This window comes from Aotus nancymaae, unplaced genomic scaffold, assembly GCF_030222135.1.
Source record: "Aotus nancymaae isolate 86718 unplaced genomic scaffold, 86718_ANA_hifiasm-v0.15.2.pri h1tg000011l, whole genome shotgun sequence".
Classification (NCBI taxonomy): Eukaryota; Metazoa; Chordata; class Mammalia; order Primates; family Aotidae; genus Aotus; species Aotus nancymaae.
This window is the reverse complement of record NW_026988422.1, coordinates 40,974,042-41,033,996: the sequence shown is the minus strand read 5'-3', so window position 1 is coordinate 41,033,996 and position 59,955 is coordinate 40,974,042. Positions and strand designations below refer to the sequence as shown.

At 48.9% G+C, this 59,955-nt stretch overlaps 1 protein-coding gene across 2 annotated transcripts; it reads left to right on the top strand.

The window, feature by feature from the left end:
• The first annotated feature begins 20,058 nt into the window (after positions 1–20,058).
• BMF (Bcl2 modifying factor) lies at positions 20,059–40,472 on the top strand. 2 transcript variants are annotated; one of them, XM_012462518.2, is made up of 4 exons: positions 20,059–20,221; positions 22,349–22,645; positions 24,132–24,292; positions 36,433–40,472. In XM_012462518.2, exons 2-4 carry the CDS (start codon positions 22,354–22,356, stop codon positions 36,532–36,534), a joined length of 555 nt encoding a protein of 184 aa, XP_012317941.2. In that variant the 5' UTR covers positions 20,059–20,221; positions 22,349–22,353; the 3' UTR covers positions 36,535–40,472. The 2 variants fall into 2 exon arrangements, with proteins under 2 accessions (XP_012317941.2, XP_064230912.1); XM_064374842.1 differs by lacking the exons at positions 20,059–20,221; positions 24,132–24,292 and having other exon boundaries at positions 21,877–22,645.
• The last annotated feature ends 19,483 nt before the right edge of the window (positions 40,473–59,955 follow it).

Below are 59,955 nucleotides of genomic sequence, written 5' to 3'. Positions count from 1 at the left end.
ATATGGTTATTGTATTTTTAAAAGCCAATTGTCATTCAAAATAAATTAAAATAGCCTTTTATATTTACTCACATACTTAATATTCCCAGTGCTCTCCATTCCTTCTGGTAGATCTGAGCTTCCAACTGCTATCATTTCTCACTAGCCTGAAGAACTCCCTTTAGTATTTCTTTTTCATTTTATCTTTGGTTCAACAACTTGACTATGATACGTCTAGACGTGTATTTAACCCACTTGAAGTTTGATGACCTTTTAAATTCTGTAGGTTGGCCGGGTGTGGTGGCTCATGCCTGTAATCCCAGCACTTCAGGAGGCCAAAGTGGACAGATCACTTGAGGTCAGGAGTTCGAGACCAGCCTGGCCATAGTGAAACCCTGTCTCTACTAAAGATACAAAAATTAGCTGGGCGTGGCGGTGCACACTTGTAGTCCCAGATACTTGGGAGGCTGACACAGGAGAATTGCTTGAACCCAGGAGGTGGAGGTTGCAGCGAACTGAGATTGCTCCATTGCACACCAGTCTGGGTGACAGAGTGAGACTCCATCTGAAAAAAAAAATTAATTTAAATCTGTAGGTTGATCCTCTTCATTACATTTTAAATTTTTCCTTCCTATAGAAAAACAACTGGTGCTATTTGTTCTCTTTCTGAGACAGCAATTACGCAAACATTAGGACACCTGGTATTATCCAACAGGTCACTGTACTCTTAATTTTTTTCTCTCTTTGTATCAGTTTGGACACTTTTGATTAACTTGTCTTTAAGTTCATTGATCATTTTTCTGTGGTGTTCATTTGCTATTAAGCTAATCCAATGAATTTATATATATATATTTAGTTAGTTAGTTCTAGAATTTCCATTTGGTTTTTTTTAGAGTTTCTGTTTCTCTACTAAAATAACCTTCTCTTCAACATCATAGCTATCTTTTCCTGTGAACTTTAACGTGCTTACGTTAATAATTGTTTTAAAGCTTTTGTCTGCTAACTCTAATAATTGGATCATGCATGGATCTGCTTCTCTATTTTCTCTTTATTATGGATCAAATGTTTCTTTTTCTTCAATCTCCTGCTTTTAAAAATTGCATTCCAGAAATTTTGTATAAGAGAACAGTAGAGGCCAGGCTCGGTGGTTCATGTCTGTAATCCCAGCACTTTGGGAGGCCAAGGCGGGAGGATCACCTGAGGTCAGGAGTTCAAGACCAGCCTGGCCAACATTGTGAAACCCCGTCTCCACTAAAAATACAAAAAATTAGCTGGACGTGGTGCCAGCCTGGGCAGCAAGAGAGAAACTCCATCTCAAAAAAAAAAAAAAAGAGAACAGTAGAAACGAAAATATATACTTTTGTTTACTTCCCAGAAATTGCAATTCCATTTTCCTGTCTGGTGGTTAAGTTGAAGCTGATCAGTGGGAGTCTTCTGACAGAGGAATTGAGTTAGGGCTCGACTGCAGCTTTAATTAGATTATGTTCACCTGTAAGTAGCCCAATCCCAAGCTTCTGCCTCTTTTACATGTTGTCAGTAATTGAGCTGGGTGGGGGTAGCTTACAGATTCAGATCATTTTGATTCATCTTTGGACTCGACTCTAGCAGGGCCCCAGAATCTGAGCAGGACTGTGTCATTACTTTCTGCTTTCCAGCCCCTTCTCCAGTGCCACTTTTGTGGCAAAGTTTTGTGGGTGGAGAACAGAGAATTATCGGCTCAAATGACCAGCTCTCAAATTGGGCCTCTTTCAGATCGTAATCTGTCTTGCCAGCCCATACCGTGGCTCAGCTGATTTCGTCTTATGCTTACAAAGCCCTGTAGTCTAGTCTAGACAGGACACGGCATGTTCCTTCATCACCTGTAGCCAGACCAGGCACATCCTCAGGTATGGAAGTTGTGGTGGCCTTCTGCTCATCTATAAAAGGTTTGTTTCTTCCTGGAATTCAGCTCATCAAGGCCCTGCATGCACTGCTCAGTAGAAAAGTATGGTTTTTATTTTTGTCTGGGTTTTTCTTGTTGATACCATTGTAGCAAAGGCTTTTCATATCTTTCTACATCCTAACCAGAAGCGGAACTCTCCCAGATGTTAGAGGAAAAGTAAAGAGGTCAACGTGGCTGGAGCAGAATGAGTGAAAAGAGGAAGAAGAGATGAAGTCGGAGAGGTAACCAGGAGTCAGTTCATGCTCAATCGTACAGGCCACTGGAAAGATTGGCTTTTACTTTGAGTGAGATGGGGAATGATATTTTTTGAGCAGAAGAATGACAGGGTCTCATAGAGGTTTTAACAGGGTCACTGTGGGTGCTGGGATGAAAATAGCCTGGACAGGGCAAAGAAAGCAATTGAGATGTTATTGCAATAATACAGGGAAGGGATGATAGTGGCTTAGACTAGTGTGGCCATTGTGGGGTGGTGAGTCTGAAAACATTTTGAAACCAGAGACAGCAGCATTTACAGACAGATTGTATGTGAAGCGTAGGAAAAGAAGAGGATGACTCTTGGGGTTTGATGACCTTTTAAATTCTGTAGGTTGGCCGGGTGCGGTGGTTCATGCCTGTTTGGGAGGCCAAGGTGGGGTGGATCACTTAAGGTCAGGAGCTCGAGACCAGCCTGGCCAACATGGTGAAACCCCATCTCTACTAAAAATGTAAAAAAATTAGCTGGATGTGGTGGTGGGCACCTGTAGTCCTAGCTATTCAGGAGGCTTAGGGAGGAGAATCTCTTGGACCCAGGAGGTGGAGGATGCAGTGAGCTGAGGTTGTGCCACTGCACTCCAGCCTGGGCAACAGAATGAGACTGCATCTTAAAAAAAAAGTTTTGGTCTGAACAAGCAGAAAGATGGCATTTTCTCACTGAGATGGGAAGACTGAGGAGAATCAATGTCTTACTCCATTTGTGCTGCTGTAATAAAATACCACAGATTGGGTAATTTATGAAGAACAAAAATTAACTTTCTCACAGTTCTGGAGGCTGGGAAGTCTTAGATCAAGGTGTTGGCACTTGGCAAGAGCCTTCTTGCTGCATCATTATATGAAGGAAGGCGGAGGGGCAAGAGAAAGCAAGAGTGGGTCAAACTTGCCCTTTTATAATGGCAGCAATTCTACCCATGAGGTTGGAACCCCTATGGCCTAATCACCTCTTAAATGTCCCACCTCTTAAGACTGTTACAATGGCAATTCAATTTCATGAGCTTTGGAGCAGACAAACATCCAAACCATAGCAAGTAGGTTTATGGGAAGAACTCTGTATTCATCCAAGCAGAGATGTTGAGTAAGTTGTACATATGAGTCTGCAGTTCAGGGGAGAAAACTCAGCTAGGCTTATTCATTACTTTTTCATGTATGAGAAAGTTAAGGATGTGATAAATCCCATTGGTATGGTTTTGCATAATAATAGCTAACTTTCACTGAGTGCTTACTCTGTCCTAGGAACTGCACTATGTTCCTACATCGCTTAACCCATTCAAACCTCACAACAAATCCAAGAGTTAAATTCTATTACTATCATCCACAAAACAAAGGTGTATTAGTTTGCTAGGGCTGCCATTACAAAATAGCACAGACTAGGTGGCTTAAAGAACAGAAATTAATTTTTTCCCATTCTGGAGCCTGAAACAAGGTCAGGGGATCAGCAGGTTTGGTTTCTCCTGAGGCCTTGCTCCGTGGCTTGCAGAAGGCGGCCTTCTCACTGTATCCTCACGTGGCCTTTCACCTGTGCATGCCCCATGAATGATTTTACTTAATCACTGATGAGATACCCTGCAGTTTGTCCCATGACGGTCACCAAACATGTACTGTGTGAAGTCCCTCTCCTGAGAGAAGGGAATGGAGGAAAGTAACAGGGGCAGGTTTTGGTCCATGGCTTTGGTCACAGGAAGAAACTCCTTGTGGTTACACATTACCCCAGAGAAGCTGGAGCTCCTCCTAGGGGAGGCCACAGCCTCTTTCTCTAAAGCTGTTTCCTAGCAACAGCTTCATCTTTTTTTTTAACTTTTTTTTTGATGGAGACGGGTCTCACTGTGTTGCCCAGGTTGGTCTCAAACTCCTGGGTTCAAGTGATCCTCCTACCTCAGTCTCTCCAAGTGCTAGAATTACAGGCATGTCTCATCATGCCCAGCCTACAGCTGCATCTTAAGAAGGCCTTCTGGATACTTCAAACAAAGGATTCCAGTTGTGAGATCTGCAGGACCCAGCACAGGCTGTGGGAGCCCAGGGGTTTGGGACTCCATATTAAGCCATTCCAGTGGACAGTCCTGTGAAGAGAGAAGGTGAGCAATGCCAAGTGGTGGCTCTGGCCTGAGGGGCATGCAGGATCCAGAGACTTTGCCCACAGTTGGGCTCTGCCCTCGGGAGACCAGGTGACTCAAAGGCTAAGTTGGTCCTTCAGAGAGGAATTTGGGGCTGGAGTGTAGGGCACTCCAGACTTTCTGCTAGCCCAGTGAGGCTCAGGCCCAGCTGTGGGTCCTGTCACACCTACCATCCCCTCCAACTTCTTTCAGGCACTGCCTGGCTTCTGAGGCAGAGTTCTGAGTGACAGCTTATTAGATGCAGAGAGCCAGTGGAAATCCAAACTTTACAACAATCTGTCTGGCTTTGTCTGGGAGCCAGGCTGGTCAGCAATGGCCAGAGAACAAAAGGCTCTGCAGACATGGGAAGAAAACAGCATGCAACTTTGATGGTGCACTTTAAAGGCAGGTGTAATGAATCGGGGCCAAGTTTCCTCGCACTCCCAAATCTGTCCCTCTTCCTGTCCTCTTGGAGATTGCCTTACAAGGCTCCATGCTGTTGGCATGTTCCTGCTGTGGGGATTCTCTTGGTGTGTGTGTGTTTGCGGGGGGTTGGGTATTGCTGAAGATGTATGTGTCCAGCCTCTTTTTCCCAGTCTGGGCAGCTCTCTGAAGATCCTCTGGGGCTCAGGCAGGGAGTCAATGAGCCATGACCTCCCCTGGTTAGAGGAAGGAGCAGGAATTGAGAGGGGAAAGAGTTCAGAGGCATTAGGTCTCTGAGGCACTGGGCCTCTGCGCCTTACTTCAGAAAGGTCCCAGAACAGTAACTGCATCTGGGCTACAACTACTGTCCTGTCCTGGGGCCCTGCCCTGCCCCGTGGTCTGCAGTGCTGTCCTGTGCTGGGACCCTGCCCTGCCCTGCCCCATGGTTTGCAGTGCTGTCCTGTCCTGGGGCCCTGCCCTGCCCCATGGTCTGCAGTGCTGTCCTGTCCTGGGGCCCTGCCCTGCCCCATGGTCTGCAGTGCTGTCCTGTGCTGGGACCCTGCCCTGCCCTGCCCCATGGTCTGCAGTGCTGTTCTGTGCTGGGACCCTGCCCTGCCCTGCCCTGTGGTCTGCAGTGCTGTCCTGTGCTGGGACCCTGCCCTGCCCTGCCCCATGGTCTGCAGTGCTGTCCTGTGCTGGGACCCTGCCCTGCCCTGCCCCGTGGTCTGCAGTGCTGTCCTGTGCTGGGACCCTGCCCTGCCCCATGGTCTGCAGTGCTGTCCTGTCCTGGGACCCTGCCCTGCCCCATGGTCTGCAGTGCTGTCCTGTCCTGGGATCTTGCCCTGCCCTGTGGTCTGCAGTGCTATCCTGTCCTGGGTCCTGCTCTGCCCTGCCCTGCAGTCTGTAACTACTGTCCTGTCCTGGGGCCCTGTCCCTATGCTACATTCTTGCCATCTGCTTCCCACAGGCCAGACTGTAACATTGGGGTTGACTGCAGTCACTAGTGGGTGCCAGAATTAATTCAATGTTTATGTTTGCTTCTAAAATGTATGAAAATGAGCACAACATCTGTGGCTATTCCAAGAGGCCTAATATTATTTTTATTCAGATTCCCAGGCTGGGAATGTGGGGTCTCTGTGGGCATTGCAGAGGGCCTGGAGCATTGAAAAGATGAGACCATTTCCTTTGTAAGGACAACAGCCCATTTCCCCTCTACTTCCCCTTCTTTAGAAATTCAGCCCTCGATCCTGTGAGGAAATGGAGAAATGTGAACCCAAACCCACAAAGGAAGCCTAGAAGAAAGCCCCAGGCCTTCACAGGCACGGGTATAGCCCGTGAGATGCTGTCTTCCCTGTGAAGAAACAGAGGTCACAGGATTGCCAGATTTATTTTACAATAATAATTTAAAAATGAAAATAAATTTAATTTTCTGCTATTTGAGTTTCTAAGTTATGCACTGGAAAAGTAGGTAGTAACTAAAAGTGGATTCAACCACAAATTTGCTGTAGCCCTGGTGGGGGAATTATCAGAGAAGTATTTGACATGTAAATCTTATCCTGTTTTTAACTAGCAGTAGCTCTGAAAGACGTAACACTGAGTGGCAGGTTCACTAGAGGTTCTGGGGGGTCACTGAGGAGGCTCAGGCAGCTGACCGATCACACTCCTGCCACTCCTTCCCTTTTCTGGGAAAGGGAAGCGGAACTAACATTTCCTAAGCAGCTATGTAGTTGGCGCCATACTTAGGACTTAAACATTTGTCATCTCGTTGAAGCTCCAATTTTTATAAATAGATGAAGAAACTGGGACTTATAAGTTTAAGTAACTTATAAGGTACACACAGTAGGATTTCTATCTGCCTGAGGATTCCAAATCTCACCTTTCTCTCACTCCTAGCTACTTTTCTAAAACAGCCTGTAGCAAAGGAACTTTACTAGCAAGCACAATTGAGGGTCCGGTGACTATTCCCTCTCATCACAGGCAAGGCTGGGGGTAAACACCCACTGCTTCGACACCTCATCTTGTACAATCACTTTCACGGGTTGGCACATGAGCTCTGGGTTATCCTGGCTTCCGTATCGTTCCATATTCTGCTAAACTCCACACCAAGTTCTCTTTCTGAAATATCATCCTGGACTTCGGAGGCACCAAAGATAAGCCAGTTTGGACAGGGTGTGGCCAGGTAGACAGGCGGCATCTAGGGACAACTGGATCTGCCTCTCGGGGTGCATGGTTGGGGCTGATAAAGGATCTTCCTTGTTCTATGAATAATTAAAGGATTTGGGTGACACAAGAGCCCCTTACCGTCAAGGCGGATGCCTCTTTGTCTTCCAGAGGGAATTATAGCACTGAGTGATTAAAAATTAGTATTGGGCTCAAGCTTTCCATGTCTTTTCCCTGGGATGGCAGTCCTTGTAAGGGAAGGAAGCAGGATGAATCGTTCCATGACCCTCTGCTCAACCTCAGGTTACAGAAGGGGCTCTGTCTTTTCCCTGTCTTTTTTATAGGGCAGATTTGGGAGGAAGGGTGAAATGATGGAAAGGGGTATTTTAGGGTCCTTTCCATAATTTACATTAGAAAACTTATTCACTGTCAAGATTCAATTGTCTTCTCTTCTTCTTGTAAACTCAAAGCTCTATGTACAGATATATTCCAAAAATCCCAGATGTACATTTGAATAACATGGGGGAGCTTTAACAAATCCTAACACCTGGATCTCATCCCTAGAAATTCTGGTTGGTCTAGGTGAAGGATGGGCATCAGGATTTTTTTTTTTTTTGAAACCTAGTCTTGCTCTATTGCCCAGGCTGGAGTACAGTGGTGTGATTTAAGCTGACTGCAACTTTTGCCTCCCAGATTCAAGTGATTCTTGTGCCTCAGCCTCCCTAGTAGCTGGGATTACAGGCAGGCACCACCACACTGGCTAATTTTTGTATTTTTAGTAGAGATGGTGTTTCACCATGTTGGCCAGGCTGGTCTCAAACTCCTGGCCTCAAGTGATCTGCCCACCTCAGCCTTCCAAAGTTCTGGGATTATAGGCATGTGCCACCAAGTCTGGCCGGCATCAGGATTTAAAGAAACTCACCAGTAATTCTAATGTGCAGTCAATATTGAGAACTAATGCCCCTGAATCACTCAGAGAGCTTATTAAAAAACAGATTGGGCTGGGCATGCTGCCTCATGCTTGTAATCCCAGTACTCTGGGAGGCCACGGCAGGAGGAACGCTTGAGGCCAGGAGTTTGAGACCAGCCTGAGCAACGTGGCCAGACTCTGTCTCTAAAAAAAATTGAAAAATTAGCTGGGTGTGGCAGTGTGCACCTGTGGTCCCAGTTACTAGAGAGGCTGAGGCAGAATGATCATTTCAGCCCAAGAGGTTGAGGCTGCAGTGAGCTGTGATGGTACCACTGCACTGCAGCCTGAGCAACAGAGCAAGACCTTGTCTCTCGATAGATAGATAGATAGATAGATAGATAGATAGATAGATAGATAGACAGATAACACAGATTGTTGGGTTCCACTCTCAGAGCTTCTGAGTCAGTAGGTTTGGGAGGGAGATCAATAGTATACATTTCTAACAAGTTCCAGGTGATGCTGATACTGCTGAACCAGGGATCACATTTTGAAAACTACTGTTCTAGAAAGAATCTATGAATCTTATTGTTTATAATAATAACTATGTACTACCATTTATTGAGTACTTACTATATGTAAGAAGGCACTTTAGTGTCAAGCATTTTACATGTATGGTCTCATTTTATTTCTATGGTCATTATATTCTGTTAGAGTCACCTCTCAATATCTGTGTAGAATTGGTTCCAGGGCCTCCTGTGGATACCTATATCCACAGATACCCAAGTCCCTTATATAAAATGAGGTCATGTTTGCATTTAACTTACGCACATCCTCCCATGTACTTTAAGTCATCTCTAGATTACTCATACCTAATACAATGTAAATGCTATGTAAGTAGTTGTTATATTGCATTGTTTAGAAAATAATGACAAGAAAACCCGTCTATTCATCTTCAGTACAGATGCAATTGTTTTGTTTCTGAATATTTTTGAACTGCGGTTGGTTGAATCCACAGATGCAGAACCTATGGATACAGAGGGCTGACTGGAATATGATTTTTAAGTTAACTTATATGCTATTTTTAACATGCTACAGTTATTTTATATGTGCTAGGTTTGAGTCCTCAACTAGAACACACAGCTTCTGTAAACAGGACCAATGGTTTTTTCATTTTTCTTCCAACTTTACATTTTATTTTGTTTTTTGAGACAGGGTCTCACTCTGATACCCAGGCTGGAGTGCAGTGGGAAAATCTTGGCTCATTGCAGCCTCGACCTCCTGGACTCAGGTGATCCTCCTGTCTTAGGCTCTGGAGTAGCTTGGGCTATAGGAACACCCCTCCACGCTTGGCTCAACTTTTTCTCTATCTCACAGTTGTCACACAGTGCTGAACACATGGTAGTATCTGGCATTTATTGAGCATCTATTCTGTACTAAAGCACTCTAATAGGTGCTTTGTATAGTTTATTAAAATTTCTACTCGCCAACAAACACATGAGGATGCTATAATTATCTCCATCTGACAGGTGATGTAACTAAATTCAGAGAGGTTAATTTACTACTCCCAAATCACCAGCAGGTGCCAAGGCTGAGATTTGAAACCCCATTTGTTTGACTCCGAACTCCAAAGTCTTGTTCTTACTCTGTTACACTGGCTGCTTCTTCTTCTTCTTCTTCTTTTTTTTTGAGATTAAGCCTGGCTCTGTTACCCAGGCTGGAATGTAGTGGCATGATCTCGGCTCACTGCAACCTCCACATCCCAGGTTTTAGTGATTCTCCTGCCTCAGCCTCCCGAGTAGCTGGGATTATAGGTGCGCACCACCATACATGGATAATTTTTGTATTTTCAGTAGAGACGGGGTTTCACCATGTTGGCCAGGCTGGTCTCGAACTAACTCCTGACCTCAAGTGATCTGCCTGCCTTAGCCTCTCAAAGTGTTGGGGTTACTGGCATGAGCCACTGAGCCCTGCCAACACTGGCTTCTTAACTGAGTCACAGCATTATCTCACTGTAGTCTAGTGTTATTTCACTGTGTTATCTGTAGCCACCTAATTAAATCTCCAAGGAATCTTGGCTCCTTCTTCAGTGGCCCCTGGGCATGATGGAAGTGGAGGAGGGGTGGGGCAGGCCAGTGGAAAGGCAAGCAGGAGATCTGTCTTATACCTTGTGGCCTTCCTAAAATTCCTAATGTGGTTTGATGAGAATAGCACATAGTATGTGCTCTATAAATATTTAATGTAAAGGAAATAGCTTTTCTTCAGAGAGGAAGTAATAATTATTTCAGTTAAACCTATGGGGAATATGTAGAAAGAGGAAGGGACCCCTTTGCCAAGGGAAAAATGTGATCAAATGAAACCCCAAAATATAAGACTAAATTATTTTTTAAAAATCACATTTCAAAGAAAATGACACAAACTTTGTTGTAAGAACTAAAGAAATGGAATACAGAAGCTCTCTACCAACAGGGAATAGTTGAGCAATAAATATTTAATTAAAAACTTCCTGCAGACAAGGAAACTAGTAAACTCCAAAAATGCTTTGTTGAGGAACTACATACCATGTCTACTCACCAGGAGGTGCCAAGGCTGAGATTTGAAAACCCCATTTGTCTAACTCCAAAGCTTTGTTCTTACCCTGTTACACTGGCTGCTGCTGCTTTTTTCTTTCTTTTTTTTTTTTTTGAGATGAAGCCTCACTCTGTCACCCAGGCTGGAGTGCAGTGGCATGATCTCAGCTCAGATCAAGATTCTTTTCTCCTCACCTCTGAGAACTTAACTCCAAACCATAGTAAAGGTCATAGTCTATGATCCTGTCTTGGTGCTGATATAAACTGGAGAAGTATTTTCTCCCTCAGGTCAATCAGAATCTATGCCAGGAGCTTATACAGGGGTCAGTTTTATAAATTTTACACCTTCACTGTGAGAGGGATCAAGATTGGCAAAAAATTACTCTAAAGCATCTGGGGATTTTTAATATTTTCCTCCAGTTGTGAAATTCAAGATTGATTCTGATAGTTAAATTTATTTATTTACCATGCCCAATTTTTTTTTTAATTTTAATTTTTTATCACAAGTTTACATAGCCTCAGTTGATACTTAAGATTCCATGAGGCTGAGTGCAGTAGCTCATGCCAGTAATCTCAGCACTTTGGGAGGCTGAGGGGGTGGATCACCTGAGGTCAGGTCAAATCAAATTGAACTAAGGCAAGTTTGTGATGTGTTATAGGCTGTTATAAAGGGGAATGAGGCCAGGTGCAGTGGCTCAGGCCTATAATCCCAGCACTTTGGGAGGCTGAGGCAGAAGGATCACTTGAGGCTAGGAGTTTGAGACCAGCCTGACCAACATGGTGAAACTCTGTCTCTACTAAAGATACAAAATTAGCCTGGCGTAGTGGTACATGCCTGTAATCCCAGCTACTCGGGAGGCTGAGGCAGGAGAATCGCTTGAATTTGGGAGGCGGAGGTTGCCGTGAGCCGAAATTGTGCCATTGCACTCCAGCCTGGGCAACAAGAGCGAAACTTCGCCTTAAAAAAAAAAAAAAGATTCCGTGAAACCTGGAAAAGATCTCATAACCTGGTCTAAGTTTGGGGAAGAATTCAAAGTCCTTGGAGTCCCCATTTGTTTCTTTGGGGTTCATTATGTCTAGTACAACGTTGTGACCTCAAAGCCTTTGGAGTGATTCTGAAATGGTCCTATCATTATCCAGGTTTACATTGCAGTTTGACATTTCTTTAGAGTAAACCAGTGTTGGCAATTTAAGGCTGGGCTGGTCCTAAAAGAACTTGATATTTATTCACATCACTGATTCAGGTGCCTTAACCCCTACCAAGGAGTCAGTCAGGTTCAGCATTTGAAGAGTAATCTGAGAGCTGGGAGAAACCCATGCTGCTCTCTGGTTTAGTGTCTATCTCTATATGAAAAGAGAGTGATAACCTCACCTGTAGAGACGTTAAAAATGTCACTCAGGCTCAAGTTAATCATTTTCAAATGGGGATGATAACATTAAAAGAAGCAGCCTCTCCAAGCAAGATGACTTCCACTAAAATGCTGAGGATTTTATGAGCCCATAAAAGGCTGACTGCTGTTGCTGTGACCCAAGGTGAGGCCAGAGAGAGGCGGTGCATGCAGGAGAAAACCAGGGTAGGAAGAGAGATGAAGAGATAAAGAAAGAGTGCTGTGTGGGGAGGAGGGATACAGAAGTTGGCAGAGAGGGAAAGAACATCCAGGACAGGCAGAAAAGAAACTACCTGGATCTCTCCTCAGTTCTAGAAGATTCCATGGCAACAGTGGAAGGAAAGCGGCCAGGTGTGGTGGCTCATGCCTGTAATCCCAGCCTTTTGGGAGGCAGAGGCAGGAGGATTGCATGAGGTCAGGAGTTTGAGACCAGCCTGGGCAATATGGCAAAACTCCGTCTCTACAAAGAATACCAAAAATTAGCAAGGCGTGGTGGGTCACGCCTGTAATCCCAGCTACTGGGGAGGCTGAGGCAGGAGGATCACTTGAACCTAGAAGGCTGAGGTCACAGTAAGCCAAGATCCCACCACTCCAGCCTGGGTGACAAAGTGAGACCCTGTCTCAAGAAAAAAAAATAATAGTAGATGGAGGAAAGCAAAGCCCAGTGTAGCATATCTGCCAGTCTGATGGACTGAGACCCAACATCAGAGACATCCTGGCTTTGTTGGCAGGCTCTTGAGGGCCTTCCTCTCGCTGGCCCATGTCCTTGAAAGGTAGAGATGAGGTTATGGTACCTACCTGAGACTCCCTTCCCTTGCTTGTCTCCTACATTTGAGAGGACTTTTCTCTGAGCCCACAGGATCTCCAAATGGCCCTGAGCTGGGAAGCCCCCTTTAGCCGGACCCCCTTTGCCCATCTGGCAGTGTTCAGAAAAAGGACTGGTACAAATCTCATCTAAGTAGCAGACCGCAGTATCACGTCCAGTCATGCACATTAGCCTAAAGCTACAGGGCCAGGCCAGGGGCTGGAAGACAGGGCAGCCTGCGGAATGTAGTCAAGGATAGAAGTAGGAACTGAAAATGTGTCTCAGAGCTGATGCTGGGCCACTGGACTGCTTCCTGCGGATGATGCAATAGCTTCTACCGCAGGTGGTGTTGGCGGCGGCGGTGCGAGAGAGCTGGAATGTACCTCGCTAGGCTGCCTCAGTCTTGGCCTTCCTGTTGAGGGGGCACCGGGACCGTGTGTTATTAATGGGGGAAGGGGAGTGAATCCTGTCTGTGGGGAGGGACTGGGTGTGTCTACAGGCAGTAGAGATAGGGGATGTGAGCACTGGCTTTAACGCCGGGGTGGCTTCAGACCTTGCTTCTGTTGCTGTTACTTGGAGAAGTAACCTTAGTTTTCTTAAAACGGCTGATGGTAATACCTCTATCTTGGGGTTGTTAAAGATTGAATGAGACACTGTTTGACACAACATGTCTGGCATGTAGTAAATGCTGAACAGGTGGGAGTTGTTTTCATTACAGCCTGGGGACCTGGGCATGATTGCGATAAGAGGCTGGTGTCAGCCCCAAATTCTAACCCCTGTTGAGCCCTGTTTACCGAGTTATGCCACCTCTGAATCCATAAAGGCACATAAATTCATGTTGGAAAAGATCACCTGTGGTAACAGAGCTGGGAGCTGAGTCCAGATCTCCAGACATCTAGCCTAAAGCTCTTTGTATTTTTTTTTTTTTTTTTTAGAAACGGGGTCTCACTCTGTTACCCAGCCTGGAGTGCAGTGGTGCGATCATATTCCCCTACTCCTGGGCTCAAGTGATTCTTCTGCCTTAGCCTCTGGAGTAGCTAGGACTACAGGCTTGCACCATCATGTCCAGCTAATTTTTAAATGTTTTGTAGAGACAGGGTCTCACTATGTTCCCTAGGCTGGTCTTAAGTGATCCTCCTGGCATCAAATAATCCTCCTGGCTTAGCCTCCCAAAGTGCTGGGATAAATATTCATGAGCTACTATGCCTAGGCACACTAACCCATAGCTCTTTCTATTCCACCTGATGACAGGTGGGCTTTGAGAGCAGGGAAGTGGGGCTTCAGACATTTCCAGATGCTTCTGTGCGAGGAAAGGCAAGACCATTTGGGAAAGGGCTGTTTTTCCTTAGCTTGTCTAGTTCCAGCTCTTCCTGCCATACCCTATCTCAGTGCCTCTTTGAGCGTGTGTATAGGTGTGTATATGAAAGTTCATGTTTGAGAAAAAAGGGTGCCGATGTGTTCAATGATCCCTGCAGGGATTGTGTCTGTCCCTCCAGCCGCTGGCGTGGAGCCTAACATATGGCAAATACTCAGGAAACATCTGATAAACTCACACCTGGGTGATTGAGCCGGTCCCTCCTGAAGCCCCTTCCAGACAGAGACCCTGTTCCCCTCCAGGACTGTGGGGGCCAAGGAGTTGGCTGAGAATCAGCTGATCTAACTCACTTCTCAGCCCAGATCCTCTTGAACATCAAGCTCAAAACGTGGGACACTTTCAGCCGGGAAGGGACTGGTCCCCAGCTCTTCTGGGTGGCAGGTTTCCTTGATAGCAATCAGTCTGGCCTCAGCTAGAAATTTCTCAGATTTTCCTGCAATCCCATAAAGAGGTTGTAGTGATGTACACTTGACCAGGAGAAAGGCTGCCATCCTGGGGGAAGCAGAGGGAAAGAAAGCATATTTTGATTGGGCTTCTTCATTCCTTGACAGGATAAAGCCAACTTCTTTTCCATGGGCTGCACATTGGGTTGGAGAAAGGGCAGCTGAGGATGCTGCCCTGAGGGCCTGGCTCATAGTTTTTCCGTAAATTTGTCTCTGAAGACTTAGTAAGTGACTCATGTGCCAAGTCTGGAGCAAAGTGGCCAGAGGATATCAAGGAGTAGATGGCATCACTCTTGTCTTCTAGGAGGATTGTCTCCACTTGTGAGAAGAAACTCAGATAAGCTGGGTGCAGTGGCTTGCACCTGTAATCCCAGCTACTCAGGAGGCTGAGGTGGGAGGATCACTTGAGGTCAGGAGTTTGAAATCAGCCTGAACAACATAAGGGGACCCCCATCTCTATTTATTAAATAATTTTTTTTTTGAGATGGAGTTTTGCTCTTGTTGCCCATGCTGGAGTGCAATGACACGATTTCGGCTCACTGCATCCTCCCCGTCCCGGGTTCAAGTGATACTCCTGCCTCAGCCTCTCGAATAGCTGGGATTACAGGCCCCTACCACCAAGCCCAGCTGATTTTTGTATTTTTAGTAGAGACAGGGTTTTACCATGTTGGCCAGGCTGGTCTCGAATTCCTGATCTCAGGTGATCCACCCACCTTGTCCTCCCAAAGTGCTGGATTACAGGTATGAGCCACCACTCCTGGCCTTAAATAATTTTTTAAAAGAAAAAAAAAAAAACAACGGAGACCAGGCATCCCAAATGGTAAACCCAGTGCATGTAGGACATTCATTGGGAATCCCCCACTATAGCTTTCTTCCCACTTCCTAATACAGAACTACTTGTACTTTTTAAACATGGAAATGTACATTCATTTACTCATTCAACAAACATTTACCAAGTAGTCCCCCAAACAAAACTGAACACATGCCGTTGTCATACTTCATGGGATCTTGGACTTCATATCTTATCTTCCAGGTTTCCCTGGACTTTAGCATGCCAGCTTTAGTCCTTAGTTTCTGTATTTCCCTTTACATCCAGGTCTCTGAATTCTCAGATGCTGTCTCTTTAGTAGAGTACCTGCTTTTTCTATTTAAATCCCTCTGAATCAGTGATTGGCAAGTAGTGAGCTCATTGAATAAGCAAGTTTCTTCACTTGCCCAGTTAGTAGAAGCCAATCTGTCTGTTCTGGAATATTCTCTCTCTGTCTCTCTCTCTCACACACACACTGCAACTCAGAAGAGAGGAACTATCCTTTGCAGACAGATGGATAACAGAGATAAATTCCCTGTGATAGGGCAAGTCCAGCAAGGGAAGGACACCCAAATCTTACAGATCCCTGGTCTTTCTTACATATATGAGCTCTTCTGGAAGTAGTTAAGGGGGTCAGGCACCATGGGCTCCCCCATAAGACCCCAACCTTACCCATAAATCAGTTTCCAATCTAACCCCTCCTTGGGGGTTGAGTTACAAACCTCAGTAACCCCAGGGCAGCCTGCCTGGTAATTCCTATTATTCAGCTGTCAGCTGGTTTTTTAAAAACCGCTCTTTCCAGTGATCCAGTTACTGGAGTTTTAGAGCCCATTTCTTGTCTCAGAGAGAAATCCTATAGCCAGGTGAGACAATGGAGAGGGCTCCTGCTGGCTTTCTTTCGACAGGAGAGGGGTTCTCTCTCTGGTTGAGAGCAGCCTCCCCTTAACTCTTTGTATCCCTCCAAGATTGTCAGGGAAGGCCCTCCTCCCTGTCAGCCTCCGTGCTGATGCCTTTCTCTGGGGACCCTTCTTCCAGAGCCAGCATCAGTTAGCAGAGGAGAAAACCAATTGAGGCAAGGGGCAGGAAGAGAATGAGAGAAAGGAAATTCTCCAAAACAGAGCTTGCTGTGGCTGCACTGTATATTTGCTCTGAGCCCAGTCAAAAGCTCAGGGTTCATCTGTTCCCAGGGTGCTGCTATTGGTCAGGGGGCTCAGAGCCCAGATCTGCAGTGTAGCAGGTCCTGATACTGCTGAGTCCATGCTGTGCTGAAAGGGGAGAAAGGGCATAGAGGGAGGGGTCTGCTTTGACAGTGATGAGAGGTGGGGGTGAGGCTCCTGACCTCCCTGACCCCTTTATCCCTGACAGTCCTTTTCTGGTCCCTCTAGCTCAGAAGGCTGGGCCCCTTGCTGCTTGACCTTAGAGACTGAGAGCACAGGAGGTAAAGCCACAGGTGTCTTTCAGAACCAGCCTGAGGGAGCAGGCTGTGAAGACCTGGGAGAGAGGTCTTAAATATCACTAGTGGTGTGACCATCCCCATATCTTGCAAACTGCCAGACCCACTGAGATACTCCCTCCTGCTCCCCAGCCCCATTCTGTCACAATTATGATGTCTCAAACCTTTATAGGGCCACAGGCCATTTTATGAAACTGTTATAAGTTATGGAGCCACCCCACTCACAGAAATGTTTATGTACCCACAAACACAGTTTAGGCAGTTTCAGGGGTTCATAGACCCTAAAGCTCAGGACCCTGATGAGCCTGGTGAGTACATGGATCCCATGTCAATATCCCATTCTTGGCTAGGTGCAGTGGCTCATGCCTATAATCACAGCACTTTAGGAGGACAAGGTAGGAATAGTGCTTGAGGCCAGGAGTTCAAGACCAGGCTGGGTAACATAGTGAGACGCTGTCTCTACAAAAATAAAAATAAAAAATCTTAGCTGGGTGTGGTGGTGCACACTTGCAGTCCCAGCTACTTGGGAGGCTGAGGTGGGAGGCTCACTTGAGCCTGGGAGATTGAGACTGCAGAAAGCTGTGATTGCACCACTGCACTGCAGCCTGGGCAACAGAGCAAGACCCTGTCTCAAAACAAACAAAAAGAATGCATCCTCTCAGCTTCTTTGCCTTGTGGACCCAATTTTACCATGCAGGGCTGTGATGAAGCATACAGAGCTTTAGCATCTCAGGTAGGTCAGGAGAGCTACAATGGCCCCACCCCTCAGGGCCTGTGCTGTCCCAGAGGGCAGATTCAGACTTTGTCCCTCAGTTCCACTCTTGACCCTAAGGAATGCCCAGGGGCACCACTGGCGAGCCTGAGACACTGGCCTGATAGGAAAACAAATGAGAAAAGAAGCATGGAGGGAAGGAGAGGAAGGAAGTCGGTGCATTGGAAACCACGGAGGGCTCCCAGTGCCTTTCACAGAGGCTGGGTTTGGTTTCCTCATCTCCCTACATGTAGCAGGAGTGCAAGGTCACTCTGACTAGCTCAGACACGCCCTTTTGGCCAAGCCTCCAGGTAAAATAATATACCTCCTTTTGGCTTAGCGTCTCTTGCTGGACATCTGTCAATTTCTGAGGGGGAAACTATGCTACTGGCCAACCTTGACTCTCCCCTCTTTCCCTTTTCCCTCTTGTCTCTTGGAGACAGCATTTTTCTATTCTAGCAACCACAGCCTTCAATATGGCTGGTTCATTCTCTTTTGAGGGAGCCAGGGAAAGAATGGATGAGAAAAAGTACAAGGAGACTTCAGGCTCTATTGGGCTGAAGGTCTCAGCTCCACTGAACTTAAATCTGAGTTTACTACCCAGAGAGCAGCTTTGTGGTTAGAGCACCACTGAGCCCTGCTGCCTCTGGTGGGTCAGAGTTGTTGCAGGCTGGCTCCCTCTCACTGCTTTCTGGACTCATCATTTTATCCTTCCTAAAATTCAGGATTGGTCAAGTCATTCATCTCCAATAAAATCTTTGGCACTTCCCCTTTATAAAATACAGATTCTTCAGTCTGGCCTTCCAGGGACACCTCTGTAATCTGACATGAACCCACCTGCCCGCTTCACTTGCCATTTACCTTTCCTAAATCTCAGTGTGCACCCAATGATCCAGTCATCAAGCCTCCCTCTGCTCCCTGCACAGGTAAGCTCTCCAGCTTAGCACTTTAGTCTGCTACCCTTAGGCCTGGGATTTTTTTTTTTTTTTTTATGGAGACTGTCGCCCAGGGTGGAATGCCGTGGCGCCATCTTGGCCCACTGCAACCTTCGCCTCCCGGGTTCAAGCAATTCTCTTGCCTCAGCCTCCCAAGTAGCTGGGATTACAGGCATGCACCACCAAGCCTGGCTAATTTTTGTATTTTTAGTAGAGACAGGGTTTCGCCGTGTTGGCCAGGCTGGTCTCCAACTGCTGAGTTCAAGTGATCAGCCCGCCCCGGCCTCTCAAAGTGCTGGGATTACAGGCGTGAGCCATTCGCATCTGGTTTTCCTTATTGAAAAATATTTCCCGTTCAATTTAAAAGCCATATTCCTGAAGCCTTCCCCAGCCTTTATATTCCGAATTTTTCTGCATTCCTCAAGAGTCATTATCCTAGGAATGAACACAATCCCTATGGCTTTTCACTATATTCAGGGCTACCTCTCCTAGAAGACTGTAAGCTCCTTGAGGACAGACTCCAGGTTTCTCGCACTTAGCCCAGTATCTGGCACAGGGTAGGTGCTCAGTAAATGTTTGTGAAGTAGCCCATAGACTGCTTTGTGCGGTCTGCAGGACACGCTGCTCTTCTGGGAGCACGAGCACAGTCTCTAAATGCTGCCATAGCGATATATGTATCAACCGCTCAAGAAGCCCCTGCCTTCTTGGGCGCTCCTCTTCTCATCCAGATGTTTATTTTGCCAGTGCCCACGCCCAGGCAAGAAGAGGACCTGAGGGCTCCTCTGGATGTGTTTGTTTCAAACACACCTTCAGCTTTGGGGCTGCAGTTTTCTTCAGACCTGCTCGGCAGGCTGGAGGGAGCTTTCCCCTGAGGCTGGGATCCCACAGGGACCCGCACCCTGCACCCTGCCCCCACTGGACGCACCAGCCTCATAAAAAAAACTCCCTGTCCCCTTCCCCCCACCCTTTCTGATCGCGGAGCAATTATTCTGTCCATTCCCGTGAAAAAGAAGACAAAAGTTACTTTGGCGCCCCCTCTCCCACACCTGATAGGATTCAGGGACTCTCTGGCGCTTCCAGAGCCTGTGTTAGGGACAAAATCCGTGCGGGAGACGGCGCTCCAACTGCGCTTCTGGTGAGGATCGGAATTTTGCTCGGCCCCTTGCAATGTTTCCATGGGAAGGTTCGTACATTCGTGACCGTCCCTGGCAGCTGCCCAGCCCGGGACTTGGCGCTTCACTCGCCATTGGCCAGTCCTCGGCGTGACGCGCCGGGGGGCGGGGCCTCATCAGCTGTTTGCGGGATGCCCCGAGCGGGCGTATTTTGGAAACAATACCGCACGGTGCGGAGTGGCCTCCTCCCACCTCGGCCCGCGTCCGCCGCCGCCGCCGCCCTTGCCTGCGCCTCCCGCCTCCCGCCGCAGCCCGGTGAGCGCCCGGGTGGCGGCCGGGGGCCGGGCGGAGTTGGATTGCAGCTCCTTGGGGAAGTGGGGAGCGGAGTCGCGCTGCGCATAGGGGCCCTGGAAGGGTTTGGGCTGCGGATGTCTGGGGTGACCATGAAGAACTGGGGCGCTGGGGTGAGGGAACGAGGTGCAGAACCCACAGCTGGGTGTGCCGCTCCAAGAGGGAACTTGGAGGTAGCATTTGGGACTCGAAGGAGTTGGGTCCAGGTGGGCGGGGGAACCTGGGTGCACTGCTGAGCAGACCTGGGTGCCCGAGAGCGGCCCAGCCTCTGGGTCTGACTTTGGGGTAGGACAGGAGTTGTGGGGCATCTTGTCTCCCTGCGGAGTCTGAAGGCTCCTCTCCTTAACAGCTGGGCTTTTTCCCTCCTTCCCAATCGAGTCTGGGCATCAAGCCCCCGAGTGCTCGTCACGCTGGACCCTGGCGCGGAGCCCTGGCATCACGACTCGGAGGCCGAGACCCTCTCCTGGAGTCACCCAGGTCTGGTTGTGTGTGTGTGTGTGTGTGTGTATGCGTGCGCGCGCGCGCGCGTGTGTGTGCGTGCGCCTAGCCACTGTCGAAGCTCGGGGTGTCTGGCTACTGCATTCTCCTACGGGGAGGAGGAGTCTAAGTTCAGCATCCCTCTTCGAGCCCTTAGGGGCTGGGATGGCTGCAGCGGATCTTTAGTTCCTTTGCTAGGAATAAAGCATTCCCTGGCACTGTTCTCAGGAAGTGCCCTCCTCCCACCACTCTGGATATCACCTCTTAAGCTCAGGAGAAAAGGGAGGAAAGGATTTCTTCACCTTTTCTTAGTTTACCCTTCACCTTGCCAAGCACCCCTCCAGAGGCGTCCACCTACAGGCAAGCTACCTGCAGTTTGTGGAGAGTGAGGGGGTCCCTGGGGCTTGCAGAGCCACACCTTCTGGCTGTACTTACCCCACTGTCCAGTCCGTGCAAGCGTTGAACTTTGGGGCTTTGCTGGGAAGGGGAGGGGAAGGTGATAGGCTTCAAAGGAAAAACCAAGACAATGACTTGTGTTTGCGATTGGCTTTGAGGGCCCCTTTTAAGAAGAGGTTGGAGGGCTGGAGGGGAGCCCCTGCCAGGTGACTGGCAGGACAGCAGAGTGCACCCCCCACCCCATACACACACACACACACACACACACACACACACACACACCACTTGGGAAACACGGTCCAAAGAACACCACATGGCTGCTTGCCATCCTAGCAGGCATATCCTCACTCTCCAGAGAAGAGGGTAGAGACAGGACCATAGACAGCTCAGGGACAGGGATGGGATGGGATGAAGCGAGGCCCCAAGCAAGCATCTCACAGAGAGCTTGCATTTGGCAAAGGCAGGGTTCTGAATTGAACTGAAATTCTTTTAGCAACTTCACCAACTCACAGACCGTTTGGCTTGTTCTTCAAAGGCAAGAGACTGGGGGGACGGAACCCCCAGGAATCTCTAATTGAGTCTGACAAGGATGAAATTCATCTCTTTTTATCCTTAGCTGTTCAGGTGGTTGCTGCTTCTGACTGCTGCAGGGGTCTTAAGGGGTTCCTGGTGTGTGCAGGGAGCTGGGTTGGAAGCTTAAGATGCTAGGTAGCTCCAAGCTCAGACTTCCAAGAGCCATCAGGTGGAGTAAGAGGAACTTCTTTATTACCAAGAAACTCTCATCAATAACCTGAGTAGTAGAGGCAGTGAGGTCACAGGGGGAGGGGTGAATTTCACTTCCTTCTGTAAGGCCAATTACACCAATCTCAGGTCTCAGGTTTTGAGCTGGCAGGAGTGGGAGGCTGTGGAAACAAGGATTCGAAGTCTTGGAGACTAGTGAGGAGACTTAGTTGGGAGAGGCTGGACCTACCTTCCAGGCCAACCTTTCTTTGGTGGGCAGACAGCTCAACTCTGCTCAAAGAGAACGCAGACGGCAGCTGCGATGACTAACTTGGGTCTTTATCCCTTCTCCCAGGACACACTCTTACCACACAGCAGAGCCTGTTTGTTGTGTTGTGCAAGCAAGGGGTGGAGATTAGAGTAGATGGGCAGCAGGGCGGGGCTTAGAGGTTTGGAGGGAACCTGGCTGCCCTAGGATTGCGGGCTTTTGTTTCAGCTGTTGAGTCTGGAGCTAAGCTCAGACTGAGATAAGAGTTTCCTTGGGGCAATGACTTTGTGTTTGTTTGTGTGTATGTGTCTGTGTGTTGTGAGCACTGTATATATAGCCAGTCACAGCACCCTTGACAGCAACTTACAGAGGCTAGTCTTGTTTATATTTTCCCAGGTACCCTGCATGCATATAGCTGCTGATTCTACTCCTGTTATTGCTCACAACGCTCAGAGTCAAACTTTGTGACTGGCCTAGGTCAGAAAACAGGATCAGGAAAAAGGGTGGTTCCAGGCGGGCCCAGGGAAGAGGTGTGGAGGGCCCCTGAACATTGAGGCAGTCCAAATTTTGGGAGTGGGTGTCACCCTTGGCAGTGCTTTATTACTAGGGTTGTATGTCATCAGTATGTGGCCCAGCCCCCTCAAATAAGAAGAGGGAATAGGGAAGAAAGAAGGGAAGGGGAGTCCTTCCAGGTGTGGCCCTGGTGGGGCAGCATCCCAGATGCCTGCATTGCCCTCTTACAGGGGAGATGGAGCCATCTCAGTGTGTGGAGGAGCTGGAGGATGATGTGTTCCAGCCAGAGGATGGGGAGCCAGGGACCCAACCCGGGAGCTTGCTCTCTGCTGACCTGTTTGCCCAGAGCCTACTGGACTGCCCCCTCAGCCGGCTTCAGCTCTTCCCTCTCACCCACTGCTGTGGCCCTGGCCTTCGACCCACCAGCCAGGAAGACAAGGCTACCCAGACCCTCAGCCCAGCCTCCCCCAGCCAAGGTGTCATGCTGCCTTGTGGGGTGACTGAGGAACCCCAGCGACTCTTTTACGGTGAGTGCTGTCAGCCTCAAGACTCCTTCCATAGAAATTGGGGGAAAAGAGGGGACTTTCCCTCCCCAAACCTGCCCTTTGCTGTTTCCTTCCCCAAAGTGGTCAGTGGGGCTGTCGATTCCTTGACTTCCACCTGCTGCCTCTCGGCTTGTTACTGCTCCTCACCTGTGCGCCTCAGGACCCCAAAGGGCAAACTGCCCTGACCTTCTTTCTGCTCCATAGTCCCCTGTTGGAGGGATCCTTAAGTCCATGGTATCTCCATTTACATCCTGTGCCCCTTGAGTGGCCCGGCCTTTAGTGTCCCAGCAGTGATTTGCCTTCTGTAAAGTGGCTCCTATTGCCCTGGAGAAGTCTGGGGGATCTATGACTGGCTGTTGACAATGAAGGGAACAACTCAGCCAGTTCTGGGAGGGAGGGTTCTCGAAGGCAGAAGGTGGCCCCCAGTTGTCACTTGGGACTTTCTGTGTGTGGAAGGGGAACTGGAGAAAGAGGTTGGGCCTCCCTGGGCCCAGTGCCAAGAGAAGGGATTCTTCCAAGGCTAAATCAGACAAGACCTCTTCATTTGTGGGCTTAAATAGTTTGTTTTATGAGAAATAGGCCCTCCTCTGGCAAAACGGCAGGATCAGACAGTCTGTTTTCTTCTAGTGGCACTGCAGCTTATGGAGGGAGGGTAAAGGCTAGGAGGGTGGCTTTCTGTGTCTGACGAGCACATTGAGGAGACACTGCATTTACTCCCAGAGGGAAATGCCTCTTAGGGCAGCTCTGGCAAAGCAGTTCTGGCGGGAGTATGAGAAGCTGGATAAGGCGGGCAGGCGGGGAAGAGGGAAAGGAGCGCGGAGGCCGGCGGACTGGCGCCCCTAGCGGAGGCTCTAACGCGGTAAGTGTGGAGCGCTTGGTCTAGAGGTCTTGCCTGAGGCTGTCTCCAGAGAGGAACTTCGCAGCTCTGTGCGTCTCAGTTTTCTCTCCCTCGTTTTTATGCTGCTGCCCAGGAGCTTCGGGAGACCAGCCTTCCTCTACTGCCCTAAAAACGTGAAGACACTTTTTGTTTTTTTTTCTGCCCCTTACTTTGCTCAACTCAGAAACTCTGGAGAGCTATACCTCCAGTGCTTTTCCGGAGAACTTCAACCTGTTACTACATGAATAATCAACTGTGGTCAAGTGTAGCTTGATAAATAAGGATGGAAGATTGGCACGTTCGCCTGTACACATTACCACCCTGCCCTTTGTCATGGCACTGTCAGTGAATGGAGAACCGGAGGGAAGGCTCGGGCCACTCTCCCTGTTCTGCGTTCTGTTCTGCAACCTTTATGCACTTGGGCAGCAGCATGTCCAAGCTTGGTATAGTGCCCTGATACAGGCAGGCTGGTTCCTATCCATTCTCATAGGAGGATTTACTCTCAGCTTCAATCTTGGCCAGGTCGGGCAGGTGTGGGGAGGCTGGAGCAGTTGTGGAGAATGCTGAGATGTGGCTCCTCTATCTTTGCAGGCAATGCTGGCTATCGGCTTCCTCTCCCTGCCAGTTTCCCAGCAGTCTTGCCCCTTGGGGAGCAGCCCCCCGAAGGGCAGTGGCAACATCGAGCAGAGGTACAGATTGCCCGAAAGCTTCAGTGCATTGCAGACCAGTTCCACCGGCTTCATGTGCAGCAAGTAGGCATGGGGGTTTAGGGGAGGAGGGTTGAGTCTGTGGGGCTTGGGGGCCAGGGCCTGCCTTTCTCTTGTCAGCAACTCTGTCTCTGCCAGACCGCAAGAATGTGGTCCCAGAGTTTTGGTTTTTGCGGTTCCCATGGGCAGGACAGGCCCAACTGGATGAGCATCTTGCCCTCATCTCGGAGCTCTGCATTGGTTAACTGCCCACTCTCAACTCATGTTCCATAAGGGCTGTCTCGGGGGAGGCTACAATCCCTACCCTGGAATAGGGTGGTTTTCTGCAGCCCTGTCTGATAGCCTGTCTCTTCTTATGGTGGTGGCCGGGGGACTGCCCCTCACAGACCTAAGAGAAAGATTTTCAGGGTCCTGCAGTGACACTGGGCAGTTGGGGGGTGCCTGGCTAAGGTATAGTGGGAAACGGGTAACCAGGCCAAGGGATGGGGCCTGAGTGGGGGAAAGTGGTGGAACCGGTTGAAACCTGACACTTTCCAGCTGGGGAGGCCGCTCCTCACTGTCTCTGTCTGGGAACCAGGGTCTGGGACTCAAGAGAGTGTACCTCGGAGAGGCTCCCCAGACCGGCGGCCAGCCGGGCGCTTGGCCGGGTGCTTGGCCGGCAGCCTGGCACCAGCCCCGCCAGGGTGGAGCATCGCGTGTCAGCCGAGCATGTGGCAGAGTCCATCAACAAAGGCGGCGGCTGGCAGGCTCGTGCTGGAGGAGCCCTCTGTGCCACGGACTGGAGGCTGCCCTGTTCCAGCAGCCGCTGTCTGGGCTGGGCCCCCAGGCACTTAACCCTTCCTCTCCAGGCTGGCTTTCTGGATGGCTGCCAAGACAGGGAGAGGAGCCTGAGGCTGCATCCGTGCTGGTACAGCCACTGCTGAAGCACAGGCATGCCACCTGGAAGTGAACACATTCTGTGCTTCTGGGACTGTGTCCCTGGCCCCCTGGCTCTGTATGTGTGTATGTGTGTCTGTCAGGAAATCAAGGGAATAAATAGCTTGACCATGACTGGGCAGACTCCAAGGTTAGATGGGTAACTTCAGGTGGCCGGAGGAGAGCTATTGATAATAGGTAGGTTGACTTAAGGGTCAAACCATTGCCAGTGGCAGGGGAAGAGGAACTGACCTTGGATGTCCTAAGAACAGGCCATTGCCAGTTAGATATGGTTAGTGCCCTCTGCCAAGGAATTCTGAGGACAGTTTGGGGCTAGACTCAGTCCTGGTAAGTCCTCCTAGTCTCTTAGTGATCAGGAAGGGAGGGTGGCCCTATGTTTAGATAATAGACTTAAGCTCTAGTTCTTACTCCCTCCTTTGATTATTTGGTGGAAACTTGGCTTAGAGTTTCCCCTTCAGTCCATGTGTGGACTCACTCTGATTCTTGTTTTCAGTTTCTTGGCCTCCTTCCTGCCCATTCATTCCACCCTGGTTGTACAGGCCTATGGCTGAGCACAGCTCACAGCTTCCAGTCCCGGTACTGGAGAGGATTGGAGGACACAGTGGCTGTGGCTCTCCTAGACTCATCTAGAGAGCTATGTGGAAGGCAGCTTGCTTCATTTGCAGTTATCTGATCTCTCTCACCAGTTATTCCCCAGAACCTTCCCCTAGCCACTGGTGAGCCCCTATAGGCTTGGGAATAGGCTGGGAGCCCTCCCTGGCACAGGACTAGGATACAGTCTTCCTGGGGGCCTTCCTAACTTGGTCCTGAACAGGAGGAGGAGGAGGAGGCCCTTATCCCAAGGTCTAGCCCTGCTTTTTTTTGAGGCAGAGTTTCGCTGTTTCGCCTAGGCTGGAGTAGAGTGAAGTGCCATGATCTTGGTTCATTGCAACCTCTGCCCTCCAGTTCAAGCGATTCTTCTGCCTCAGCCTCCCGAGTAGCTGGGATTATAGGTGCCTACCACCACGCCCAGCTAATTTTTGTATTTTTAGTGGAGATGGGTTCACCATGTCTGCCAGGCTGGTCTCGAACTCCTGACCTCAGGTGATCCACTCACCTCGGCCTCCCAAAGTGCTGGGACTACAGGCATGAGCCACAGCGCCTGGCTTGGCCCTGCTCTTGGCTGGTTGCCATCACTTCTCCCAGTTCAGAGCTGCCTCTTTGATGGCACAGGTCAGTTTTAGACAAGGTGCTATACTTTTAGCCAGAGCCACTCAAGCTGGGGAGAAGGAAAACTGGAGGAGAGCTGCATGAGAGTCTCCTCTGTCTTGCACCTGTCTCCACACTGGCTCCCAAGATCCCTGTACCCCTCCCCTCCTGCCAGTTACCAACTACTTCACTTCTTACTTGCAAGAGTAGGACGCGGGCCAGTGAGCCCTTTCTAGTGCAAAGAGCTGATTTTCCCAAATTTTCCAGTACAAAGAGCCAGGCTTTTTGTCTTCTCCTTGGACAATTCTCCCCAGAGTCTTCTTGCTTTTAACCCCTTCTTCTCCATTGACCCTGTTTATAGACCTTCACCGAAACTCATCCTGCAGGAAGGGCTAGGGTGACAGCTTCAGGCAGGTGGAGCACTAGTACGCCCGGAATGTTTCAGCAGCTGGTTTTAAGAAGTGAGTCATTTTCTGAACTTGATTCTTATATAAACTACAGTCTAATAGTTCAGATCTAGAAAGTACTGTTGTCACTGCTCCATTCTTATCCTTTATCTTCTTTCCCTATTCCTTTCCCTCATTTTTGCAGGCAGAGAAACTGAGGCAGTGGGAAGGGGGTTGTTTAGGATTTAGTTTTAGGCTTTGGGTTCAGTCAGAAAACTTAGATTTGAAGAATACCAGCTCTGCCACCTACTCACTTTCGGGAAGTCACTTGACTTCACTGAGCCTATTTCCTCTTCTGTGAATTAGCGCTAATACCACAGGATTTCGCTGTGATAATTAAGTGAGAAGATACCTATGAGAGTTCAGGGCACGGAGTAGATGTTCTTTAATGCCTGTTTCCTTCTGTGTGTTTATGATGCTGATCACCCCCTATGCTTGTTCTTGTTGGTTCACAATTCATTTCCTACTCCACCTGGCAGGCGGCTCTCTGAGCAAAGCTTCCTCCCCTGAACTTCCCTTCTGCCTGCTCCAGAGGAATCAGTGTCCAGACTGTTCATTTGTGGACCTTGGCTTCATTGATTTCTCCTCGGGGAATGATAGCTATTCTCCATCATTGCGGGCTGGATTTAGAGAGCCAAGAGAGGCAACCCAAGAGGCAGGACGGGACTTGAGGAGGCCTGACTACCTCCCTTCCCTTACAACTGGGATAATGTCCTGGGGCCAGACAGCGGCCACTGGTCCATCGTCCTGTGGAGAGTGTGAGCTCCCCCTTGTTGTCCATGGTTACAGACCTGAGTTATTCTTTTTTTGCACCAGGGCGACCTTCTCCCTTGGAGGTACGGTGCTGAGGCGGGTGCATGATGATGGGGTAGAATGGAATTATGGCCAATTGAGTGTATCAACCTGGCTCCAGATGCAACAGGTTCCAAGTTTCCCTGGGTGTCATTTTATGCTGGCCATGTGTGCTTTCAGCACATTTCCTGAGGGCATTGCTAGGTGGAGGACTAGCCTGGTTACCCGAGTGATCAGTTCAGCGTGGCTGTTCCAGACCCACAGGCAAAAAAGCAGAGGCAGAAGATCAGAGTCAGCAGGGTGCTCCGCCTCAGCTCTTGGTGTCTCCAAAGCAGCAAGAGAGTTGGAGGCAGAGTGAGTGGAGGTAAAAGCCTTTCCTAGCCTCACCACACATCCCACCTTCCTTTGGCTGGGTCAGGAGTGAAGGTTCTCCTGCTTGTCCTCTGTGAGCTGATGTGGCAGGGACCTGCAATGGTCTGCTCATAGTCACTTGTCTTGAGGGTGGTGCTGTGGTGCCTCTGTATCCAGCTTCTGTGTGGAAGAGCGCGGTGCAGATGTGCTTCCTCCCTGAGCCCCTGGGCTGCCCTGGCCAGAAGATCAGAGCCCCAGCTTTCCTGTCCTTGTGCTATGGCTTCCTTCAACATGAGCCTAAGGAGGGGTGGGAAGTGGTGTCCCCTCCCCTTGGGAGAGTCTTCTGTCTCAGTGGCCTATCATGAGATTTGTGGGGGTATTTGCAGGCAATGTTAAGAATCCTCAAAAACAGTAGCTACTTTAGACAGTCGAATGAGTAAAGCTACCGGAGGGTTGGAATTCTTCATGTTGGAAATGGCTTTTCACTTGGACCAGGAGTGGCTCCATTCAGAAAAGCCGGGTTTGGAAATTCTCTGAATAGTAATTAGACTTTTTGGAAAATGAAATCTGAGAAAACTTTCAGCCACTCTGTTGAAACATCTTTAGCTATAATATCACAAAAAGGATCCTAGACCTGTAGGCAGAGGTGTGGTAAAATCCCGGCTCTTCAGGATTTCGCTTGGACCTGACTTTGTAGTTTGGGGAGCTCTTTTGGAAGTTGTGCTCGAGTTGGTGTTTGCATGGTTTATTAACTAGCAGCTTCTCTGCCTAGCAGACTGGATCCTTTGTTCAGGGAGCTCCTGTCTGCTTCCTGACACTTTGGGATTCTCTCGTTGTTGGTGAGTGGTTTTCTGGAACTCAAACTGGCTAACTACGTTGCTCAGGGTCTAGGGGCAGCCCTGGGCAGGGGCCCCAGAGGTTTCCTATGAGTGAGAAGGGTCCCTAGGAAGCCAACCTCTGTCCCAGGAGTGGGAGGCCCACCTAGGACAGTGCCAGGGGAAGAGTGAGGCTGGGGGAGGGACTGCGGAGAGCCAGAGTTCGTGAGAGCCAGCGCCGGGGCTGGGGGCCCTGTGTTTGCTCTGTGGCTGGCTCTGTTTATATCGCTCGCTATATTTAGCTTCTGAGTCATCAGCGTGGCAGACTAGAGGCTGAGTTCCCCACACACTCTGCACCTGACTGCTCTCTCTTCCAGGAGAAGGGCCTTGTAGTTCCGGAGAGTTCATTCCCTCCCCACCAAGGCAGGCCATGGGATGGAAATGAGCTTTTTTTTTTTTGGAAAGGGGGTGAAGGGAGGAGGGGACTAAGGGAGACACAAAGACAGAAGGTTAAAGAAAAATGTCTGGTTTGCCTTTTGATCCATGTCTGGCAGCCAAGAGGCCATGTTCCATGACCAGAGCACAATCAGTCCGTGTGTGAAGGGGAGGGTTCCAACTTTCCTCCTTGCCTGGTTCGCCTTGACCTGACGCTGGACAGGACATGAACAGTCAGCTGAAAAGACCCCAAGTTGAGAGTCAGAACCTGGGGTTCCTTCTGCATAGCATAATACACACAATAGGCCTGTCCCCCCAAAATCCCCTCCTTCTCCCTTCTTTAACCAGGGCACACATCTGAGCTCTTAAGAAGTTGCCCAGTAGTTTGATGGAGCTGTTCTTAGCTGAAGGGAAACTGAGTAAGGGTCTCAGTAGTTCCTCCCTCTAGGCCGTAGAGGTGCAAAACAAGGGTCTGGGGACATGGATGGTGCAGCACAGCTCTGTTCCTGACCCACACCCCTCAACCCCAATGGCTGGAGCCAGTGTCTTCCAGTCGTGTTAGAGGAAGCCTTGCCATCTTCTGCTGAGAGTTGGCTGGCTCCAGACTGCTCGCTCTTCCTTAGAGAAGCCATGGGTGTGGCCATGGTGGCTTCAACGTCCTGTTAACACTGCTGGCTGGGCTGAGGAAGCTCTTGGCAAGGAGTCTTTTTTTCCTTTTCCGTTTTGCCACGTTGCTCGTTCCTTGGGCCTCTGGGTCAGAAGCAGTCTGAGGCTGTGGGCCCACTAGGTCCAAGGGGTTGCCCTGTGGGTTTCAGAATCCTTGGCTCAGCCTGGCAGCCTAGAATCCTGAGCCCCATGGCCTGTGGCTGCTGTGGCCAGTCTCATAGCGAAGAGTCAGGGATCCTCCTGGGACTTCATGAGTCTTCTGGGAAGACGGTGCTCCCCAGGCAGGCCCTGTTGCAGGGCATGTTGAGAGAAGTGTTCTGCAAAGCCAGTGGGTCCTAGGTTTTGCTCGTGCTCCCCAGGGAAGGATGAGCCTGCTCATTGTTGCCCCCAGGCCCAGTGCTCTGTGTATATGTTTCTCATGTAATCACCACAGCAACCTTGTACTTTTAGATTCAATTGTCCCTTTGTTATAGGAAACAGGCTCGGAGAATTGAGGTAACATGCCCAATTCACACCGTAATTTGGTGACCTAGGTGTGGTACAGATCTGATGGATTCTGGAACCATGATCCAACGGCCCTACACCTGCTGCCCAGCAATCACATTCTAGAAAACCAGGGTACAAGGGAGCACACATTTGCTGCCCCAACCCACTCTGCCTCATGTGATACTTAGCTCTGTGTTCTTGCTGTTCTCTCCATTATATTGTAAAACATTTGAGAACAAAGTTTATATTTTACTCATCTTTGTATCCACATAACTCTTAGCTCAGTTGGGTGCTTGGTAACTTGATAAAAACGTGCTGATTTCAACAGAAAACATCTTCCTAGCTTCTTTCAAGTGGAATTTTCCAAAAGTCTCTCTTATCTCAGTGTTCCTGTTCTCAACTGCAAGGCTCTTTCCTTCAGCCTTGGCCTGAGTAGGTTTAGAGAATGACACAGAAAAAGGAAGAGGTAAGAAAACTTCACATCATGGAGTGTGTGCCATCCCAGAGAGTACAGATGATTCTGCATTTTGAAGAAATTGAGTGTGGTCTCAGATCATGGTCTGAAGTTGTAATTTCAGACCGGTTTTAGCTTTATTTCTGTTTGATCTTCAGTTCTGCCTCTGAAAGGTTTATTTTTTTCTGGTCCACAGCATGCTTACTAAATAGTTAATGATCTGGAAACAATGTCTTTAAACATACTAGGGGAGCAGATCAGTGGTGATTTGCTTTGAAAAGGTAATACTATTTTCATAATGTGAATAAACACACTGTAAAATTTTAGTGAAGGAACATAGCTTTGGAGTCAGGAGTCGGGGCCTCAAATAACACCCCTCCCACCTAACTTGGGATGACTTTTCTGAGCCATTGTTTCCGTTGCTGTAAAATGGGATCGATAATACCTGCTCTTCCTATTGTGAGGGTCACATGAGAATAGAGGAAAGCGCTCTGTTCTAAATCTGAGATATTATAAGTTGCTCTCTGTTTGGTAAATTTGCATTTTGTGAGTTAGGTTCTGTTAGAGCTGCACACTGCTTGGCTTTGCTTCTTCCTCTGATTCTTTGGGGTGAATTAGCTCTAGCCGGAGCATCTGGAACACTGGTGACACACAAAGCCCCCAGAGGGTGTGAATTGGATCTGAAAGGGGGAAAGGCAGAGGGAGATTCTTATCCAGGGAGCGTAGGGAACACGCTTTGTGCTTAGGGCAGAGGCTGTGTGGGATGAAACAGAGTTTGATTTATGTAATCCAACCTTGTCAGACACCACAGCCAGCTCTTTAGAAAAATAAAAAAAAGGAGGTCTTTTACTAGTTGGGCCTCTCCCCAGGCGAAAGGCTGATACTATCACATAAAGTACATCTTTAGACCTGGCCAGACATCAGTTGTTCCTGGCCTCAGACAAGTGGGTTATCTTTCAGGGCTGACTCCTCTGTAGTCCAGTGTGCACTTGTTGAGTGCCTACTGTGTGCCTTCCATGTTCCCCATTACACAGGATGAGCAACTGAGCATTCAGGCATAGGGCGTTGCACATGGTGAGGATTGAAACATTTGTCAACGACTGCCTTCATCCCCTGACCATGGCAAGAAAGTGAGGCTGAGCTAAAGAAGCCACACAGGGCTCTGACGCCTGCTTGTGTTCTCTTCTTTACCATGTTAGGGTGCCTTCCTTGGGGGATTTCACCTCTATTCTTTCCCTCCATGCCTTGGCTCTGCCTTCTTTTGTGGCGGAGTCTTGCTCTGTTGCCCAGGCTGGAGTGCAGTGGCATGATCTCAGTTCACTGCAACTTCTGCCTCCCGGGTTCAAGCGATTCTCCTGCCTCAGTCTCCTGAGTAGTTGGGACTACAGGCAGGTGCCACCATGCTCGGCTAATTTTTGTATTATTAGTAGAGACAGGGTTTCAACATATTGGGCAGGCTGCTCTTGAACACCTGACCTCATGATCTGCTCACCTCAGCCTCCCAAAGTGCTGGGATTACAGGCGTGAGCCACCGCACCGAGCTGGCCTGCCTTCTAAGCCATGGGAATCTGAGAGCTCTATGGTGAGCTTCCCCTCCCCTGTATCCCAGCCCTTACCCTTGGGTCACCCTGTGTATTCTGGGAACCCCCATTCTGTGAGGGGTACCCTAGTTGAGTCTAGGAGAGCAGGCCTTGTTCTGGGGGTCTGCCCTTGTTGAGCTTAGATTGTGCACTGGGTGCTGTGCCAGGTGCCCGTGGGTCAGAGGCCAAGCGCATTCATTCCTGTTTCCCCTTCCTTCTCCCCTTCTCCATACCCTCTTGTGGAAGGACCCACGTTCTCTGGTGTTTTGGTGTCTTTGTGTTCTTCATCCTGTTCGGTGAAGGCTGACTTCCTTCCTCCTCACTGTTTCTCCCACTGGCCTCCCTTCAAGTCCTTTTTCTTTCCTTTTTAGTCAGGTCCTTTTGTTAAACTTTTAGGAAATATTTTTATTTATTGCTGTTTGTAATCAGGGTATTCTTTGATTTTCTTGGTTTCCTCATGGAAAAGGGTCTTGTGGGGGCTTCCCTGAGGCAGGAGAAGGCCAAAGGGAGCCTGCGTGGTGTCTTCTTGTAGCCAGAGAGGGCTCATGGGCCTACGGGTGGTTCCCAGGCCCTTCACCTAGCTGTCAGGATTCAGTTGTTGGAGCTCTGAGCTGTAATCCTGAAGGTAGTTGTGGATGGCAGACTCCTTAGGTTTGGAGAGCACCTCTGTGGTTTCCAGAAGAACTGCCTGGGCTGGATTAACCTCTGGCTTGGCCACTGGGGTAAGACATGACTTTGGTGGGAAGAGATGGACAGTGACTGAAGAAAACACCAACTCACAAAGCGTTTTCTTCTAGGCTGTAGGATCATGAGTGGTCTAATCTCTGCCCTAGTAATGTCTTGTATTTTCCAATATTTCTATGATTAACATGTATTGCTTTTATGATTAAAATATAAGATATACAAGAAATGGTTTCTGATCTCTAAATGTCACCCAGTGAGCTTGTGCGGTATATGGATTCCTGGTACCCTTCTTTGAAATCCTGATCCGGTGGGTCTGGGAGAGGCCTGGAGACTCTGTACTTACAACAGCATGTCAGCTGGCTTAGTGACACAGTTGGGTTTCAAAACCGTTGATCTAGTACAATACATGCATTTTCCTTATAAGCCAAGAGAGAACTCATGAGCAGGTTGGGGGGAGATCCAACCCTAAAGCCAGGTCCTCTGATTCCTGGTTCCTGGGGATCCATGCACCATAGAGCCTTCCTTACCAATCATGAGCCTTAAGGACTGTCACACACAGAGGCATGGAAACTAGATCGTTCCCAAGGGCCGGCCCATGTACCCTGCCTTCTGCACCTAGGCCTGCCTGGGTCCCCTGCAAGACCTCAGCCTTCCTGTCTGAAAGTACTCTGTGGCCCACAGCTGCTTCTGAGTCCCCCAACACTCCCAGATGATGGAAGTCTGTGCCTTGTTTTCAGAGATCTCAAGTTACCCAGGCAGCAGGTGGCCTCTATTAGTGGAATTTGGGAGAAACTGAGGCATACAGAGATGGAATTGGCCCTGGCCCCAAATCATAGCATTCACATCTGCTTTCCTTGGCCATTGAGCTGTTTTGAGATGATTTAGCGAAGGGGAGGATAGAGGGTCTGCTTTGGTATAAAGAAAGGCAGTGGCACTGTCAGCACAGTGATCATGGGAAGGGACTTTGCTCTAGGGCCAGATGGTTTAGGTTCAGTTCAGTCCCTGTCACTTCTACTAGCTATGTGATAACTAAGTAATGGGCATGAAAATGTGCCTCAAAATCACCTAGGGAATCTTCAGATGCTGGGTCTGTGTTTCTTTTTTTTGTTTTTGTTTTTTGAGATGGAGTCTCGCTCTGTGGCCCAGGCTGGGGTGCAGTGGCACGATCGCGGCTCACTGCAGCCTCAGCCTCCCAAGTAGCTGGGATTACAGGCGCCCACCACCACACCCAGCTAATTTTTGTATTTTTAGTAGAGACAGCGTTTCACTGTGTTGGCCAGGCTGATCTTGAACTCCTGACCTTGTGATCCACCCACCTAAGCCTCCCAAAGTGCTGGGATTACAGGGGGTCTGTGTTTCTAGGCAGCTCTCCGATGATGTCGAGGCTGCTAGTCCATGGACCACACTTTGAGAAGCAAGGATGCAGAATACTCAGAACAGAGCGTGGTACCTCCCCACCCCCCACTGCTGCCCCACCCCATGTTACCATTATGGTGATGATTGTTCTTGCCACCAGTCTTCTCAGACAAGCACCTGAGGAGATCTGGAATTCCAGCAGACTGGCCTCTCCAGGGATGAGTCTGCTTCTGGATTCTCCTCCTGTTCCGCAGCATGACCTCTGCACCTGTCCCGAGCAGCAGCTGGGGAGGGGAGGAGAAGGGGTCTTCTGCCCAGCTGCCGCAGGCCCGAGGCTTCACTTTGGGTTTGCAGCTGAGTCCATTTTCACGCTGTTTTACTCTAACCAGATTTTGTTAAGCCGGGTGTGTTTCCTCTTTTTACTCATCTTTGTTTACAAAACACGAGGAAGCCATCCATCTCCCCAGCCCTGGCTGCCAGGCCTCTTCTGTGGCACGCCCGATTTCCCTTCCCCTCCGAGCAGGAGCTGCGCCTCCAGCTTGCCAGGTTGTTTTCCAGGCTCTTCCACTGGGGAAGGAGGAATGCTGTTGCTATGGTCGGGGGGCATTCTGTGTTCACCTGGGTTATCAGGCCCCAAGGCCAGCTCCCTGGATGCCTCTCTTCTCTTTGTGGCCTAGGGCAGCATGAAGGGAAAGCCAGCAACCTGCATGCCTCCCCAGAAAGGTCAGGGAGGCTGGACGGAACCTGGAAGCTCTGGAAGTCCAGGAAACCTGGGCCCCCTTTCCAGCTATGCCACTGGCTTCCTCTCTCCTCTTCCCATCTGACCAGGAGGAGTTGCCTGGTGGGGCTGGTGCTGTGATTAAAGACAGTTTAAGAGAGGGCTCCAGCACCCCCCCACCCCCACCCCAACACCTCATGTAAACTTGCTTGCTGATGGGGCCACTGAAGTAATCCAAGTCCAGCCTGTGCTGGCTCCTTTCTGCACACTAGGTTTTTATTCCCCTGTCCACTGAGAGGCCCCCGCCCAGTCCTCCTGCCCTGGCAGACAAAGAGAGAACAAAGACCGCCTCTTCCAGCACCCCCCAGCTCCCCGCAGGCCTCTCCTGGGAAATGGTACCTGTGTGGGCAGGGCACCAGCCCCAATCTGGTGAGCCACTGACCCCTGAACTTCGCCCCTAGCTTCCCAGTCTGACAGTAGGACCTGGGATAACCTCCAGAGTGTAGTATATATTCTTTGTTTTTGTTTTGTTTTCAAGTATGTTCTTGCTTAACGTTTAATTGGCTCCAGTCAGTAGGAGAGCGCTCCAAGAGGGATTATTTATGGCTTACTGTCAAGAGCATCTATAAAAAGGGCAGCACTGAGCTGGAGATGCTGGGGAGGGAGAGCGGGCGGGCGCACAAGAGCATGTATGTGTGTGTGTGTGTGTGTGTGTTAGAGAGTGTGTGTGTGCGTGTTTGCACTGGATGAAATCAGATTTTTGCTGCCTCAGCAGTGTGGTTTAAATTGAAGATTAACCCTTTGACCTTCACAGTGTCAAATCACTTGCAGATGGAGGCCCCCCCCTTTCCCCTTGTTCTCTATGTTACTTTGGAGTCGGGGGAGAGAGGGGGGCACTTCTTCTCTTTCTGAAGCCAGTTTGTTGTTCGTGCAGCTGAGGTTGGAAGGGCTTGGGAGCCAATCTGATTAAAAGCAGCACTTGGCTAAACTCTGGAAAATCCTGCAAGCAGGGGGAAAGCTTAATCCTCTTGTGCATAGTGCATATAGTGCCGAGTCTTTTCTTTTTAATGTTAAAACTGCAATTGTTTTTGGAGAACTCAACTATCTCCTCCACAGGGCAGCTCCTCTTTCGCCTGCCCCCCTCCCTACTGTGAGCTGTACTGATAGGATTAAAGTGCCAGCCCTGAGACTTGGAGCTCTGAACTTTTATTGGAAATGAGAGGGAGTCGTCTGAGGTTGTGTTCGGGAGTTATGTTGGTCTTTTTTTTCTCCCTTCAGCATCAGCAGAACCGAAATCGCGTGTGGTGGCAGGTCCTCCTCTTTCTGCACAACCTGGCTTTGAATGGAGAAGAGAACAGGAATGGGGCAGGCCCGAGGTGAGGCTGGGCTGCCCTCTTCACATGGGGCACCAGGAACACCGTCTGGAATAGGAAGGACATCGGGCAAGACTGACACTGTGTCTTATGAACTTGTTTTTTTGTTGTTATTTTGCATTTTTATTTTTTAAATTTCTCTCTGTATGTACATACAACATACCCAAGCGGGATCTTCTTTCTCTGTCAGGCCCTTGAATGGGAATGGGGGCCTTTGTCAAACACTGTTGAAGGAGAGGCTGATGTGTCTGTGACGGTCGGAATTCCCAAGGGCTCTGACAAGTAGATTCTTCGACCGAAGAATCAACCAGTTGTCGAAGATGACCCATTAGTGATGTTCTCTGGGGAGTGGACTGTGGTTTTTCCAGAGGAACTCAGTTAAGAAGTTGAGTGGATCAGAATCCTAGTTCCACCAAACCCACGGGCCTTCCACTGTGGATGGGGGCCACGATCCTGATGGTCACACCGCTTTAACCCACCGTGGCCTCGGCCAGGGGCTTTCCAGTTGAGGATGGCAGCTTCCCTAGGCCGGCCAGCCAGCTCCACATCTGTCTGGGTTCTCACTTGCCCCAGTCAGTGCCTGCCCCAAGGGCTCAAGGATTCCTACCTGGCTCTTGTCACGTCCAGCAGACCTCAGGGAGGGTTGGGTTTCTCTAAGGACCCCTCAAACATGTCGCAAAATGAACCAAACTTTTGGCTAGGCCTCAAATGTGACTTAGTCCCACTAGGAGGCCCTGGGATTAGTCCTGAGGTGCAAAGCCACTGCCACCACTGGCAGCCTGGGACCAGCTGGGTGTCAGCCATGGACGAGCCGAATAGCCAGTGAGTGTGCTGCCAGCAGCATGTGCCTCTGTGAGCTCTTCTTTCAAAAGACCTGCCGACAGATCGCATTCCACCCCCAGCATCAGCACGGTGGGACATCGGGGGGCAGGTTTGCAGTGGGGCTGGAAAATGTGGTGGCCACCCCACCATAAGAGTCAGCACTAGAGGACCCCAGACCCCTTGGTTTCCTTGGAAACAACATACCTCTTCCCCCTCGTCCCTATTCCTTTTTCACACCTAGTGGGATACAGAAGAAGCCAGGACAGTGGCTTTGCCAGCTGAAAAGTGACTTTTAGAGTAACAGATAAATGATTAGAGTGGGGAACCGTCAAAGCTGGGTGCACACTTCCTGTCTTCCTCCAGCTTCCAGCCAGGCCAGAAGGGCATGCTCTGGAACCCAGCAGGATCGCGGCTGCCTCTGCACATCTTCCCTTCCCTCCCTGCTGCGGCACTCATGGAGAGGATCTAAAGCAGCTGGTGTGGCAGCTCTAATAGCAGACACAGGGAATCTGTTAACCAGACGCTAGGAAATAAATTATAACCTTTGCATATGTGAGAAAAGACAACATTGGTGCTAACAGTAAAGTAAGGCCCAAAGAAAAGACGGCTTCCCTGGACAGAGAAGATTCCAGGGCCATCCAAGGAAATTGGAGGGGTCCAGAGTAGACTCTGAAATCTGCACAAGCCCAACCTCTTCTAGTTCTGAAGAGAGGAGGTCTTCAGTACTATTGAAGGAGACGTTGATCTTCCAGATGTACAGTTGTGCAGGTTGTTCACTGCACAAGGGCACCTGCAGAGAGCTAATGAAGGCTGGAATTCAGCCTGCGTTCTGCTCACTAAGCTTTGTGCCCTGGTGTGGGGCTACTTCTCCAGAAAAGAAGGGGTGCCTTACCTAATTTGCACAAAGGTGCTGTATGGGCTCACAGCACCCTGGAGGAGAAGGGCCTCAAACTGTGCGTGTAAGCCTTTGTTCTGTTCTGCTCAGATATTCTGGAGATATTACCTCTTCTTGGTCAGAATTCTGTTCTCAGGGTGTGTACCATGATTTGTCTGCTAAGAAGATGGGTTCCTGCTACGCAGAGAAGGAGCCAGGGACCAGCGTGAAGACTGGCTCTGGGACACACTGACCATTGTGAAATTCAGCCTTCCCTGTGGGTCTCCCTCCCATTTCATGATGTGTATGGGACATATGCTGATCTCCTTTCCCTGGATCAAGGTGGTGACAGGCAGGCTGCTGCTGTATGCTTCAGCGGCACACACCAAAACACCGGGATTATTTACACTAGCCACTGTTCACCCCTCTCGGCAGACTCTCCACCTGAGCTTGGTGAGAGAGAAAATGATTTAGATCTTGGTGCTGAGGCAAGGCCATCAGCTTCAGAGACCTTGCCGGGCCCAGGCTGGATGGCCTGTGGCCTGAAGTTGGAGCCCAGACATTGACAAACCCACCTGAACATCAAGCCTGGGCAGGTGGAAGGTGGTCTGACTGCCCTGTTTCCATCTTACGCAAAGTCAGGAACTCACTCATTGTCTTAAGTGAGCCAAGGCAAAATTTACACCCCTCACGTTTCCCTCTCCTTCCTCCTCCCCTAAAAAAACCCAGGAGGTAGCTGGCAGAGTAACTGTCAGGAAGGAGAAAGGTTCTTTCTGGCTGGCTGTCTTTAATTGGCTTAGTGATCTAGATTGGCCCCTTCCTCCTCTGCCTGGTGAGCTGGCTAAACATTCCTCAAGTCTAGCCTCAGGAGACCTGCCCCTCCCCCTGGCCTCCACCCGCTCAGGCTCCATCCCCCACCCCCAGGAGCCTGGCTGTCTCTAGTGAGGGGTGGAGAATCAGATTTAGAGGGAGGGAGAGTCTGACCTGGGTCCTGACCTGTAACCAGCTGAAGACGGTAGAGCCTTTGTGGCTTGCTAAGGGTGGGGGTTGGGAGAGGGACTGGAAACCCTTCCTCTGGAAGAAATGCCTGGGAGGAAGGGAAGCCTGATATGCAGGGTCAAAACAGTTCTTCTAATTCAGAACCCCAAAGCAGGGGTTTCTAGAAGTTGGTCGACAGATATGGTGGAGGGAACTCCCCAGGCCAGACGTCAGGCTCCCGCAGTGAGGGTGGAGGACTCGGCCTGACCTCTGCCTGGCCTCTTTCAAAGTCTGGGCCAGTAGAGGGCTGCCCCCACTCCCCCCACCAGGCAGCCTTCTCTTGCTCAATCCGAGTTGGAAAAAGATCACCTCCCAGTGACCTCCCCAGCCCCCGGGAGAGTAAGTCTATGTCCAAAGCTATGTGGCAGGCTTGTTTCAAGGGCCCAGAGGGGCCCAGCTGACCTGTCTCATTGCCCCTGGCAGCCTAGCCCCATGCAGGAGGCTCCCGCCTGGGGGTTGTTTGGGACAGTCTAGCCAGGGCCTCCCAGGTAGAGTGCTATGGAGCCACTGTGACTGTCCTGGACAGCAAAGAGCATGCTACCCCACTGAGCACTTGTCTTCTTTTTGAGGGACTTAGTGGGCAGGTGGGGTAGGGAGAAGGGAAGTGGCAGATGCAGGAAGACTTTGGCCACCATGGCTCTTGAGGGTTTCTGCAAATCAGTGCTGGTCTGGACTGGAGACAGCTCTGTGTGAAGGTGAGGACTCTTGGAAGTGGGCCATACTGGCCTGATACCCTAGCAGGAAGGGGCTCACCTGTCACCCTTAGGCAGACTGAGGACTGGTAGGGACTTTGAGTCTTGAGGGAAAGCAGAGAAGGCTGAACTCATAGGTGCCCAGCCAGCCTCCCAGCTGAAGGTGCTCAGAACCCCGTGCGGGCTCCCAGCCCTGCACTGCCCCTCTTTCTGCAGGTGGCCAGCGCCCCTCCCTGCTCTGGGTGCATTACCCAGCCTTCCACTCCATCCTTGGATCCATAGGGGCTGTCAGGGGGAAACCCAGTGAGAATGTAGCAGTTTACACATCCCCAGGGCAGCTGCCCTGGGGTCTGGGCACTCTGCCTCTGGGAGAGAGGAAGAAGAAAGGGGCCCCATTTTTTTAAAACTGTACAGAGCCTTTGGCTTTATGTGTTTATGTTCTTCACATGCATGTGTGTATGTGTGTATATCTTCCCCCCATCAATTGGTACAATTTTTAATAAAATCATTTAAAGCAAATCTGGTCTTTTATTTTTCAAGGTGTGGTAAAAATGCAGGGAGATCAGTTAGGAATTGAAAGCCTTCTGGCTTTCTCAGCTGCCAGCCTGAGTGACCCCAGAGGCTCTCAGCTTTTGTCATGACTTCCCTTCCCCTCCTGGAGTTGAGAAGAGTGATTCTGACCACACAGTAGGCAGCACAGCAGAGGCCCTGTGATGGGGGAAAGATGCAGGCTTTGGACCCGGTTCCCGCCTCCTCCAGCTGAATGAGCCTGGGCAAGTTATGTAACCTCTCTGAGCCTTCAGTTCTTCCACGTGTGAAATATAACTGTGCCTGCCTTGCGGGATTAGAGGGAATGTGTCAAAAGGGCCTGCCTGCCGCTGGGACTCAGTGATAGAAAGGACCCCAGCAGCCCCTCCTGCACACACTCCCCCACCCCTCCCTTCTGTCAGGGTAGCCCCTCGGGAGGCAAGTTAGTTGTAGGGGGACTTCCTGGCTTGCATTTCTTTGTGGATTAACAATGTGTCTGATTCAAAGTGGTGATTTAAAGCTCTTGACAGAGTTCTGAAAATCCTTGGGAAAAACTGCTCCTGATCCTATCAGCAGTAAGTTGTGAACTGAGGGGCCAACCCGCCCTGCGTCTGTGGGGCTCTCCTTGATTTAGGAAGTTGTCAGCTCTCAGATCTAGCCTTGACCTCCATTTCCTACCCTCGCAGAGGGCTGGAGCTTGATGTGACATTCGATCTTTTGTCCAGCCTCTCTGTCTTATGGGTGAGTAAACTGAGGCCCAGAAAGGGGGTATAATTTTCTATTTGGGCTCTTGAAATAGCTGAGTCAGTCTTGAGGGGGGCTCACCCCATCCATCTGTGTTTCCATTTGGGAATTGCACTCTCATGCCCAGATCTTCAAGTAAGCCAGAATTTATCTATTTTTAATGCCAAATAACTGCCTCTTCTCCTGTAAAGTATGGCACTTCCAACCACTCTATATTTGGACAGGGAGGTTTATTTTTACTGGAGTGTGGTATAAGTGGGGCCTGGTGCCATGTCCGGATGTTATTCTATGTTTCACTTGCTGGGTTGTAGTTGAGTCCATTAAGCAGTTCCTATGAGGTTCACAGGGGATTAGTAGGTGGCTGGTGATAGCGATGTCTTTGACGTCATCTAGGCCTGCCTTGGGTAAGGCTGCACTTAGTTGCCCAGGCTGGAAATCTGAGAGCTTACTTTTGTTCCCCTGTTCCCTTCTTTCTCTCTCTGAGCCCTCCAGAGGAAGAACAGAGACTTTAAAGGCACAGCTGCCCAAGTTTGAACCCAGACTGTGCTGCTCACCAGCTACGTGGCATTGGCAGGCCACGTAATCTTTCTGTGTCTCAGTTTAATCATCTATAAAATGAGATAGTAGTACCTACCCATAAGGTGGTTATGAGAATTAAATGTATAAATATGTGTAAGGTGCTTAGAAGAGTGCTTTGTATGTATTAAGTTTTCAATTCATGTTAGCTATTAACATTAATGATATTATTATTTATAGGCAGTTGGTCGGTAAGCTCTGACCATTCTTACTTGGAAATATCTCTCGCAGCCCATCTTCCTTCTGTCTCTGCTGCACTGTCGTAATGTAAGTCCTTTTGCCTGAACGTCTGTGGAGCGTCAACTGTTCTCTCATCAGCCTTGCCCCTTCCACAGCAGGGTCTTCTGTGCTACCAGGGAAACTTCCTAAATGGCAGACTCAGTCCCATCACCCCCCTACTGGAAAACTTGCCCTACTGGTTCATTCCTTAGCCTGCCTCTCCAGATATCTCCTTTGTATTAGTATTCTGTACTTGTATTCTGCAAAACAAATTACCCTTACATTTAGCAGTTTAAAACAACAAAAATGGCTGGGCACCGTGGCTCACGCCTGTAATCCCAACATTTTGGGAGGCCGACATGGGTGGATCACCAGAGGTCAGAGGTTCAAGACCAGACTGGCCAATATAGTGAAACCCCATTTCTACTAAAAATACACAAAATTAGCCGGGCGTGGTGGCAGGCACCTGTAATCCCAGCTGTTTGGAAGGCTGAGGCAGAATTGCTTGAACCTGGGAGGCGGAGCTTGCAGTGAGCCGAGATCACGCCATTGCACTCCAGCCCAGGCAACAGTGCAAGACTCCATCTGAAACAAAACAAAACAAAAAAACCATTTATTATCTCACAGTTTCCGTGGGTCAGGAGTTTGGGAGTGGCAGCCCAAGGTGGCTTCGTAATGAGGTGCTGGTATTAAGGTGGAGATTCCTGAAGATCCCATTTAATTTTCATGAAGTCCACCGTAGGAGCTCAGCTGAGAGGTGGGGAGTGGGAGGAGCACACACAGTGATATGTTGATGTGTGGTGATGCAGTGCAGCAGGCAGGCAGAGGGACATGGGGTCTGGAGGGAGTGTGAGGCGCGAGCACGCACGGCGGCCCTTCCTGGTCTCTTCTCACTGCAGCATCTCACCACACTGAAGATAAGTTTCCCTGGTCCAGTGCAGCCCTAAATGCCACCCATGTTTTCCTCTGCTGCTCAGCTGAGGCAACAGAACTCTCTTCCCCTGAAGGAAAAGCTGACTGGCTGGGATGTCCTGTGGAGTGATTGTTTCTGCTTGTTGTGCTTCATAGGCATTTTAAAGGATTTTCAAGGGAAAGTTTCACTTTATGTGATTTGGCTTTACAGGAGGTCTTGGAACTAGTTAGTCCCCGTGTACAGTGAGACTCCTTTGGACCCCTAAACCCAACCATGCTGTCCTTAACGCCCTGCTTCCTAGGAGATGCTCCTGCCCCCCTAACTGGGAAGGCTCAGTGTAGAGTTGGAATTGGAATTGGAATTGTCCTAAAGGGAGGGTGAAAGTAACTGATGTCCTGTCTGGCCACTGCTTTTGCTACCATTCACATGTGCCCTGGCTCCATGCTACTTTGCGGGTGGTAGGGGGAACTTTGCCAACCCTGCCCCTGAGAAGATGAAGTCCACTGAATGAGTCACTGGCACTGACAGTCCCTCACCCGGAGCAAGGCGCCACCCTAAGCCTAGTGCAAAGATTGGAAAGAAAAAAGCTACATGGTCCCCACCCTCAAAATTATGCCCTACAAGAAATCCAGGTGGGGTGGAAAAGTGAAAAATACACCAAGTGGGGATTAAGGAGACTGGGTTTTCAGCTGACTATCATTAACCCATTGAACGACTTTGGGCAAGGATGTGACTTCACCTCGCTGGTCCTTGGGGTCCTTGGAGTCTTTATCTGTCAATGGGGCTGGACCAGACTGCATATCTGTGACTTGCCCAGCATTTTATTCAGCAGTTTTGTCTGTCTGTTTTTTGAGATAGAGTCTTGCTTTGTTGCCCAGGCTGGAGTGCAGTGGCACAGTCTCGGCTCACTGCAGCCTCCGCCTCCCAGGTTCAAGCAATTCTGCCTCAACCTCTGAGTAACTGGGATTATAGGCACCCGCCACCATGCCTGGCTAATTTTTTGGATTTTTAGTAGAGATGGGGTTTTACCATGTTGGTCAGGCTGGTCTCGAACTCCTGACCTTGGGTGATCCACCTGCCTCGGCCTCCCAAAGTGCTGGGATTATGGGCGTGAGCCACTGTGCGCAGCCTCGGCAGTTTTTTGTTGCTGTTGCTGGTTTTTTTCTTGTCAGGTCTTGAACTCTTTTGGGATTCTGATGAATTAAGATAGAGATCCTCTCCTCGGGAAAAGACACATGACATGTACAGATTCAAGAATTTTTGCATAAGATTTCAGAGAAATTATTGAGTCTCTGAACCTGTCACTTGGTCCCCAGGCTTTAGGATTAAAAGCAAAAGAACAAGTACTGCAAAAACTTAGAAACCAAAGCAGGCTTCATTGCACTCCTGACTTTCTTCATACCCCAGGCAGTTACTGCTGCCGCCTGTACATTTTGCCCTGTGTACACCATGATGGAGGATAGTGCAATCCCTGGAGACGTGTATTTATTGCACTGCATTCTGGATTTTGGAGATGTACACTTCCTGTCAGCACATTCAGAGACTGAGGCTATGAAAACGGTCCTGTCCTTTTGGAGGCCACAACTTCAGCCCAGAGAGGGGATTGTAGCCACAATTGTCTTTGCAAGCCTTGTATCTTATCCAGCTGGAAGAGAGGCAATGAACCTGGGGTGCTTTTCCATGAGCTCAGAAAGGAGCTTTGGAGGAGGTTCATGTGAAATGAGCTGGTGGGGAGTGGTCAGCCATTGGAGGAATAGGAAAACATGGCCTGTGGCCGTGGAAGACCCGGAAGCGGACAGGGGCAAATGCCTGGGAGTTCTGGTCAATCCTGATAAAAGCTGCTTGTTCTGCACCCGAGTGAGCCCAGGGTTCTGCCCCGTGATTCTATCTTTGAAGTGGAGAGGGTTCAGTGCCTGGTGGCAAGCTCATTTCTAACACACCATTACATTTGCCCAGGGCCCTTGAGCCCAATTTCGTAGGTACTGAACACACACACGCGTGCACACACACACACACACTCTTGAGAGTGCTGGCCACTATTCTAAAAAGCAACCACAAAACAAAAAATCCATCAGCCCCCGAGTCTGGTAGATCAAAGGCTGGGGTCATGAGCCTCCTGCCTGAGCACCAGGGCTTAGTACTGCCTCAATATTCTGCAGTTTACAGCCATTCTAGACCCATAATTGCCATGATTCCTCCGTGAAATGTAGAGAAGAACTGATGACATTTCACGGACTGGAGAAACCGAAATCCACCTGCAAGACTGGATTTCATACCATTAAGGACTAGCAAATTTCCCTTTTATCTCTTACCACCAGCAGTCACCATTTTCTTGACCACCAATGGACATTATTGTGCGAGTGGCTTTTTTACATGTCTGGATGGACTGAAGGTCTCTGGTAGGCAGGCACGGATCTGCCTCATTAACCACTGTAGCCCCGCTACCCAGCAAAGAACCTGACACTTGCAAGGAGCTCAGCAATCTTCATGTGAGCAAAGAGTGAAGAATACTAGTGGGAGGAAGGGCGAGTGCCCATGGTGTGAAGTTCAGCAAGGCGTGTCACCCGCTGCTGCCCTCACTTCTGAACTCCTGAGCAGTCTCGCGGGGCGAGGGCAAAATGAGCCTTGTTTCCTTTCCTCCTCCTGCCAAAATCTAAAAGTCACATTCTGTAGACTTTCAGGAAATTTGACTTGCTCACTTCAGTAAGGTTCAATGCAGCAATTTCTGGGCAGAAGTGGAGTTGGGGGAAGGGCACACTGGCACTGGGGCTGGTGGGCTCTGAGCAGTGTAGGCTGGTGAGCCAGACTGAGGGCCACCTCTTTGCTCAGTGCCAGCAGAGCCCACACTCGCCAAATGTCTGTGGTTCCCCAGCACTTTGGTGAGGGATGCTACTGGTGGGCTCTGGTGCCTGAGGGTGCAGCCAGGGTGGGCTGAGTCAGCAACCTGGCAGCTTCCCTCTGGCAGGGTCCTACCAACCACCAGCCTCCCTTCTCCTGAGGAGGAGAAAGCAGGGGAGGTGTGGTGCAGGCTGCCCTGCTGTCTCCTGCAGTTTGTCCAGGCCGTCCAGGAGGAGATGGGGGGTGTGTGAGGGGAGCACCAGCGGGAACAGCCTGCAGTGTTTAGATGGGAGGTACCTCAAGGAAGTACCAAGGCTAATCGACCAAAAACTCCCGCTGAGACATTGCTCTTGCTTCCCATCGCTTCGGTCTGCCTCTCATCTCAACTCTGGCTACAGGAATATGTGTGTCTGTTCGCAAGCTCGATGTTTTATTTTTTAAAGTATTCTGCTCTACTGTGAGCCACAAACAGAAGCTCCTGCTGTGGAACAAAAGAGTTAATCTCCCTGCAGTGGCATCCTATCAGCCCCTCGGAACCTGTGTCAGCGTTCTCCTTCCCGCTCCCCCTGCGTTTAGCCTCGGGACTGCCTCTGGCTGGCTCGCTGCACACAAAGGCTCCTCTGTTTCTGGCCGGGCTGCAGTCACATGCTTTCACTCTTAACCCCGGAGCTTTAAAACTAAACACCCACCCTCTTTGGCCCCAGATGACCCTGTTTACGTCTGCTGAGCCAATTCCAAACAGCAACAGTAGTGAAAACTTCTGTCGGGAGAGGCTTCTCGACTACTGGTGTAGAGAGAACAAATCTTCACTTTGCATAATATGAGGACTTTCAGAAGTTTTGGGAAATGGCTGAGAGGAAAAAAACACAAGGAAGCCAGCAGCCTGCCCCAACTTCTCTATTTTCTAAAGTATCTCTTACCAGAGACACCGCCCCCCTCCCTCCAGCCCAACCAGGGCTTGGGATAAAGCTTGGAAGAAGCAGAAAATGGTGAGCAGTTTTCATGGCTGAGGGGAAGAACATTCTAGATTTTCCTGAGATCCTACTTTGTTTAACCCTTACAGAAAGTGACAACTTTTTTAAGTTAAAAAAAATTTTTTTTTTTTAAATTTTCACAAGGGCTATTCTCTTTTTTTTTTTTTTTCATGTCACTGAGGGTAGGAAAGAAAGATTGATTCCTTTCCTGAGTTTGGGGAATGACCTGTGAAACCATGGAGGCTTCTGGAGAGGAGGGCTGGGTCAATCCATTTCAAAGTTCTGGATGAGGAAGACTTGTGTTTCTGCTTTTACCCTTAAGATTCCTTTTTCTTTTCTTCTTCTTTTTTTCCTCCCAGTTTATGGGTAGTAGCCCACGTTAGTTGTAAAGGAAGTCAAATTTCCTTTGATTGTTCTTACCCTGATCAAAGTGGTAGACAGTGGCGGGGAAAATACCAGAGCCCCGAAAAGATGGTAACTCTGGAGTCTCGAGATTAGGTATTTGTGAACAGTACTGATAACAGAAATGGTCAGGTGCCTGCTGGTCTCGCTTCTGTCCCTGAAGAAAGTAACGGAGTAGTGTAGATTAGAACCAAGCAAGTCAGTTCCATATCCTCGGGGCTTGTGGAATTCCTTAGGCAGGGGATGACAAATAAGTTTCATCTCTAGTGATAATGAGAAACTGGCAGCCAGCTGTATTGGGAAGATTTCTGATGCTACATCCAGGCTTAGCCCAAAAGATTACCATGACCAAAGAGCAGTGTTTACTGGGCATGGGAGGAGGAAACAACCGTACATATCTGATGTCCCTGATCCAGCACAATTTCAGAAAGTTAAATTGTCATATATATGCAAAGATCAGTAGAAAACAGCCCCCAAAAGGAAGTGGTAGACAGAATGAGAGAACTAGAGACGGTGGTGCTCGCTCAACATTGCATTTAGTCCTGTATATTAGGTGAGCCATTTGACAAGTTCCAGGCAATGAAATATAAGCTGAAATGATGCATATCACCTCTGGGCTAAGACAGAAAATACCCACGTGCCATTCTTTACTTTCCTCTTTCCTTGTTCCAGTGATTTAAGAGGCCCCTTGTGCTAATAGCACAACTACAAAATGAAATAGCATTTTTCACACTGTGTGCCTAAGGGACTGTGTGGAACTGAGTCCCTGGCCAACCTGGAATGATCATGTAGTATAGAGAGAAATAAACCTTTTTTTGTGTTCACTGAAATTTGGGGGTTGCTTTATTACTGCAGCATACCCTAGCCTATCCTGACTAATATAGTAGTCAAAGAGGAACAATTTTTTTTCTGTTTATATTTTGTGTCCATATTAGAGATCACTATTTCAAAAACTGAAAGATAGAACCTTGAAAATCAACTCTGGTATATATACAACTCACCAGTCTGAAAGATGCTATTTGACACAGGGATTACAATTATGCAAGATAGTGGCAATATATGTGAAAGTAATTTGAAAGTAGAAACATATACAATCATATATATGTATATACACACACACACACATATATGATTGTATATGTTTCTACTTTCAAATTACTTTGTGTGTATATACATATATACACACACACACATCTTTTTATTTTTGAGATGGAGTCTTGCTCTGTTCAGACTGGAGTGCAGTGGCACACTCTTGGCTCACTGCAACCTTTGCCTCCTGGGTTCAAGAGTTCAAGTGATTCTCCTGCCTAAGCCTCCCAAGTAGCTGGAGTACAGGCACCCACTATCATGCCAGGCTAATTTTTGTATTTTTGGTAGATATGGGGTTTCACTATATCGATCGTGCTGGTCTCAAACTCCTGACCTCAAGTGATCTGTCCACCTCGGCCTCCTAAAGTGCTGGAATCACAGGTGTGATCCATTACTCCTTGCCCACAATATATTTTTAACAATTTCTGGTAGTAGCACTTACCTTACCCATATTACCATCACTGCCTGAGGCCAGGAAGAATGGTGAGAAGGATCAGCTATGAAGAAGAGAAGAAAAGCCTTCAGAGTTATGAAAACAATAATGTTAGGGAACTTGGGCTGGAAAAATCTCTATATAAAAAATCTTGGCAATTTAATAATATATCAAATAATTTCTTAGAGAAAAAGAGCTGATAACCCTCTGATCACAATTAACAATATTTCCATGCCAGGATCCATTCACCAATCTATTCCAAAATGTGTGTGTAAATGGATCAGTATATACACTTATGAGACATCAGGCTTGCTGATTAGTTTTTTATTTACTTCTCAATGGCTGTTCTTCTTAATTCCCATCACAAATACTGCATTTGTACTACTGAGCAATTGTGTAATTTATTTTCTGTCCTCTGCTGTTCACTTCCCATTCCCTTGTTTCAGAGCCCTGTGCAGCATTCATTGTGATTATAACCATTTCGGGTTTTGTCCATTGCTCTTAGATTCTATCGGTCTTTGCATCTCTGAATATTTCTTTAGGAAACCTTCCTAGAAGTGCAATTTCTGGGTCATAGATGTAAGCAACGCAAATTGCTATAATAGATAAAGTCCCAAATCTCAAAGACTTCACACAATAAAAGTTTATTCCTCACTCACAGTGCTGTTCAATGTTGAGTATTTGGTGGGTGGCCTTCAAATCCTTTAGGACCCAGGTTCCGTCTACCTTGTCACTCTGTGTCTTCAGCATGTACCTTCAAAAGCCACTATAGACAGAGAAAGAGAGGGTGAAGGGACATCTTTACCATGTCAGCATGGAAGTGACATACACTACCTCCATTCATTTTTCATTAGCGAGGGCTGGTCGCATGGTGCCACACTCACCACAAGGAGAACTGGGGAATGTAGTCCCTGTCTGGGCAGCCACTTCCCTGCATCACCTATACACTATGGAAGGAAGAATGATCAGTGGACTGCTAACCATCTCTGGATACAGAGGGTATGAAAAAATTGAATACAATAGAGTCGACGCTTGGACAATGTTGGAGTTAGGGACACTGACCACTCCCATGCCCAGTAGTTGAAAATTCACATTTATAACTTCTGACTCCTCCAAAACTTAACTACTAATAGCTTACTGTTGACCAAAGCCTAACCGATAACATAGGCGACAACACATATTCTGTATGTTATATGCATTATATTCTGTGTTCTTACAATAAAGAAAAGAAGATGTTATTAAGAAAATCATAAGGAAGAAAAAATATATTTACTATTCTTTATGTGGAAGTAGATTGTCACAAACATCTTCATTCTCATCATCTTCACCTTGAATAGGCTGAGGAGAAGGAAGAGGAGGGGTTGGTCTTGCTGTCTCAGGAGTGGCAGAGGCAGAAGAGATCAAGGAGGTAGAAAGGAAGGCAGGGGAGGCATACCTAGTGTAAGTTTTATTGAAAACAATCTGGGCTGGGCATGGTGGCTCATGACTGTAATCCCAGCACTTTGGGAGGCCGAGGCGGGAGGATCTCTTGAGCCCAGGAGTTTGAGACTAGCCTGGGAAACATAGCGAAACCTCATCTCTACAAAAAAATATATAAAAATTAGCTGGGCTTGGTGGCACATGTCTGTGGTCCCAGATACTCAGGAGGCTGAGGTGGGAGAATCACCTGAGCCCAAGGAGGTCGAGGCTGCAGTGAGCCATGATCGTGCCACTGCACTATAGCCTGGGTGACAGAGTGAGACCCTGTCTCAAAAAAAAAAAAAAAATCTGCACATAAGTGGACTCATGCAGTTCAAACCCTTGTTCAAGGGTCAATTGTATTATCATTTGAAACTTTTTTTTTTTTTGAGACAGGGTCTCACTCTGTTGCCCAGGCTGCAATGGCACAATCACAGCCTTGACCTCTTGGGTTCAAGCTGTCTTCCCTTCTCAAGGGAAGACCCCTAGCTTGTCGAGCTAGACAGAACCTGGATCCTAAACCACCATGTTTCCATCTGGTGCTGGGAATATAGCTATGAGCCACCATACCCAGCCTGAAACATTTTTATTTTGCTAATTTTATGAGTGAAAGGGGACTTTCCTCCATGCTCCCCTTCCCTTCCCTCCCCTTCCCTCCCTCTCTCTCTTTCTTTTTTCCTTTTTTTTTTTTTTTTGATATGGAGTCTTGTTCTTTTGCCCAGGCTGGAGTGCAGTGGCAAGATCTTGGCTCACTGCAAACTTTGCCTCCCAGGCTCAAGCGATTCTGCCCCAGCCTCTTGAGTAGCTGGGATTACAGGCACCCGCCACCATGCCTGACTAATTTTTGTACTAGAGACAGGGTTTCACCATGTTGGCCAGGCTGGTCTCAAACTCCTGACCTCAGGTGATCTGCCGACTTCAGCCTCCCAAAGTGCTGGGATTATAGGTGTGAACCACTGCACCCAGCCTCTCTTTCAAGATCTCACTCTGTCACCCAGGCTGGAGCATAGTGGCACGATCATGGCTCACTGCAGCCTTGACCTCCTGAGCTCCTGGGCTCAAGCAGCCCCCCAAGTATCTGGGACAACAGGCGTGCACCAACACGCTCACTAATTTTTTATTCTTTATTTTGTAGAAAGGGGTCTCCCTATGTTGCCCAAGCTGATCTAGAACTCCTAGGCTCAAGCGATGCTCCCACCTCTACCTCCCCAGTTGCTGGCATTATAGCCATGAGCTACAGTATCTGCCCAAAATGAGACATTTCATTGTTTAACTTTCCCTTTCTTGTTTTCTAAATTAGTAAGAAACATTTAAACATTTAATTGCCATTGTTTCTTCTTTGAGTTGCCTCTTTCTTAGTATTTGGCTGTTTTTAATTTTGGAGTTAGCATTTTACTGTCTATGAGAATTCTTTATAAACTGCTGTTTGTCTTACAATTTCGCTTATTTGAGTCACAAATCTTTTTCAACATAGCAAAATCAATCAAGCCTTTCCTTTGTGACTTCTGTTGCTTTTATGCTTATGTAACTTTTCATATAAAAATGTTCAAGAAGGCTGGGCACAGTGGAATGCACTTGTGGTCCCAGCTACTTGAGAGGCTTAGGAGGATCACCTGAGCCCGGGAGTTCAAGACTGTAGTGTACGGTGATCGTGCCTATGAATAGCTACTGTACTCTGGCCTGGGCAACATAGCAAGACCCTGTGTTGACTATATACATATATATATTTTTTTTTCAAGTGTTCACCTATACATTCTTCTGTTTTTTTAATTGCTTCCTTTAAAATATAATAATTACTTAGCCTAACTGGCACATGTGAGGCAAGGAGCTACCTTAAGTTTTTCTTCCCCAGCGGGTAGCCAGCTCCACACACTGAGCACAGCTCTAAGGCTGACATTTCCCTGGAGAACCAGAGCATGGATGGTCAGTCAGGACCTCCATCTTGTTCCCACAGCCCTTCTGCCTGAGTGAAGTGGCCATGGACCATTCTCCTGGTCTCTTCCATTTTTCACTTGGTGCCCCACTCAGTAGCAGCACGTGCCTCTAAGTCCCTATGTATTCATTCCACTGAGAAAGTCCCAGTGCTGTTGGGCCATGCGACTGGCCAAGATGGCTAAGATCCCCGCACTGACTCGATTCCCTCTTCTTATCACTAGACTCCAGGCGAACCATTTTCATTGCAGTGGTGTTATTTTCCTGCCCCCATACCTCTTTCCCCTTCAGCTTTTACCCAGCATCTTGTTAGTCTTTCTTACTGGAAATTCCCACCCTCACTCCCCTCCCCTTTGGGAGGTAGGAAGTCATTTTTGCTGACTCATTTGTCCTCTGCCCTTCTGCTGCCCCACATTGCTTCCCCCTTTCTCCAGAGTCTCTGGAGTCTTCTCCACGGGGCTTACACTTTACACCCTTTCTGGAAACCAGCCCCTCTACTCTCGGGATTTGGAGTTTCAGAGCGACTTCCTCCTGGCTCTGGGCCCGCTTTTCACGTGGGTTCCTGACTTGCTGATGGTCCTACCTATTTAGATTTGTTTCTCAGGTCCGGGGTTGGTGGGCAGTTGGTTTCTGGCTGACTTCAGTGCTGATCTCAAAAGGGAAGGCTTGGGGCCAGCCGTGGTGGCTCACATCTGTAATCCCAAAATGCTGAGAGGCCAAGGTGGGAGGATTACTTGAATCCAGGAGCTCGAGACCAGCCTGGACAACATAATGAGACCCTGTTGTGACAAAAAAAAAAAGGGGAAGGCTTGGAGCCCTGGGTTTCTCCCTGGGCCTGGCAGGCTCTCCTCCAGTGGGTGGAGATGGCAGGCAAGGCTCCTCTACTCTCAAGTCCTGTGGATCCCTTTTAATGGAGGAGGAAAGAGGGACAGAGGAGCAGATGCAGGAGTGATGTTAACCGGTCATGCGCACTCCCCGAGTGCATCACTAGGGTTTCACATCCACAATGTGCAGCAACAGTGGATGCCTTGGGAGAACTAGAAACTCTTGATTTGGGAGAGTGATGGTATTGGCCGGGAGTGACAGCCATACATTCTGAACTCCGATGCCCCTTCTGAGATCCCTGGGGTGCCAGGCCCTTCCTAGGGAATAGCCTTGACAGCTAATCTTCTTCCACAGAAAGGCCACAGAGGGGACACATCCCCTTTTGTCTTTGGTCACTAGATAGTGTATCCAGGAGAAGTAGGTTGTGAACAATCTGTCACCTTCTTTGAGATGGGGGACTGTGGGAGCCCTCAGGAGAGGTGCTAATGTTCTTCCAGCCCTAGGAGCTCTCTCCCTGTCTCCCTCCCGGATCGTTCGGACAGCGCACCTCCACAGGTGACACTGGTGGTTAGGCCCCAAGCCAGGCGGTTGGCCGACTTCCGACATACCTTGTGCCTGAGCTCCCCCACTGCCCGCCGCGGCTTGATTTCAGGATAATGCTCAGGAACGGACCTTTTTGGGTGCGGGAGAGAGGAAAGAGACTGATTTCCTCAAGAGAGGTGGGGCAGGGGAGCCGCTGAGAGAAAGCTGCGCCGTCTGGAGAGGAAGCCAGAAAGGAAGACAGAGTCTCTTTGAACTTTTCCCACCAAGCTGACAGGAAAATTGCAAAAACATCATTGGACTGGATCAGGATGCAAAGGGAATGGCCAGGAAGGCACCGGCTCTTTGAAGGCTTCCCGCTCCGCGAGGCATGGCTCCCCAAGGGGCACACCAGCTGGAGTGAGGAGCAGACCTTGACGCCCGCCCTACTGACAGCCACAGGGGAACAGGCTGCGTTTTGTTGTGTTCCCAGCGGTCCCCAGGGCCGAAGGGGAATGTAAGGAGATGCTGATGAGCTGGCCAGGGACAGGGGAGGCTTGAGGCCAGGCACGCAGGATCCTGAAGGGAACAAGCAGGAGTTACGAAATGGCAAGGGCCTCATTATCCTGGAGAGATGACACTGGTGAGAACTGCTGACAGCTCCGAGGGCCAGGGAAGGTCAGCGTGAGCTTCAGGTGGGGGTATGACCTGACCTGGCTACTTATCTTGTGGGGATCAGTGCAAAGTGAAAGTACAGGCCCCTTGTTAAAAAATTATGAAGAATTTGCTGGGTGTGGTGTCACGTGCCTGTAATCCTAGCACTTTGGGAGGCTGAGGTAGGAGGAGCACTTGAGCCCAGGAGTTTAAGACCAGCCTGGGCAACATAGTGAGAGCCTGTCTCTACAAAAAATAAAAAATTAGGCCAGGCACAGTGGGGCATGCCTGTAGTCCTAGCTACTCGGGAGACTCAGGTGGGAGGATCGCTTGAGCCTAGGAAGCAGAGGTTGCAGTAAGCCAAGATCACACCACTGCACTCCAGAGCAGAGACCTTGTCTCAAAAAAATAAATAAAATAGAATAAAATATTATAAAAGATCAGGGGGCTGGTGGTGCATGCCTGTGAGTTCCGGCTACTTGGGAGGCTGAGGTGGGAGGATAGCCTGAACCCAGGAGGTAGAGGCTGCATGAGCCAAGAACATGCGACTGCACTCCAGCCTGGGTGACAGAACAAGATCCTATCTATCTCGAAAAAGACATATATATATATTTGTGATGGCAACAGAGTTTTAAACCAAATGCAAGGCCCTTCTGAGCACTGCACCCTGTGCAACTGACTGCTCAGGTCAAGGTGTGAGGTTATCTAGTATGAAGGGTCTAGAAGTTATCATAGAAAGCCACCAAAAGGATGTATGAGTCCAGACGAAGGCCATGGCCAAAAAATAAAAATTAAAAAAAAAATAAAATCAGACTTCTTGAGGAGTCTTTTGGTTTTAAAAAAATATTGGGAAAAAATAAAGAGTCTCCATTAACAGCATACTTTTAACTGTTAAACAGGCCTTCACATCTCTGAAACCATATAACAAAGGTGACAATTTTATGAGCCAAGTTATATGCATAACACATTTTATGTGCCTAAATGACCTAAGTGATTTTTGTAGGTCCTTCAAGGACACTAAAAAAGTAAGTATTGTAGAGGAAAAAAAGATTTGTATATATTTATATTTCACCACCAAATGTCAATATTTATTTTATAAAAATTCGTCCCTCCCAGCATCCCTCTTATCTGTTCAAAATGTCTGGACATTTCACATCCTTAGTCTAGGCCGGTTTTTAATTTTTTAATTTTTGACATAGGGTCTTGCTCTGTTGCCCAGGCTGGAGTGTAGTGGCGCAATCTCAGCTCATTGCAACCTCTGCTGCCAGGTTCAAGCGACCCTTCCACCTCTGCCTCTCAAGTAGCTGGGTCTACAGGCGCGTACCACCATTAGCCTGGCTAATTTTTAAAATTCTTGTAAATATGGAGTCTCCTTATATTGTCCAGGCTGGTCTTGAACTCCTAGGCTCAAGTGATCCTCCAGCCTCGGCCTCCCAAAATGTTGGGATTACAGGAGTGAGCCACGTGCCCGGCTCCAGGCCAGTTTTGTTTGTCAGCTGACACTGTATCCTCTTTCAGTCTGGAGACCGCAGCTCCACAGGGTTGTTGGGTCAGTGTTCTTTGGTGGGCCACGCATTTCCCGACCCCGCCAAGCCCCAAACCACCCCACTCAGTTAGTCAGTTGGTATTCTACAGGTATTAGAACTTTCTCTGGGAAGAGAACTCACAAAAAAAATAAAGATCTGAGAGCTTCCAGAGGGGAACAAGGGAAGCTGAGGGCAGGCGCAGGAGCTGGCGCCGGGTGAGAGCCTCAGCTGCCGTTCCTCTGCTCTCCTGTGTTTCCAGTGCCTCTTCGCCCCTGTGTCAGCTTCTCTCCCCAGGGAAGTGGGGTTGGGTGGGGATTACTACTGCCTACTGGGATGGGAAGCCGCCTCCATCTGCAGGGATTATCAGGCCCAGTGGAGCTGGCTCCAGCAGCCATAGCCCTCAGGGCTGACCTCCCCCGCTCTCCACCTGTGACCTCAGAGAGCAGGGGCTGTCACTCTGGGTATGTGGCCTGGTGTTTTCTCTCCTCTGTGGGGTTTTCTGGACCTCTCAGGGGAGAGAGATACTGACCATCCCCTAAAATGTGGAGACTCTGCCCAGTGGAATGATCTGTCTCCCAGCAGTCAAGCCAAAGAAACCTCTGCTCAGCAAGACTGAGTCAGTGGAGCTCCTCAGTGTTGGAGGAACCATCAGCTCCACATGGAGGCTTGCCCTGCCCTGAGGACGTTGTGCCACAGCCCTCGCCCAGGGGACAGGGACCCAGAGAGCCTGGGAGGAGCAGTAAACCCAAAAAACAAGAAATGCCCTTTCCCCCAGGCAAGCCTGCTTGCAAACCCTAACTCGAACAGCTTCTTAGCAGGGACTCAGCGAGCCCTCAGGTGGTCCCTGCCCCCCTGCCAACCCCCCTCCAGAGTGGAGCTGCTGAGTCGGAGCAGAGCCCAGGCCAATGAGGGTTTCTGAGGAACAGGGAAAGAAAGGCCCTGTCCTCCATCTGGAGACAAGAAACGAGGCTTGCTTCACCTGTTCTTCCTGCTGACTAACACCAGCCTGGCTCAGCAGTCTCCCTCTGTCTTCGAGTGGTGGGTGGGTCACAGCTACATTCCCCAGCCCAACCCTCAGCCTCCCCCTCACCCCACTCCTGCTCTGCCCCCAGTCTGTGGGGCCACAGAGTAGCCTCAGAGGCAGCCTGGGACAGGAAGAGGCCTGACCAGGGACAGTCCCCTGAGGAGGACCAAAAGTCAGGGCCCAGGGGCCTAGTGCCGACAGGCGGTCGTGCCACACTGGCAGCGAAGAAGGTGGCAGGGAGCGCAGCCGTAGTGGCAGTGGGTGCCCAGGGCAGGCCTCGTGCCCTTGTGGCCAGGGTGACTGAATCTGCCAGCTGTGGGGCCTGTTGGTGCCAAGTCTGCCCTGGCTCCGTCTGGTCGTAATGGATGCTGGCGCCAGGCCAGGCCCCCTGCCAGCTCCGGTCACACTCGGCTAGCGAGAGGCCCAGCCCATTAACTCCTTGCCAAGGCCCATTGTCTGGGTCCCTGCCCGGTGGTTTATTTACTCCGGGGCTGGCCAGGGCTGGGAGGTGACAGTGGGGTGGACTGCGGGCGGGGCAGTGGGGTGGGAGGAGGGTAGGGGAACTGGGGAGGCTTAGGCCTGAGGGGTGGACTGAGAGCAGGAGTGGGGCTGGCAGGACGGTGGCTTCAGAGCTCAAGGGCAGGGCACGCTGTGAGGGTTTTTTGTGTTTTGTGTGTTTTTTTTTTTTTTTTGCTACATCAAAGATTCCCTGTACAGGCAGATGCACCTCCAGAGGCCCACCCAGTCCCTTAGGGGTGAGAGAGGGCACTAGAGACACAAGACCTTATCTCCCCAGACAGCCACCTTCAAAGCCCCTTAAAGAATTTTTTTACATGACCTACCCTCTTGTATTTAGGTTGGCATTTGAAATTTTCCTTCACAAATTGAAATAGTTCCAAAGGATATCCTTTTTAGCATTTTATGAATATTAACTTTTCATTTTCTATATGCCTTTATTATATTTTATAGTCATGAAAATTCAAAGAGAATGAATATTGACATTTTCCAATAAAAATTTTATCTTTCTTTTAAATGTTCAATGGAATCTAAATCCCAGAGCAATTCTGTGTCCAACATTATTCATTTACAAAAATAGGGTAACAAACTCTAATTAAACAGCTTAGAAATTTACATTATTTCATTCTCTCCAAGAACTTGTATTTCCATTCCACTCTTGTTACATATTTCATGATACTGTAAGGGTTTTTTTGAGACCAAGTTTTGCTCTGTTGCCCAGGCTGGAGTGCAGTGGTGATCCTGATTCACTGCAGCCTCGACCTCCTGGGCTCAGGTGATTCTCCCACCTCAGCCTTCTGAGTAGCTGGAACTACAGGCACGCACCACCATGCTTGGCTAAGTTTTGTATTTTTTGTAGAGACACGGTTTTACCATATTGCCCAGGCTGCTCTCCCAACTCCTAGGCTCAAGTGATCCACCCACCTTGGCCTCCTAAAGTGTTAAGATTACATGTGTGAGCCACAGCACCCAGCCTGTATTTATTTTTTTATGCTTGAAAATCTTTTACTGGCTAGGCATGGTGGTTCATGACTGTAATCCCAGTACTTTGGGAGGTTGAGGCAGGAGAATGGCTTGAGCCCAGGAGGTCAAGACTCCACTGATATGTGATTGTGCCACTGCACTCTAGCCTGGGTGACCAAGGGAGACCTTGTCTCAAAAAAAAAAAAAAAAGAAAAAGAAAATATTTGATTCATTATTGTATTAAATAAAATTTAAAGATTAAAACCTCCTCTGTTCCAAAAGCTGAGCATTAAATTTTTTTATGATTTTGTGTTAGACTAGTTGATACTCAATTGATCAGAGCAATGTAAATAATTATAAAATTTGATTAACAACTATTAAACATAAAAAGTAAATTTTTATTGGAAATGCATCTCTTCATAAAATGGTTGGGGCAGGTTTTCTTCCCAATTAATGTACGTGTATGTGGGTGACTTATTGCTAGACTCACACAAGGTTCAACATGAATTTTATTCCTATGTTTTGTCTTTTTGTAGGTTTAAACATTGAGAAACACTGACCACATAAATAAATAAATAAGTGGAAGCCAATGAGTTTGTTATGAGAATGTCATTCAGTTCTTTGAACTTCTTCCAAGTTATATGCCTAATAATGTTATTATCAAAATGTTTTTTTATGATCTGCTGACAATTTGATTAGTGCCTCTTTCAATTTTGTTGAAAGCAGAGCTCGAAACCACTTGACTTGCAGAAAGACTTGCTCCCCGGTCACTTGAACCCCAGAAGTCACTGTGTTTGATGCCTTGGAGATTTCTGCCCCTAGGGCAGTGCCCCAGAGTGGGGGTCACATGGGTGAGAGGGGCAGCTTTCTCTTGCAAAACTCTTTTCCCCAGCAAGTAGGAAAGGGGATGCCTTATCTTAGATGCCTTTTTAGGAAGATCGCCTTTAGGAAAAAAAGCACAGAAAACTGAGGATCAGAAAAGGGATTCTCCTCAAACTATCTTGATTCACAAACCCCTTTGGGCACCCCTGGTGGTATGTCACAATTTTATGACTAACAGACTGGAAATGTATCTGGGGGCCAGAATTTGAGCTTTTCCTCCTCTGCTTGGAGTGCACTCAAAAATGGATATGATTCAATTACCTAGATGCCTGTGGCCAATATTCCACTTCTTCACAGTCCTCAGAATGCCCTGGCAGGGCTAATCTCCCTTGTTCAGGCTTCCTTAAGCTCATACCTGCAACCTCTTCATTCTTACTGTGTATCGAGGGTTCCCTGAACTGAAGGAAGAAAGTGTCTGGAGGCTGGGAGAGACCCTGTTCAGCAGAGTTAGAAATATCAGTCTATCCCAGGGTCCTAGACAAGTGATCTCCACATAATCAGCAACAAATCGACAGGCAGCACTTCCAAATATTTGTATACTTATCAATCATATTTATGTGCTACTGCCAATCCATATGTCATGTGGATTAAGCTTTATTTTTGTTGTTTTTTTTTCTTTTCGAGACGGAGTCTTGCTCTGTCGTCCAGGCTGAAGTGCAATGGTGCAATCTCGGCTGACTGCAATGTCTGCCTCCCGGGTACAAGAGATGCTCGTGCCTCAGCCTCCCAAGTAGCTGGGATTACAGGCGTGTGCCACCACACCTGGATAATTTTTGGTAGAGGCGAGGTTTCACCATATTGGCCAGGCTGGTCTCAAACTCCTGACCTCAAGTGATCCACCTGCTTCAGCCTCCCAAAGTGCTGGACTTACAGGTGTGAGTCACCGCGTCCAGCCTGTATTTGCTACTCTTAATAGATTATCTTGTAAACTTTTGTAACCTACTTCTCTAGACTCAAGAGCTTTCATTCAAGGTTGTTTGTAAAGCC

Excerpts from the sequence above, each read along its gene's own strand:
- BMF (XM_012462518.2), top strand. The coding sequence starts at position 22,354 with ATGGAGCCATCTCAGTGTGTGGAGGAGCTGGAGGATGATGTGTTCCAG. Across the intron at positions 22,646-24,131 it reads ACCCCAGCGACTCTTTTACG|GCAATGCTGGCTATCGGCTT; the intron begins GTGAGTGCTGTC and ends CTATCTTTGCAG. Across the intron at positions 24,293-36,432 it reads ACCGGCTTCATGTGCAGCAA|CATCAGCAGAACCGAAATCG; the intron begins GTAGGCATGGGG and ends TTCTCCCTTCAG.